Consider the following 72,089-nt stretch of genomic DNA (forward strand, 5'->3'; position numbering starts at 1 on the left):
ACACAATAATCATCCAATACATTAAAATTCCCATTCGATGTGTTCTATATCATGATTATCAAGCACATCTCATAGCTTTCCATCTCCTGTTATATGCAAACATCAACAAAGTTTAAGTACTACAAGAACACCTTTTAAATTGTAGAACTACAACTACTTTGTCCCACCCTCCCAAAACTCATTACATGTGGTTCTTGGTATGCAACTTATTCACAAAAATACTTTTAAACATATAGACCTAAGACATATCAGGAGTCCCTCGTTGCGTGACAGTAAACAACTCAACTTGGATCTGAAACTTTATCGCTACCTGTGGGGAAGGGGAACAAAAAACACTGAAAACATGAGCCAACGCCAAGTGAGTGGTAATTTAATATAAACATAAAGTTTCTCTTTCTAAATCATCAATAGAGTAAGTCAAATTATTCAGTAAATAATTGGCAAAATATAAGAAATATAGCAACATCTCAAACACATGCTATTAAAATAGTGGCATGGTCAAATCTCATAGAAAACACATTATAAAGCATCGGACGTTATTAGAAACCACACCAACTTTGTACCCAAATACTTGTTTACAATGGAGAGTTACTCTGGACAAAGAATGCCCATCGCGGTGTAAACCCAAATCACAAAGTCATACGTTCATGCAGAGTTACCTCCAAGGCTAGACATAGATCCTCAACATAGGTCAGGTTACTCTGGACTCCCTGGTATACCCTGGCCACATTTGACCTCAATAGTCCCCTATTAGCCTGGGTGGTGCTATAGGTGTAGGTTCCTCTCGACTTCTCAGTATACTCTGGCCAACTTTGATCTCGGTATCCCCCTGATCGCCTAAGCAGTACTACTGAAACACATTCAAGTAGCACGAGAAAATAACCATCTCTTGGGTACAAGAATTAGTAGTTTGAAACCACTTTCACAAACATTCAGCATTTTTAAGTCCACCATCAAGAGGTTTTCGTATAAAACCATACAAATCACAATTATGTAAAATCGGGTTCCAAACTACATTTTCATAAGTCCATCTCATATTAAACCAATGAGAGTTCAAGAATCATGATTTAAGCATTTTTTAAATACTAGTCAATTAAACAGATCATTCCATCGTATTTCATAAATCATAGCATACTATCATAGATAAATACTTTTTATATGAAAACATTCAAAAGTAAACCACTCACAATCTCTGCCACGAGCTCCTCAGGTGATAAGCTTTTCCAACCTCAATTTGACCTGAAATAAAGTCTTGATGTTACTTGATACTCACAAGAGGTCAAATCAATCATAAACAACCCTTAGTGCTTCAATGTGATCAATTGAACTCATTTTAGCAGCTAAACACTCACATTTTGCTCCTTAGGTCCACTTTTTCTCAAATTATCCAAAATGGCCCAAATATCATTTAAAATCTAAAATTACTCATTTTATGGTCAAAATATCAAAAAAATTCTAATTGGGCTAAAAAAAATGCTCACCAATACCTAAAATGGCTCAAAACTAGTCAATGACATCAAAATGGGGCATAGGCATGCAAGGTGGGCGTGCTGAGTGTCACAATCGCTCTTTCGGAAGCTTTTCTTAGCGATTGTGCGGCACTTGTTCCCGCTCACGAACAAGTCAACCAACTCGAATACGGACTGCCAGTGGCACACCAAATGGCTCTCGCAACTTCCACCCTCATTTTAGGGAAAACGGTTTTAGAAAACGGGTTTGGAAAAAAGGTTTTCGTAAGCAGTTTTTGTGAGTGTGAATAAAGAAAGAAAGATTGTAATAGGCTAGAAAGCAATAAGCAACAACAACAGCTTTATAGAGTACTACTCCGGGTATGGGGAAGTGATGATTAGTCTTATCCCCATATAGTGCATTCTGAACAAAAAGCCAACTGGCACCCTTGCATATGCAAAAGGGCGAGTGGTCACTTACTATGAAAATGTAAAGAAAGCAAGCTAACAAAGCTAATACAATACATGATATGAAAGTATGCTAGAAAGGGGTTGGATCGGCCATGCAGCCATGGGCAATAGGCCCTGGACAAGCATGATCGTGACATTCTCCCCCACTTAATTGGTTGACGTCCCCGTCAACCGACCTTGTTCAAAATCTGCGATGGCTGGAGCTGCATTCTTCAAATCTTCGGCCCGCTCCCAACTGATCTCTTCGTTGGGGAGATTCTTCCATTTCACTAAGAACTCTGTCAGTTCTCGTCTGGGTCTTCCAATACGGCGCATACGTTTATTCAGGATTTGTGCAACTTCTTTCTCAGCAGAATTCTTCATCGTGACCGGTGAGCGCCTTAGCATGTTTCGTTGTTCATCCTTGGGATCGGGATGATAGGGCTTCAGGATACTCACATGGATGACAGGATGAATCTTCATCCATGAGGGTAACTGAACCTTATATGAGGTTCTCCCAACCTTCTCAATTACCTCTACTGAACCTTCATATTTCCTTATTAGTCGTTGGTCTCTCTAGCCTCGGAAACGAAACTGTTCCGGTTGTAGCTTGATCAGGACCTTGTCCCCAGCTTGAAACTCGAGGGCCCTCCGCTTCTTATCAGCCCACTTCTTCATCCTTCTTGATGTTCTTTCTAGGTAGGCTCGAGCTATCTCAGAGGTTTTGCTCCACTCTTTAGTGAAGTTATGTGCCTGAGGACTTCTGCTTGCATAAGGGTGGTCCACCAAGTGTGGCATGAGTGGCTGTCTCCCGCACACCACTTCGAAGGGCATTTTTTCGGTCGTGGAACTCTGCTGGCTATTAAAGCTGAACTGAGCCACATCTAACAACTGGACCCAGTTCTTCTGCCTAGCGTCAATAAAGTGACGTAGATATTCCTCAAGCATACTGTTGAAGCGTTCTGTCTGGCCGTCAGTTTGGGGATGATAGCTAGAGGAGATATTTAGTGTTGACCCCAATATTTTGAACAATTCTGTTCAAAATGTCCTAGTGAATCTTCCGTCCCGATCGCTAACAATGCTCGCGGGGATGCCCCATAATTTCACGATGTGTTTGAAGAACAGCTGGGCAGTCATCACGGTTGTGCACATCTTCGGCGTTGAGATGAAAGTGGTATATTTTGAGACTCGGTCGATGATAACAAGGATCGATTCGAACTATCCCACCTTGGGCAAATGGGTGATGAAGTCGAGAGACACGCTCTCCCATGGTCTAGAGGGCACAGGTAGGGGTTCCAGCAGACATGTTAATTTCGCCCTTTCGACCTTGTCTTGTTGGCAGACAAGGCAAGTCTTGGTAAATTGCATGACATCGTCTCGAAGGCTTGGCCAGTAGTAGCCTTGTTTCAGGAGGGCATAAGTCCTCTGCCAACCATTATGTCCTGCCCACGGTGTGTCGTGACACTTCTTCATCAGCTACCTTTGTAACTCCCCGGATCTAGGGATGTAGAGTCGATTGCCCTTGGTGTATAGTAGATCGTCTTCCACCCAAAACTGGCGTGTTTTCCCCTCTTTAGCCAACTGTAAGATGGCCTGCGCCGCTGTGTCGTTTATCAAGTGAGTTTTGATAGTTTCTCGTACTGTTGCATTCAACGTACTTGCTTGTAGTCGGGCGAACATGCACAGGGCCGCATGTTCGCTCTTTCGGCTAAGAGCATCGGTCGCTTGGTTACTTTTCCCCGGTCTATGTTCGAATTGGAAATGGAACTCCACTAGACACTTCTGCCACCGTGCCTATTTCGACGACAACTTCGGTTGGTTGAAGAAGTGGCAAATGGAGTTGTTGTCGGTCTTGACCACGAACTTGGCCCCCAAGAGATACTATCTTCAGGCCCTCAAGCAGTGAACTACTGCTAACATCTCTTTCTCGGAGGCGGCATACCTTCGTTCGGCATCATTTAGTTTCTTACTCTTATACGCGATGGGGTGTTCGTCTTGGAGGAGGACACCGCCCAACGCGAAGTCAGAAGCATCAGTCTCTACTTCAAATAGCTTGGTCATGTCGGCAATTCTGAGGACCGGCCCCTCAATCATCACTTTCTTTAAGCCCTCAAAGGCGGCTTGACATTCAGGAGTCCAGCTCCATTGGCTATCTTTCTTCAGCAATTCGGTTAATGGCCCTGTTCTTCTTGAGAATCCTTCTACGAACTGCCTATAGTAGTTGGCTAGTCCGAGAAAGGATCGTAGTTCGGTCACGGATGATGGTACCCTCCAGTCTCTGATCGCGGCCACCTTGCCCTCTTCCATACCAATCCGACCACACTCAATCACGTGGCCGAGGAAATTTATGCGCTCTTGGGCAAAGGAGCATTTCTCTCTCTTTACATACAACTGATTTTTCCTCAGTTTTTCGAAGATTAGTTGGAGGTGATGTCGATGGTTCTCCAGCGAGGCACTATAGACCACAATGTCATCAAGATACTCTACGACGAATTTGTCGAGGTATTTGTGAAACACTTGGTTCATTAAGGTACAGAAAGTTGTTGGAGCATTGGTGAGGCCAAAGGGCATCACGAGGAATTCGAAGGCTCCATATCACGTGACACAGGTCGTCTTAGGTTCGTCTCCTTCAACAATTCGGACCTGATAATATCCCGACCGCAGGTCCAGCTTCAAGAAATACTTAGTGCCGTGAAGCCGATCAAATAAGTTAGTAATGATAGGAAGGGGATATTTGTTGCGGACTGTGAGCTTGTTCAAGGCCCGATAGTCGATGCACAACCGGAGGCTTCCATCCTTCTTCTTCTGAAACAGTACTGGGGCTCCATAAGGGGCCTTTGCCGATCTAATAAATTCTACATCTAACTGTTTTTGGAGTTCGACCAATTCTGGCGAGGCCATCCGATATACATTCTTAGTGGGCGGCTTTGCCCCTGGTAACAACTCACTCTCATGGTCAATCCCCCTTCGTGGGGGTAAGGACTTGGGCAAGCTTTTAGGCATGACATCTGATACTTTTTCAAGACAAATAGAACGCCTTGGGGGATCTCCTTTTCGGTGGTTTCAACAGATTCTATCGGGATGGCCATGAACGTGGGTTCGTCGTGGGCCAGGCCTCTCTTCAATTGGAGGACTGAGATCATTCTCACCCCATTTGGCTGCTTGATACTGGCTTGAACTACGGTGGGTGTAGATTCGGTAATGACTAGACATTTGGCGAAGGGCATTGGTATAACTTTATGTTCAAGTAGGAACTCCATCCCCAGTACCACGTCGAAATCATCCATCTTGACAATCACGAAGTCAACGAGGCCCTTCCAGTCTCCTAACTTTACCGGAGTTCTCTTCGCTATCCCCATAATCGGTAAGGCTGCAAAATTCATAGCTTTCATCTTCCCTGCATCTCTTTCCCAGGTCAAGTTTAGGTGGTGGGCTTCCGTTTCAGTCATGAAGTTATGGGTGGCCCCAGAGTCGACCATAATGCTCTTGGCCGATCTTTGGTTAACCCAAGCGTCCACATACATGAGTCCTCTCTCTAGTGGCTCCATCGCCTTTCCCATTTTCTTCTGAAGCGCAGAAAAGAATTTCAATGCCCCCATCCTGGGATTCTCAATTTTTGCAACTGGCTCGATTAATGTCTCCTCCAGTTCAGTCTTGTCTTCGGAGCTAGAGGCTAATGTGGCTTGAAAAGCATTGAACGCGGTCCGATTTGGACATTCGCTCGCCTTGTGTGGCCCTCTACATATGAAACAAGATAGAGAGCGATTGTAATTGTTATGCTGTTGCGGCGGCCCCTGCCAGTTGTTTCCTGATCTCGGTTGGGATGGTTTACGGTCCCCCCCTGTGTTCTTGTCTTCTCCCCCAGGTCTGGGAGGACTGGAACGACTATTTCTGTTTCCCCCATTTGAGGAAGTTGACTGCTTCCTCACATCTTGCGAGTCAGTGCTAAGGTCGTATAGCCGTTCAGCTGCCGCATAGGCAGAGGGGAGATCCTGTACTCTCTGTTCATATAATTTTGATTTCGCCCACAGTTTCAGCCCTTCGACAAAGCAAAAGACCTTGTCTTTCTTGGACATATCTCGTATGTCCAACATGAGTCCTGCAAACCTTTTTACGTAGTCCTTGATGTTACCTATTTACTTCAGCTCTCGGAGTTTTTGTCGAGCCAAGATCTCAACATTTTCAGGGAAGAACTACGAGCGAAGTTCTTGTTTTAATCTATCCCAAGTATCAATAGTACATCGTCCTTCCTATATATCTGTAAATCGTGATCTCCACCATAGTTTTGCATCTTCAGCCATATGCATCGTTGCTAGTGTGACTTTTGACTCTTCAGTCACCGTGTTCGTCGCCTTGAAGTATTGCTCAAGGTCGAAGATAAAGTTTTCCAAGGCTTTTGCTTCCCGCACCCCATAGAAGGGTTTCGGTTCTGGGAATTTTATTCTGCTTACTGCCATTGCTCCCCCAGATGGGGCTTGGTTCTCTACCGCTTGAATGGTGAGATTCACCCTTGCACTCACATCCGCTATCTCGGCTCTGACAACGTCAAGGGCCGACCAAAAGTCTTCAGACAAATCGGTTACCATTTGAAGTATTGCTTTTTGGGAGTCGTCCAACTCTTCGACACGCTCCTCTATGTGGGCAACAGAGCCCGATGAGCTATCACCACGTTCAAAGCTACCGGACCGTGCTGTTTTGGTCTCGATGGTCTCTACCCTCATCATCAATTCTCTGACGGGAATCCGTCTAGGTGGCCCACTACCGCATCAATTCTATCGGCTTTCTCAGCAACTTCTTGTAGCCGAGTCTCTAGGAAACAGATATTATCCGGGACCTCTCTCAGGTAGAGTATTTGCTCTTCCATCTCTACCAACCTATCCACATGGGACTTGTTCAGGTTCTTTGTCGCCGATATGATCACTGATCTTTCCCTCTGTGAGCCGACTTGGCTCTGATACCAACTGTCACAATCACTCTTTCGGAAGCTTCTCTTAGCGATTGTGCGGCACTTTTTCCCGCTCACAAACAAGTCAGCCAACTCGAATACTGACTGTTGGTGGCACACCAAATGCCTCTCGCAACCTCCACCCCCGTTTTAGGGAAAACGGGTTTGGAGAAAAGGTTTTCGTAAGCAGTTTTTGTGAATGTGAATACAGAAAGAAAGATTGTAGTAGGCTAGAAAGCAATAAGCAACAACAATAGCTTTATAGAGTATTACTCAAGGTATGGGGAACTGATGATTAGTCTTATCTCCATATAGTGCATTCTGAACAAAAAGCCAACTGGCACACTTGCATATGCAAAAGGGCGAGTGGTTACTTACAATGAAAATGTAAAGAAAGCAAGCTAACTAAGCTAATACATGATATGAAAGTATGCTAAAAGGGGTTGGATCGGGCATGCAGCCATGGGCAACAGGCCCTGGACAAGCATGACCGTGACACTGAGCATGCAAGGTGAAGGAAATTTTCAGAAAAAATCCTTTGAGCAGAAGTAAAGATTGTCCCAAATTTCATTTTTATTGAATATAAAGTTTTGCAGTAAAATAACAAGATATGCATTTACTCAAAATTACAGTATGCTTTAAAACAAATACCTAGGGTTTCAGAAACCCTTACCTTTGAAAAATTCTTTCTTCAAGAACTCCCCCATACAAACCACAAACAAAATTTCTTCTCCACACAAATCTCCTTCTTTAAGAACGGACACCACCACTCGAGAACCCTTTATATTCTCTTAGGATAAAGAATCCAAATACTGTATTCTCTTGGGATAAAGGATTCAAGCAAGAGTTGTAGGCTTTGCTTGAATCCTTGGAAGAGGGAAGGAGATGGAGAGGAGGAGAGAGAAGTTTCTAAAGAGAACTTTTCTCTTGGAGAGAACTCTTCTCCTTGAGTGAATTAAGAAGTAGAATCATCTACAACCAACTTGAAACTCTTCTCCTTAATTAATTTCAATTAAATTAATAAAAAAAAATATATAATAACTATTATTATATATATATATATATATATATATTATATATACATACTATATGTTATATCAAATATAACATAACCTATAGTTTTATATTGCATCAAATACAACATAAGCTATAGATTTTATTTTTCTCTCAACAATACATGGCATTTAATATAAATCACATTTATATGAATCTCATCCATATAATTGATATTTGAATCATATCCAAATATTTAGTTCATCTCAATATAAATATATTTATATTTAATTATATGAATCTCATTCATATAATTGGTATTTGAATCATATTCAAATTCCTCTCATATTATTTTAAATATAATGTATCAAATACATTATATTAATTATATCACATATATAATCAATTTAATTAATTATATCATATATAATGAATTCACTCAATTAATTTGAACACTTCAAATTAATCCTTAATTAAATCCCTGTTGAGCTACAAAGAGAACCTTATAGACCTGTAGATTGAAGCTCCAACAGTACTCGGATAATTAATTAAATTCTTTAATTAAATTATCCAACATCCGTTAACTGCCAATCACTCCACTAAAGACCGATAACTGCACTCTTCACACTACAGATAAATTTATGTGTCCATTGGATATAACTAATCAACCGTGCGATGGTCCTTCACAAATTGCTCATAAGTACAACTGGGCCAAAATACCGTTTTGCCCATGTACTTACATCTAACTCCTTAAGTACCATTGATTCTTCTAATAAACAATAATTCATAGTCCAACTATGATCAAGTCTCTCTCGGGCCAGGAGAGGGTGTGACCACTATGTTCAAGACCTGGAATCAGCCCTTAAGGGAACAATTTATTTACTTACCCCTGCATTAGAAAAGGAGTGAATGTCGTCTTGTGTAGCTATATTCCCAACTCCCTATCTAGATGAACCCCTAAAATGGTAGGCTTGTTGAGTTGGCAATCTGGCCACTCTCACCCATATAAATCAAAGGATCACCTTCATGAGCAGAAGCTCACAACTCACTCAGGATTCAAGTCATGTCATCTATGGTCATCCTAGTGAAATGTAAATCTCTATTATTAATGGCATTGTCTAAAGAAACTAATAATTTCGTGGTCCGGTCTTATATAAACTCTTTGTATAGGATACCCTCGCTCACATGTCTCCACATGAATGATCAAGATCAGATTATTTGTAGCACTTTACAACACTTGTAACACCTACAAACCAGGTCGTATCCATATTGTCACTAGGATAAGGTACCGCCTTATCCATCTACTACAAACTGTTTAGGTTATTATTTAAACAAGATCCACTTGTATGTCTCTACATACTTGTTTAAATTATATGAAATAACCTTGGATCTTAGTTTATTGGATTGAGTATATGCTTATAAAATAACACTTATTTTATTAACAACAATATGTTTATACAAAGTTTACCAACTAGAGATTACAAAGAGATTTAGAACACCATTCCTAACACAAGGTGGGCAGCAGGGGCGCTGATGGGCATGCACGATGGGTGGCACTGTTATTGCCCTGTTCGGGGAAACCCTGACTTCATTCTAATTAATTTTTAACCCAACTTAAAGCAAATATTTGCACATACTTCCTTCATAAAATATATTTAAAAAAACCTTTAAACTAACTAACCTCAAAATTGCAGCTCTTAACTCGTCTCCTACAGCTCAAAATCTCTCCTGGAGTACACCTTACTCAGATTTTCCAATTTTACGGACAACCTTCACTATCTTCATGATTTCTCCACTTTTTGGACTTCAAATCACTTTGGAAACCCCAAGCTAAACTCTTAACTCAATAAGCTTTAATTTCATTAAAAAAAAATGGTATATTTTACACAAATGGTTTGGGAGAACTATTGTCTTCTTTAGACCCCAATTTTCTGGGTGAAGTTGCTCCCTTTTTCCTCCAATCAAAACCATCCAACCAGTTGCTTGCTTGACTTACTACGTGGATTTTACTCATTTTTTCTTATCCTTTACAACCTTGGATGACTTATCAAGTTAAATTCATTTTAAATTTTAGGAATTTAATCCAAAAATGATTTTTCAAACCAAACAAGTCCAACACCTCTCTCGGCCAACTTATATGTCCTACAAGATTTTGTTCTTTCTTTTCTTGTAACACTTAGCCAATCACAACTTATATTCATTAGTCAAGTGCCCAATCATGATAAATTACTCCAACAATAACAAATATTAATAAGTTTCTAAAAGAACTTGCATTTGTTAAGTAATTTCTAACTTTTAATTTCAACACTTAGCATCAAAACTTTCTTAGGTCATACAATCCAAGTTATTCATTTAGGTACATTCTAAGCTCACTTATTTAGATTAATCCAGTTTTCTGAGTGTAGTTACTCACTTTTTCCTCCAATCAAAACCATCCAATCAGCTGCTTGTTTGACCTACTACGTGGCTTTTACTCATTTTTCCTTATCCTTTGTAGCCCTAGATGACTTATCAAGTTAAATTAATTTTATATTTTAGGAAATTAATCCAAAAATTATTTTTCAAGCCAAACAAGTCCAACACCCCTATTGGCCAACTTGTTTTTCCTACAAAATTTTGTTCTTTCTTTTCTTGTAATACTTAACCAATCACAATGCATATTCATTAGTCAAGTGCCCAATCATGATAAATTATTCCAACAATAACAAATATTAATAAGTTTCTAAAAGAACTTGCATTTGTTAAGTAGTTTTCAACTTTAATTTCAATATTTAGCATCAAAACTTTCTTAGGTCATACAATCAAATTTATTCATTTAGGTACATTCTAAGCTCACTTATTTAGGTTAATTCTAAATATAAATAAGAGGAAAAAGAACAAGGGCTTACAAGTCACTACCCCTTTTTGTGAATTTTGTCCTCAAAATTCAACTAGAAGTCATCAAGAGAATAATTAAGGATATTTGGCTCTCATTTGTTGTTAGCTTTCCTAGGTTGTTTCTTCCACCGAATGATTTCTCCACAACACTTTGATTATAAGAATCGTCTTGTTTCTCAACACTTGTTCTTTCCTGTCTAAGATCTATACAGATTTTTCCTCATGGGATAGATTTTCATTAATTCGTAGTGGTTGTAATTCTAGAACATGTGACAGGTCTGAAATATATTTACGTAACATCGATACATGGAACACTTCATGTATCCTGGAAAGCTCCATTGGCAATGTCAAACGGTAGGCTGATGGTCCTATGCCTTCTAGAATTTCATACGATTCTATATATCTCGGACTTAGTTTTCCTTTCTTAAAAAATGTAGCACTCCTTTCTAAGGGAAAAGCTTTTGAAAAATTCTATCTCCCACCTCGAATTCCAGATCCCGATGGCGTTTGTCAACGTAACTTTTCTGGCGGTCTTGAGCTGTCTTAAGTTTCTCCTGATAATCGTAATAGTATCCGTAGTGATTTGCACCAATTATGGACCGAGCAACTTCTTCTTACTAACTTCATCCCAATATACTAAGGTTCTACATTTCCTCCCATAGAAAGCCTCATATGGAGTCATTTGGATATTAGAATGATAACTGTTATTATATGCAAACTTCATCAGTGGAAGATGAGAATTCTAGTTACCCTTAAACTGTAATACACAGGCTTGAAGCATGTCTTCCAAAGTTTGAATAATCCATTCTGACTGCCCATCGGTCTGTGAATGAAAGATTGTGCTAAACTTAAGTTTAGTACCAAGAGCCTGTTGTAAGCTTGGCCAGAACTTCGGCGTAAATCTCGAATCTCGATCAGAGACAATCGACACTGGTGCTCCACAGTGACTTACAACCTCTACTACATACATTTTAGCCAAATTATCCAAGGAATAAGTGGCTTTAACTGGCAGAAATCTCGTTGTCTTAGTCAACCTATCAATTATCATGCAGATGCCATCTCCATTATGAGTGTGAGGAAGTCCAAACAGAAAATCCGTGGTAACATGTTTTCACTTCCATGTTACCACTTTCATTCTAGCACTGGGAGTTGATTTAAGAGCCTAATTATTTTCTGCTTGATAGGTTTAACTTGCTAGCAAATCATGCACTTCAATACATATTCAACTATATCACGTTTCTTTCCAGGCCATCAGTAAAACTGTTTCAAAGTCCGAAACATTTTAGTGCTACTTGGATGCATTGTATTGGCTGAGTTATAGACTTCCTCTAAAATCTCTTGCTTTAAGTCTGACCTATTAGGAGCACATACACGGTTATATCTTATTACAACTCCGTCATTCCTTACATCATAGTCTCCCTGATGGCCTTGCTCCACTGTTTCTCTTATCTACTTCAAAATTTCATCATCTTTCCATGCCTCAATAATCTTGCCAATTAGATAGGCCATACCTGTAATTGTGTATTAAACCTCTTTGGTTATCTGCTGCTACCAATGCATTACAACTCTTAGTTCATACAAAAGAGATGAATTGATAGCATTCAATGAAGCTTTCGAGCATAATGCCTTTCTACTCAAAGCATCAGCTACCACATTAGCTTTGTCTGGATGATAATCAATAGTACAATCATAAACTTTAATCAACTCTAACCATCTTCTTTGCCTCGCATTTAACTCTTTCCGATCAGAGACATACTTCAAACTTTTATGATCGGTAAGTATGTGACACCTTTCCCCATACAAATAATGTTGCAAAATCTTTAGTGCCAACACTACTGTTGCTAGCTCCAAGTCATGTGTTGGGTAGTCACACTCGTGCTTTTTCAACTGTCTGAAAACATAAGCTATCACTTTTCCCTTCTGCATAAGAACACATTGTAAACCCTAGCGAGAAGCATCACAGAAGACTTCGTACTCAACACCAAGTGTTGGAAGTGTTAGAATAGGTGTTGAAACCAATCTTCTTTTTAATTCATGAAAACTTTGTTTGCAATCATCTGCCCACACAAATTTAGCATTCTTCTTGGTCAAAGTTGTTAATGGAAGTGACAACTTTGAGAATCCCTTTACAAAGTGGTGGTAATAACCAGCTAAACTAAGAAAACTACACACCTCAGCCACTGTTTTGGGCTACTCCCACTTAAATACTGTTTTTATTTTCTATGGATCCACTGAAACAACTTTAGTAGAAATCACATGTCCAAGGAACATCACTTTCTCGAGCCAAAACTCGCATTTGTTGAACTTTGTATACAATTTCTTGTCTCGCAATGTCTGCAACACTATTCTCAAATGATCAGCATCTTCCTTCTTATTCTTAAAGTATATCAGTAAATCATCAATATACACAATTACAAAGTAATCTAGGAAAGGATAAAATATCCTATTCATCGCAGGTGCATTACTTAACCTAAACGATATTACTAAGAACTCATAATGCCCATACCACTTCCTGAATGCTGTCTTTGGAATATCTTATTGCTTAATTTTCAACTGATGGTACCCTGATTGCAAATAAATCTTAGAAACACCGGGGCATCCTTTAGTTGGTTAAATAAGTCATCAATGCGTGGAAAAGGATACTTATTACATATTGTTGCCTTATTTAACTATCGATAATAAATACATAATCTTAGTGTACTATCCTTTTTCTTCACAAATAATATTGGAGCACCCCATGGAGAAATATTGGGTTTGATGTAACCTTTATCCACTAGTTCTTGCAGCTGAGTTTTCAACTCTTTCACTTCCGTCAGTGCCATTCTATACGGTGCTTGAGAGATCGGAGCTATTTTGCTAAATTAATGACAAACTCTATTTCTCTATTAGGTGGTAATCCTGACAGATCATCTAGAAAAAAATTTGGGAATTCCTACACCACTGGTATATCTTCTAATCTCAACTTCTTATCAACCTATTTATCAATCACGTGAGCTAGATAAGTAGTACAACCCTTCCTTAACATCTTACCTACTTTTAAAACAGAGATCACACATGCAGGTAGAATTCGTCTGTTGCCTTTAAAATTCACTTCGGCTTTTCTTGGATGTTTAAACACTACCTCCTTTCGATGACAATCTAAAGAGGTATGATGTTTTGACAAGAAATCCATCCCTAAAATTATATCAAATTCCTTAATAACTAGGGGTATTAGGTCAGCAGACAATTCACTTCCATCAACACGCATTATACATTCTCTATATACATTTCTAGCCACAAATATTTCACCCAATGGCATACTAATTAGTAATTCTTCTGGAAGATAGGCTAACTCTCTATTAACACCCATAGAAAATACATCTGACACAGAAGAATGCGTAACACTAGGATTAATAAAAAAAACAATTAACGTACTAGTCACGACATTGGGTGTTTCATCAGCTTCCTATTGGGTTATTACAAAATTCTTCCCCTGAGCATGGGGATGACCCACTGGTGCCTTCTGCTTAACACCACTCGAACCCTCGCCTTTAGAAGCTGTTGGCATAGTTGGCTGATCAATTGTCTAAGAAGTAGTTCTTTGAATAGTACTGCCCTCTTGCAGTAACCTAGAACAATTTCTGTAGAAATGTCCAGGTTGTCTATAATTGAAGCATACATCATTCTTCCCAATGCATGGACCTCAGTGACCTCTGCCACATTCTGCATAAATAGGTCTCATCTCAACACCTACAGAAGCACGGTTGGTTGATCTAACCTATAAACCTACTATGGACTTATATGGTCGTCTTGAACTGCTAACATACTGAAATCTTCATCCTCTGTCGGATTTAAAATTGGAAGAATCACTATATCTTGGTTTAAAGCTTCCTTTGTTTGAAACTCTTGGAGTAAACCTCCTACTGAATCTGCCATGTTGTTGGCTCAAGGAGGTAGTTGCACGAGCATTCCTTGTAGCTTCTCACTCTATCCTCTTCTCAGATATACTCCTCTCAACTCTCATTGTCATTTCAACTAATTGAGCAAAGTCATTCCATTCAATACTTGCAGTATCTGGTGTACGAATATCTTCTCTCAAGCCATCTTCAAACTTTGTGCATCTGTCCCTGTCGTCCTCAATTGCTGAAATAGCATATTTGGATAATTTTGTATATTTGTACTCATATTCTACCACCGACATCATTCCCTGTACTAACTTCAAAAATTGATTCCGTTTAGTTTTGTATATGTGTACTCATATTCTGCCACCGACATCATTCCTTGTACTAACTTCAAAAATTGATTTCGTTTCATATCGCAAAATGACCTTGGATAGAACTTGTCACAGAAGAATCTTCTAAATTCCTCCCAGTTGATTTGTTTATCTCCGTGGCATAATTGAGTCATATGCCACCAATCATCTGCCGCCCTTTGAAGTAAGAAAGTGGCAAGACCTACCTTTTTATCATTTGGCATCTCACCACACCAAGGCACTTTTCTACCATTTTCATCAATTTCTCAGCATTTGTAGGATCAACTGTCCCTGAAAATGTTGTGGCACCCAAGGCCTTCAAACGTTCTACCCTAAAATTCTTCTCGGGATTATCTTGCACGACCCTCACACTGACTGCAAGTTCCTGAGAAAATCTAGCCATCATCCATTCCCCAAAATTCATCTTTACCTAGGGTTGATTAGTTCCAGATTCTGATTCCTTAGTTCCACTTATTGCACCACCTAGAGCTTTACTAGTTTCCTGCTACATGGAAGCCTAATACATGTTGACTCTCTAATGCATAACCCTCAGGTCTCCCAAAATCATTCTCTGATGCCAAGCTGTCACACCCCCTCCCAGATTACCCACCTAATCCAAAAAGAGGTATAAAGATGCTAAACATTCCCTCCCCTAATGACATTTGGCGTCCAACTAACCAACTCAAACTATGTCTGAACCTGAACATGCACAATAATCATTCAATACATTAAATTCTCACTCTACACATTCCATATCATGATATTCGTAAGCATATCTCATGGCTTTCCATCTCCTGTTAAATGCAAAAATCAACAAAGTTTAAGTACTATAAGAACACCTTTTAAACTGTACAACTACGACTACTTTATCCCACCCTCCCAAAACTCATTAGATATGGTTTGTGGTATGCAACCTATTTACAATAAGACTTTTAAACATATAGACATAAGACATAACAGGAGTCCCTCATTGCATAGCAATAGACAACTCAACTTGGATCCGGAACTTTATCACTATCTGGGAGGAGGTATGACATTTGGCATGTTGGTTGTTAATATTTTACTTCACCTTTCTCTTGCTCAAATCATGCTAGATGCAATTTCATCCTTAAATAGATTTCATCTTTAAAGAGTTAACATAATCTTAACAGTAGGGACCAAAACAATCACTTTTCAAAAGTTCATAGACTAAAATGAACGTTTTTTAAAGTTTAAGGATTAAAATAGAACAAGATTCAAAGTTCAAGAACCAAAATAGGATTTAAACATTTTTTTTTTGTAAGCACTAGTCTCTCTTCCACTCATGATATTTCTTTATGCATATATTTTGTTTAGTTCTTTTCCTAATTGATCTAGTTTTTTTTTTTTTTAAATTTCAAAATATATGTGTGTGTAGGTTGGATATAGGTTGATTCTTATATTTGTTGAGAAGACTTGGAAGCTAAAAATTAGCAAACGTATCACTCTATAGAACTTTGATGGCAAACTTAAGTTCTAAAAAAAACAAAAAATTAGCTTTTACTAACTCAAACTTAAACTTCTCTCGCAAACATATTTTCTAAATCCTCCGCTCATAAAAGATAAGGACAAGAAAAAATTCTAGCACTAACAAAAGAACGATCATGCTCTTTTTGTTTATACTATAACTTTTCTTTTATATATAATTCTTTTAATATCGGAGTATCCATACTCTCTAAATACCCAAAAATTTTCGAAGATGGTTGGGCTAGATGACCAATGACATCAAAATGATATTTTTACATACACCGCATGACATGTGAAGCAAATCTTAATGAGTGAGTAAAGGGTTGCAATTAGATAAGAAAACATTCCCGAAATACTAGAGAAGCAGATTAAAGAGTTCCCAAAAGTGATTAAGTTGAAATAAGTTTTGCATTAAAATGGGTTTAGAAGGAGTGTGGAATTTGTTTGGAATAAAATTGGAAATTTGGGAGATGGTCATGTCGGTGGGTACAAGGGAGAATGGTGGACCAAACCCCACACAGGGTTTACAGGCTTACAGCAAGCAATGAAGAAAGCGATTGTCGAAAAAGATTCGGGAAAGAATATCTATAAATTATTTAATTTTTACATTTTTTTTTTCTAATTTATCCCTCTAATCCGAATCTCAAAGCTGTCAAATTTTCCCCTTGAATGAGAGAGGGAGGGAGAGAGAAAAAAGGGGTGCGCTAGATGCACGTTAAGATCTCCAGCGACTCTTTCTTAGTTTGAATTTCTCAGTATTTTTGCATAGTAAAGCAAGCTAAAGAGGGGGAGACTTGCAAGTCTTCTGACGTTTTCTTCTTTTTCTTTTTCGAATGATTCAAGGGTGAGGAATTGTTTAGCTTGATTCTCTTTTTGACTGGGTGCTTTTGGTGTTGCTTAGTTTTGCTTGTTAACTTCTTTTACATCTCTTATTTTGTGAGCTTTGATTTGTTCAAAGTGGCTTATTGGGTAGGCTAAAATACCCATGTATTCCTGCTCCTTTTCTTGCTATATCATCCTGTTGGCACACTTCATTTTGGTGAAAAAATGAGATAAAAGGGGGAAAGTGTTTTTTTCGGTTGTTTTCAAGATAACCCAGATGGGAATTGTTGCTCATCTTTGCCTTTTTTGGGTTCAAATGCTGGAATGTGACGAATATGGTTTATCCTGATCCACTTTTTGATCATTCTATTATTGGTATGAGAATCTTATTTCTCAGCAAAGCTTTATATTGTCTTGGTGTGGCAGTGTCTCATCTATCTCTGTGATTCATTAATTGCATCCATCTATCTTACCAAGAATACATATATCATTCGAGCATACTTCTAGTTTATAAGACCTCAATTGGCCTCCTGGTGAATGCATACACTGGAAAAATCTCTTAATTTTAAGTTTCCGATGTACCCCATTACTGTTGGAGATTATTTGAGCTTGGTCAGGGATGTTCCAATTATTACCCTAAAATAAATAATACTTTGAATGTTATGTTTCGTAGTTACTCTTCAGTCGAAGGACAAATTTGGATTGGCATGGGAAGCTGGATGGAGGTTTACAACCGTAACTGCATCTATTGATTACAGAATTACGTTGTGTTCAAGTAGGATGGGTTGTGGGTGTTCAAAACTCTCAGGGTGCTGTTGGACTTTAGATCATAACAAGCCTGTTCCTGACCTCCAGGATGTTGGTAAGTGTAAATCTACCGCTCTGGTTCGATGTGTATTTGTGACCACGGTTCAGAAAGCAATTACTACGATAGATCTTTTACTTTTGCAGAAAATGAAGGGAGTAGTGATCTTGAGATACCTGCATTTCGTGAATACACCATCGAGCAACTAAGGATAGCTACATCTGGATTTGCTGTTGAGAATATAGTTTCAGAACACGGGGAAAAGGCTCCAAATGTTGTTTATAAGGGGAAGCTCGAGAATCAAAAACGGATTGCGGTCAAACGGTTCAACAGATCAGCTTGGCCAGATGCTAGGCAATTTCTGGTAAACTTATATTTAAGAACATTCATAACAGCATGGCCAACTGTATATCTTTCACCATGATTACATGCAAAAACATGCTGTAGTCTTCATAACTTTTCTGTAAGTTGTAAATGGCATATAGATATACTAACTTATTCCGACATCAAAAGGAAAAAGGAAAATCCAAAGTTTACTTCATAACAATGTGTTATAAAGGCAGTAAATGGTTTCATCTGTTATGATAAGTCTATACATTTGATTTTAAGTTTTTGTAGCTTTGACAAATACTGGATAATCTGATTTCGATAATCATTTACAAAATTCAGAAACTCCTATCTTATATTTTGAGATTTATGTGTATTTGGCCTCCTATTCTCTCCAGTGGAAATTCTGTTATACTCTTTCAAATGTTACTTCCTTTGCTTCCAGGAAGAAGCCAAGAATGTAGGTCAGCTACGAAATCTAAGGTTGGCAAATTTACTTGGTTGTTGCTGTGAAGGTGATGAGAGATTACTAATTGCAGAATATATGCCTAATGAAACATTGGCAAAGCACTTGTTTCATTGTAAGTTTAGTAGAATTATCAACATTCTGGTCTCCTTGTCTTACCTTTCTGTGGTACTCATTCATTTGAATTTTCAGCACGGATCTGAGTTCCATGTTAATTTAACACAAGTTAGAGGTTCCCATGGGTAGTGGTGGTGGATGTGAATGAATTCTGTTTTGCCTTTTCGTTTTTCATCCGTCCCTCCTGTTGTTTTGATTTTTAGAACTCCTTGTTGGTAATTAGGCCATGAATTGCTGTTGCTATTTTTATGACCATGGTTGGTAGAAGCAAACTTGTGAAATTCTTGCAGATCCCTGCATAGTTGTGTCGTTTACCTTGTGAGGAACTTGCAAAAAATTTCAACATTTCTAAGTGTTGAAAGACTTAACATTTGCTAATGCTAAAGATGAGTCTTTAATTCTTATTTGCTTTCCATATTTCGTCTTCCTCTCCTGTTGTTTGGTCTTGTAGCAGGGCATTGTTTTCTAAAGTGAATTTTAATATGATACTTACGCAGGGGATTCTCAACCACTGAAATGGACCATGCGGTTAAGAGTGGCCTTATATATTGCACAAGCTTTGGAGTACTGTACAAGTAAAGGGCGTGCCCTGTATCATGATCTCAATGCCTATAGAGTTGTTTTTGATGACGTGAGCATCTTTAAATTGTACAATCTTTTGTCATCCCCCTATTTTTCTGGGGTGATGGATCTGATGGTTCTGTGTAAAATGTTGATATCTCCTCTCAGGATGGAAACCCCAGGCTTTCATGCTTTGGTATGATGAAAAACAGCAGAGATGGTAAAAGCTACAGCACAAATTTGGCATTCTGTCCTCCGGAGTATCTCAAAACAGGTACACCCTTTAGATATTCTTCATTAGGCCAGGTTGTTTTGTTGACTCTGTAGTCTGTACTATTAATTAGTAGTTAATGGGGTTGTGCTTTCTTATCTTTTCAGATTAATATAATTATTTGCCTGTCTTGTGGAGTTGTAGTATTTGGTAACCAGAGTTTCTTGTTTTGCTGATTCCAACTTTACAAGGTTTTCATATATTGATCTGTTTGCTTGTGGAATAAAACATGGAATTGGTCTTGGAGTTTATAGTTCAACTGGTTTAAAGCATTCACGTGTAATAAATGTATTGGAAGCCCACACCACCCTTCTGTGTCCTACTCTTGATATAGATGTTAAATTTTCAAGGGATGCTTGTTTATGTGATCACTTTTAATATGGGCATGGTAATTAAGAATGTGTAGTTTTGCCAGCAAGGGACTTTTTTCTTCCGTGGCAGTCTATTTTGTTAAATATGCCTCTCTTGGAGTTCCCTTATTTTGTTGTCACAATGCTTTGTGTCTTGATGCACCAAGCATGTATGCTTGGCTTTTGATGAGTCAAACTGCCTATGTTGTATGAGCTCTTAGATTTTGACGTCCTGTTCATATACCAATTTCAAAGATATGCAAGAAAATTTGTCTCTGCTGCCTGTTTTTATGCATTACTTCCTTGTTGATCAATTCTCATACCATTTAGTGTGATGGATTGAAAATCATCATCTCATTTGTATGTAGGAAGAGTTACTCCAGAAAGTGTTATGTACAGCTTTGGCACTCTATTGCTCGACCTCCTCAGTGGAAAACATATCCCACCTAGCCATGTAAGTTTTCTTTCTTACCAAGCACTGCTCTATCATGCTATGAGATTATTGAAAGGTGTATTTCAGAAATGGAAGAATACACCATTGGATCTGGTGTTGCACCAAATTGCTCTACTAATGTTGTGTTCGATAACTTTTAGGCTCTTGACTTAATAAGGGACAGGAATCTTCAAATGCTGACAGATTCTTGTTTGGAAGGACAATTTTCAAACGATGAAGGGACTGAATTAGTGAGATTAGCTTCTCGTTGCTTGCAGTATGAGCCTCGAGAGCGTCCTAATCCAAAATCATTAGTTTCTTCTCTAACTCCTCTTCAGACGGACACTGAGGTATATTTTCTTGCCATTTCAGTAGTTGAAGATTTATTGATTTTGCATACCACAATGGTAATAACAACCTCTTTTTATTGTTCAAATTCGTAGGGTTAACCTGTTGCTAATGAAAAGACATCCTCCAATGTTGATTTCTATCTTTGTTTGTTCTGCAGGTCCCTTCACATGTATTGTTGGGTGTACCGCGTGATGCTTCAGATTTACCTCTTACACCACTTGGAGAAGCTTGCTTAAGAATGGATTTGACCGTCATTCACGAGATTTTGGAAAAGATAAATTACAAGGATGATGAAGGTTCAGCAACTGAGGTTTGTTATTGCATATCATATTGAAGGAACAAATATTGACATGAATTTTTATTCTGTTGATGTTTTTGTAATCATGTAATTGGATTTCTCACTTCGACAGTCTTCATTCTTCAAGTCCGCCTTCATTTACAGTTCAGAAATAAACTTTCTACATACAACTGCGTACACAACTAAGTACCCTCATATTATTAAGCACAAATTTTAATATCATGAAACTGAATGGAGATCCTATTACAATTATGGATGTTTTCATCCTGTTCTTCCGTACACATCCTCTGTAATTACTGTACCAAATCTTTTACTGTTGAAATAAGAGATACCAGGTTCTTGCTGCTAATTTTGATTGATTCTGGCATGCAGCTTTCCTTCCAGATGTGGACCGACCAGATGCAGGAAACATTGAGTTCAAAGAAAAGTGGAGATCTTGCTTTTCGGCACAAGGATTTTAGAGCTGCAATCGATTCTTATACACAGGTCTGTGATGTTTTGTTTCCATTTAAACTTCTTCTGCGTATTAATACCTACAGTTTCAAGGCTTTACTGTGTGTGGGTTCATTTTGGTAGGAGAGCTTGAAAAAAGGAAATAGAGAAGAACAAAAAGATAGAAGGGGGTAGAAATTAGTATTATGAAGACAAAGGAAATACCAGAGTTTAAACAGCTGATTGCTGTATATAGAGGCCTCAAACTGCCAAATCAGCTAAGCAACCGAAGGAAAATTCTGAACAAAGTTTTAATTTATAAATCCTAATTAAATTAGCCACCAATAACATGATTGACCAAGGGCTTCAATGAGGGCTTTGCTTCTCAATCCAAGTTACGGTGCTACTACTTGAATCGGTATCTCTGACATTTCTTGGAGAGTATATAGAAGGAATTTGTTAAAACACAGGCTGTGATTTATAATTGTCCTTATACTTGGAAGAAAAACTTTGATGGCATTCATATTTCATAAGAAAACTTGCTCATGATAATGTGTCATATAACTTGGGAAGAGTAGAACATTTTTGGAAAAACTTTGGCTATTGTCCATATCATTGTTTACTCCAGACTCAAGAAAGCACATGAACCGTTTGAGGACGCTCTTGATGTGGGAATCAATGCTTTTATTGTTCTGATTTAGAAGTCTAAGCACACCTAGATAACATCTTTTTGTTCTCTTGCAGTTCATTGATGCCGGAGCTGTGCTTTCCCCAACAATGTTTGCACGTCGTAGTTTGTCGTATCTCGCATGTGATATGCCACAAGAAGCTCTAAACGACGCAATGCAAGCTCAAGTTATATCACCTGTCTGGCATATTGCATCTTATTTGCAAGCTGCTGCACTTTTTGCACTTGGTAGCAACAATGAGGCACAAACAGCTCTCAGAGAGGGATTTGCACTTGAAACCAAAACAACCGCCAAATAATTAAATGGTGACTTGTGTCTAAATTATTAGTATTGCAGAATTTGAGCTTTAACTGGAGACACAGGCACGCCAATCTTGTTCAAACTGATCTTTTTCTCCTCCAATCCATCCATAATGCTGAGATGCAACTTAAGAAGTCTTTCTTGCAGTCCCTTCTGACGGATTCATTTTATTTATATGGAACTGGCTGGCGCGTGGTCTAGTCAGTTTTCTGATACACGGCCAAGAAAACTAGGAGGACTTAGAAAATTAATTTTGGTTTTGTAAAGGAGTCAACTGTTTAAATTATGTGAGAGAGGGAAGGATGGGAATTTATGCTTGTAATTTCTGTATAGTACTGTTAGCTTATTGTAGGCAAGGCGCTCTGTCAAATTTCTGTTAGGCTATTATGTATGTTTGTTTTTGTCAGATAAATGGGCAAAAATCTTTTGTCATCACTATACATTCGATCAATCAATGGCTCTTTTAACTGTTGTTTATATTTGAATTAATCCTGCTAACCTGTTGGTGACATAGTAATTTCAGTGCAGAATAGATGGGAAGTAGAAAAACAATCTAAAAAAGTTGAAAAATGTCATTAATCCATATCAAGTTTAAAGCCATCTTCCTTGATGCTACTACTGGATAACCCACATCATGTTTCAGAATTCGTCTTAGTGTGCTTTTTATTCTATTTCTTCAGATATTTGGAGGTTTTGAGAGGAAATTGTGTTGAAGCAGCAGAAAGGAAACATTGGACTTTCAGACACAGAAAAAGAAAAATACATACATGTCATATACCATTAAGTTGATACAATGCAGACCACCTCTGATTTTTTTTTTTCTTTCTTTTTTTGGTAAATATTTCCCACCCTTTTTATACACAGATGAACTATTGACGTTAAGAATCATAACAATAAATTATGTACATTTTAGCCATTGTCACCAGAAAATATCATCAACTGCTGTCATGGTTGATGGAGATTCATCATCTTCTACTAATTCCATCTCCAACTCTAGCTCTCCAGAACCAAATTCAGAGGACTCAATATCGGCGAGATTCTTCAAATCAACGACTGTCAACTCATCAAGACGCCTCACGACCAAGTCTGCAGCCCCAAGTTCATAAACAGGATGCTTGCTTGCAACTGCCACACACTTCATCCGGGCATCATGAGCAGCCTCAACAGTTTGGTTTGAATTCCCAAACACAATGCATCTTTCAGGAATGAAGTTCAAGAGCTGTGCTGCATAAACGAACATTTCTGGATCAGGCTTTCCCCTGTGAACATCCTCCGCAGCAATAATCACATTGAAATCGCCGTCAATACCAATCGTTCCCATGGCCGACTCCAGAGTTTCTCTAGGTCGTGTTGAAACCAGTGCCATGGGAATCTTGTAATGCATCAGGACATTCACAAACTCTTTTGACCCTGCTCTTAATCTGTAAACTCCTCCCTGCAATGCCTGATAGATTTCCTCCTTCCTAGCAGCCATTCTTCTCAACTGAGCAGGATCTCTAGACCAGCAAAGGACTTCAGAAATAGCCTGTTCATTCTTCATCCCCTCTATTCTCCTGAGGATAAAAGCTGGGGGAGGGGATTTTCCTTCTTCCTGAGAAAGAGCTAACCAAGCCTGCTTCTCAATTTCAGGATTGTCCTCAATCAACACACCCTCCCACTCAAATATGGCACCCAACCAACCACACCCCATTCTTTCTTGTCGAAGCAATGGATTCTGTAATGAAGGATTATCTGCTTTGTTTTCAGGAGGCCATAAACCTGGCTTTCGATCAAAGCCAGCATCAATATCATAGTTCCAATCCTTTGGTATTCTATCCTCTCTGAATGAATATGCCTCTTTTGTTACCTCCAACGACAAAGCCTTAATTGCCAAAAGTGCTAATCTATCCACTTTCAATCCAGAAACTGGGGGAGACGAAATCAGCCTCTTACCAACAAATTTGGATGTTGGAAACCAACTGTTCTTCCTCTTGTAGGACGTGTCCTGAATAAAAGTTCCTCCACATAGCAGCTGATGGCCAAAAAGAGAAGCTGCTGCAATCGATTGAACCATCCCCAACCAGTTAATTGCTTCAACCAAACTACAATTTGATACTTCAAACTCTCAAATTACAGCCAAACTTAACCAAATTTACACTGACAAAAAACCAACCCGCCTGAATTCCTGGCAATCAATTTCAACGTCTCCAAGAAGCAACTTCAATTGAATCATCCAACTTGCTCAGATCCCCCAAACTGTCCTTATCGACAGAAAGGGAAAAGAATAACAGAAAACACAACTTCTAAAGAACACCAAATTTCATCAAAGCACTGCCACAAACATTCCCACCATTCCAATAAACAGAGCAGAATCAACACCAAAAGGGAACAAACAGGGGCATGCGAAAGCGAAACAAGCGAAAAGGGTTTGATGGGTATCGCTAAAATCTTAAACAAAACGCAGCCCCTTTATAGAAATCAATCAAACATAACTCCCAAACAAAACCCAACTGGAAAAAGGAAAAAAAAAAAAATAGAAAATAGAAACAAAGAAAGAAGAAGGAAGCAATTACCAAACAGAATCAGGAATTGGATTGGTGATAAGGAGAGAAGGGGTTACTGATTAGGGGTAATATTGGGGAGCACGAAAGAAAAGAATCTAAATTCTCTCTCTTTCTATCTCATAAGGAAAGGATTTAGGAAGAAGAAAGGGAAAAGTTTTGTGGTTTATAATCAGAATAGAGGGTAAGGAAAGAGAGAACAACACGGTGGCCATCTTCGTGAGGAGACTGGTCGCGCACGCCGACCAGAGCAACCGGCTGGAAGGCCGCGTGTCGGTCACCTTTCTCGTTTCTTCTCGGTTCCCCCTTCTTCTCTATTTGCCCTCCTTTTTCACTTCTTTTACATTTATGCCACTACTTTTCAGATAAGATTAAAGGAACATAATCCATAATTATTCATCCTTGCATCTAAAGTGTCGCCCCTAATCTCAATTTTCCAAAAATATAGATATTTTCATAATTTTAATTTCCCCCCCAATTTTTCTGACCATTTAGGAATGAATGGGAGGAGAGAGAATAAGAGAGAAGAGAATTCCACTTTTGTATTCAATCTTTTTTTTTTTTTTCAAATTTATTTTTTATTTCCTTTTTCAACCATTCTTAAAAGTGATATATTAAATTAGTTCCATTAAAATAGGAAGGACTAACCAAGTTATTCTTCAGAATTTAGGGATAAAAAAAATATTTTTCTCCACTTTTAATTTTGTGCCAAATAAGTTTCTCACACATTTAAAATTTTTAAAAATTAATTGATCTATTAGATATAAAATTGAGTTTTATGTCTAATATAATCCTAAATTTTTAATATTGTATCTAATAGATCCATGAATTTTATAACACATTAAAGGCCTAAATAGGCACAAACCTCAGAGTTCAAAAAATAAAATTTGTAATCTTGAAGTTTCAAAGAACTAAATAGACACAAAATTCTATTTATGACAATGAATTTGGCTTGATTATATTAATAATTAATAAGAAAATGGAGGAATTTTGAACCGATCAAAATAGTTTAAATATAAAGTGTAATGTTGAACTAAGGTCCGTTTGATAACTATTTACTTTTTTTTTTGTAATTAAGTTTATAAATATTCATTTCACCTCTAAATTTATTGTTTTGTAATCTATTTTTTATCAATATTTTCAAAAATCTAGCAAAATTTTCAAAACTAAACAAAATAATTTTTAAAAATATGTTTTTGTTTTTAAATTGGGCTAAGAAATCAACTCTTGTACTTAAAAAATATGCAAATCATTATAAAAAATGGAGAGAAAATAGATATAATTTTTAACAACAAAAAGCAAAAAAAGAAATAGTTAGCCAATTGTGCCTAAATTATGGAAACAAAATTAAAAATATAAATTTGTGTGTTCAAACTCAAAATTAGAAATTTGAATTGCCACTACTTCTAAATTATTGTACTCAAAATAAGAATCTAAATTTATGTGTATAAAATTAAAATTAAACTCAAAACAAGAGGATTTATTGACCGGATAATTTAACTAAAAAAAACCCTATGATTTTTATTATTTAAAAGTTTTATAGTACAATTATTTAAGTTGCAATGTCCCATAAAGCTGGACAAAATAAAGGTCTTTTGAGAGAAGCAATTTCTTTAGAATCAGAAGTTCATAAACTAAATTAAATATGAAAGGTGGCCCCCCCTACATTTAATTAATATATCTTCAAGTTGGTTGATAAAAGATGCTTAACATATATAATAAAATTGAAGTTTTAAATTACTCAAATATTTTATTTGGTCTTCAAAACTTTTAAATTTGTACCACTTTGATTTTTAAATTTGCAAAATCTTCATTTTAGTTCTTAAAATGGTTTGATAAATAACAAAAATTTTAATTCTTGATATATTACTTTTTAACCATAAATTTGTTTTTGTCTAACGTTTATCTTCAATTTATTTGGCATGATATCTTATCTCTCGCATTAATATATTAGTGCATTATACTTTAAGTTAACTCATTAATTTGTTAACATTGATTATAAAGTAAGAATCAAGATAGTTTTTTTTTTTTTTTAAAAAAAAAAAAAAGACGACTAAAATAATCCTCTTAAATTTTGGAAACGAAATAGAAGAAACTTAGAAATTTAGAGACTAAATTGGATATGTAGAAAGTTCAACCAATGATCAATATATGATTTAGATCTTAAAAAAAGAGTTGATTTATTTATTAATTTTTTTTTAGAGAATATTATAATTCAAATACGTCGATGAAAAATTGAAATTCTAGCTTCATAAAAACGTTATATATTATTTGACTAATTAAATTATATTTAATTTGATTAAAAGAAAAATGTTAAATAGCAAATGGGTCACTATTAAAAAGATTTCATTTTAAGACTTATATTTTAAGATTAGTTTCAATTTGGTCCAAACGATTTTGAAACTTAGTTTTTATAATTTGAGCTTAGTTCAAATTTGGTTTCTATAATTTAATAAAAGATTAGGAGTGATTTCCAAATTGTGCCTTTAATAAAAGATTATGAGTGATTTCCAAATTATGCTTACTCATCCAAAAACTCACACATTTCCATTTATTTTTGCTCGCATTTATAACCTTTTTTTCAACGACTTGTATTTATAATCCCACAACATTACCTCATTATTACATGAAAAATTGTATCAATATAGTAACTATAACAACAATGGACTAGATCGAAATTTGTGTAGTTGTTTGGGGTGTTAAGTTGGTTATTATAGTTTTTATATTATAACACTCGATTATAATAGTCTAGGTTTCGAGTGGAGACGATTTTAGTACAAGTTATAATAATATGTGTTTAGGATGCATGTTATTTTAGTCTAAGTTTTGTTTTTCTTTTTTCTACTATTTTTTTTATTATACAAGTAAATAGTACCTTAAATATCATATTTTGTCAATCAAGTAAATTAATTAAACTTATTTCTTAATTTGATTATAGCTTAACAGATTCAAGTATATATTTGATCGAGAGACAAAAATTTATTTTACAACACTCAAACTTATACGATTATTAAAATTAGGCCTAAAACTTTCAAAATTAGTAGATCGACTTTAAACTTTTAATTAGTTAAATAAATGTTAAAATGAGTTTTTTTTTTTAAAAAAAAATTATTTGTATTGGAACTTATTTTCTTCTTCCATAGAACGGAACAAATATTTGAAAAGGTAATCATTTTCCTATATTTTTATAGGTTATTTCCTACCGTTCATACACTAATTTTAAGGTCCAATTTCTCAATAACAGTCTATAAGTTTGAAAATGTTGATTTCATTTTTTGAAAACTAAATTGCAAAAAAAAAAAAAAAAAAAAAAAAAAAAAAAAAAGGAAAAAAGAAAAAGAAAAGGAAAAATAGTATGAAAAAGAAAGGAAAAAAATTTGGTTCATACATTTTAGGTCTAGTTTTTATTTGGTTCATATGTTTCAAAATGTTACACAAGTTGGTCTAAAAAATGTTTTACAAGTTTGACCAACACTGAAAAACCATCTTTACATTGGATGGTTTGGTGTTTTGATGATCCCTACCTTATTGACCGCAACTTCTATATTTACGAGAGAAATGGTCGATATAATTGAGTAGAGCTTGTAACTTCAACTGTTGAGAAGTTTGCTATACTCAAAATGTTTCTATTAAATGTTAAATTACTACAAAAAAAAAGACTATTAAACACTATGAATTGGTTGTCGGAGGTGATTATTGAGTTGGCTCCTAAAGGGAGTTATTGGAGCCAATCATCGGAGGTAGTCATCACCGAAATTAGGCATTAGAGGTGATCTTTGTTGGATTAAGGCACTGGAGTTGGTTGCATAGGTGGTAGCTAGAGATGATCATCAGAGCTAGACACCAAAGCTGGTCATTTGAGCTAGTTGTTTGTCAAAATTGTGCTTTGAAGAGAGAGTTAGATATTTTTAGCCATTGAGTTTTAAATAATTTTACTATAACAAAATGGTGGTTAAAATAATCCTTACTCCTCGTTATCTAAACACATACCTCAAACATTGAGTATACTATTATAGTCCATTCAACTTACTCTAAGTTAGAGTTGAACATCCCTTTAAAAGTTATAAATTAACTCTATAAATTAAAGTTAAATTAGAAGGATGGGGAAGAATGAAAAATGGATTAAAACATGAGATAAGTGCAATATATATGAGAGAAGTGGTCAATTCATGTCTCTTTAGGGAGAAAAAAAAAGTTGTAATCCATGTAGGAAATTGGAAATAAGGACAGAAGTTGTGGTGGGGGGGTCCAACTTGGATTACTGTTTGCAAACTCTTCAAGAAACAGGTAGCGTGGAAGTTTCAAACTCTGATTGATCTTCAAAAAAATCTCCTCATTGTTTCTTTCTTTTTATACTTTTTATATATAAAAAGAGAAAAAAAGCAATTTTGACTCATAAACTTATCGAGGGTATGTGCTTTCACTTTTAACTTTTAATTTCATCCAATTGGACTTAAAAATTATATACATATTATTTTCAATTTTTATCCTCCAAGTAATTTCTGCTAATTCACCCACTAATTTTAATGAAAAGAAAAAAAAATTGTGATAATCTTCAAGAACTTACTCATTTCAATCAAATCAACTTTCGTATAAAATTAGCAATATACAGATTAATCATTGAATAGTTTGTCAAAAATCAACAGTTTTCAACAAGAATTAGCAATGTTCTAATCTTTGCATTACACTTATGTCGTTTTCTAACTTGAATTGAGACTATACGTTAGAATGTAGAGATTAATGTTTCATGGAAAGTTCTAGTTGTGTACAAGTTTTCTTAAATTAGATCCAAGTATAAATGTAGCCCAAGTTTCCTAGTAAGTCTAGGGTTGAACGCATGGATTAGTTAGTACTAACGCAAGATGGTAAAATAATCTTTAGCAATGTGATTCTAAGTATAGATATAGGTGTTGATATTCTAAACTAAACTAAGCCAGCATACATGCAAGATAAAGAGGGGGGAGAAATGAGATGCATCGACAGAGTATGGAATGCATTGTAATGTAATATGATGATTCCTCAGTACAGACAACAAGTTTGGATGAATTCAATGGAATGACATGGGGTTGGGAAGACTAACTGGTCTTCCCTAAGTATATATGTGTGATGCATCCAGATTCTGTTTTCTATTTGATTCTTTCAACATCTCTTGATGCTTAATTTTGCCACACTTAATTATCTTATATCTAAACTGTATGCGTTTACTAATATTACAGATCAATATGACAAACTTTATCTCTAAAGCTACTCAATATTCTTACTTGATGCATTGCATAGTTACTTACTCTCTCGAGTAGTTGACTATTTCTACTTAAATCGATTGATCAGATGGATTCAAGCATAAAACATTCAAGTATACATCAAGCAAGCTGGATGCACATATATATGACTTAGCAGATTATCATTTAGTTCCACCCAACCCACAACGGATTTAGCTACCCATGATGAAGGAAAGTAAGAACATGGACACGAAAATGGATGAAATCATGATTAAATTAATATTAATAAAATAGTTCTATAAAATCCCAGTCCAATCAAGACAAATAATGGAAGAAAATACTAAGTAATGGAAAGAAAAGTGTGTCAAGCCGCTAGGGTCGATCTCTTGCTCCATTTGGCTTGATTTTAGGTGTTTGCTGTTATGCTTGGGGTGAGGATGTGTTGAAGATCGTCTCTCTCAAGCTCTAATGCTTGGGGTGAGGATGTGCTGAAGATCGTCTCTCTCAAGCTCTAACTTTGGAAAAATCTCCGTATCATCGGTGGAAATGGTGGTTGGACTCCTTTTTTTCTTGCAGACGGGTGAGGACCACTTTGTATAAAGAGTTACTGCCTACTCCTAAGTATCTAACTTTATGACTTTATAACAAACTGACTAACTCTTTTTTAGTTGGTCAAAATCTCCTTTTATAGGTGCTGGGCTTCAACAACTTGTGATGTGATGGTATTAAATTCCATGCCCTGCTGTAGTTGTCTACCATTATGATAAGCTCAGATGCCTCCTGTCAGGTTGTCCATACTGCAAGTTGAGATTTGACGTTAAGTACACAAACGAAATGTATCTTCTTGTGTCTACTTGGTTCTCTACTTGGTTCCAAAGCATGCCTCCTGTGTTGGCTTCTCTACGACACTTAGTGAAAAATCCGCGATTCCTGCGTTATCAAGCGTTAGCGATGTACTTTTCTTTAAAAAGGATGCTTTTGTATCTAATGAACGCATATAAGTAATTTTATGTGTTTTTCTACTGAAATGAATGTGTTTCTCATTATTTGACCCTAATTATTCAAACTTTAAGAGAACAATAACTTGTATTTCTACAAGTTATCACACTTTCAAATTTAGAACTATGTTTGTCCTCAAGCATTCCCAAAATAGTTCCTTAACAACTTACTTAGTCTCAATGCACTAGCTCAACCTCTCATCATGTCTTCCAACTTAAGAATCTGATATCAGTATATAGTAGTGTAAATTTATATCATTTCCAAAGAAATATATCCCTGATCTATTATGCGGCAAGCACATTCCTAAAAAATCATTTTACTTTTCATAAACATTCTTATCTTTCAAGTTCAGAAATATATTAGAGGTTCACTTTTTTCTAAAATGCTCCTTTTCCAATTATTGCTTAATGTTCTTTCATGCGTCGATTTAGGCAACTCATCTTTATTTTGACTTGCCCCTATGGGTGTCATGTGGACATCCAACTACGAGAAAGTACCCTTCATGATTAAACCCTTGTCCAAGCTATGTATATTCTTTTTCCTTAGGCTTAGACATTGAAGTTTGAGATGTTTGATTATATTATACCTTGCGTTCACTACTACAAAAATAGTGTTTCTTGACCTTTTTTTAAATGTCAAGAATGAATTTTCTTGATGTTTTTAAAAACGTCGAGGAAGCCAGTGTCAAGAATGTTGATATTCTTCACGTTTTAAAAAATCAAGAAAAGTGACATTTGTTATTTAAAAAATGTCAAGAAACACAAACACTTGACATGTTTGAAATGTCAAGAATATGGGCATTCTTGACAAGGAAAAAACATCAAGAAATTTTGTGAATTTGACATTTAAAAAACGTCAAAAGACACAGATACTTGACATTTTTGAAATGTCAAGAACAAGAACATGGGCATTCTTGACAAGGAAATTTGCTTGTGATTTTTTAGAAAAATCTACAATGATGACTTTTTATCTATAATTGCTCCTATATTTTGATCGAACAACCACATTTGGTATTTATATGACATATATTCATCAATCAAATAAACAATATACACGCATTGACAAACTTATATATCAACAAAAAAAACTACCAATATCTCTTTATAAAAACTTAACTTCTTTAACATTGACAATATATACAACCTAAGGAACATAATTCTAACCGTCAACTCATATGGACACTTCCAAAACAATATAAGGAACATAATTCTAACAGTCAACCCAATATGAACAATTTCAAAAAATACATTTCCAAAACTTCTATCAACAAAACGATCCATCTATTAGTTACCACTAGAGTTTTAGTCCAAGTGGGAGTTTGTTGGGTTTTATGTCCTAAAACTCGTGGTTTGTAAACAATAAAAATTTATTTTGAAAATTCAACAAATTGTTATTGAATGTATTTCTTATTAGAAATCCAATAAACCTAAAAGTCCCTTGACTATTACATGAGTACTTGAATTTTATGTAGAGACATAAAAATGGATCAAGTTCGAGTAAATAGTAAAAAATGATCTATAGTATATGAATAAGGTTGGGTGCCTTATTCTGGTAATACTATTGGATGCGACCTACTTTGTTGTTGTTATAAAGAGTTGTAAAGTGCTACAAACGAAGTGATCCTAATTCGTACATGTTATGACATGAGGAGTGGGGGCGTCTTGTGCAAATGAGTTTTGTACAAGATTGGACCACGAAATTAGTTACTCTTACCATGCTATTTCAAAGCGATGACCTAGGTAACTTGACCTTAATCCTGAGCTAACTATGAACTCCTGTTTGTTCGGGATTATTCTTTGATCTGCAAACGGTGAGAGTAGTCCAACAACACTGCTCAATAAGCCTCCCATTTTAGGGATAAGACCGAATGAATAGTTGGGGACATAGCCCTGCAAGATGGAATTCACTCCTATCTGATTAGGGTCAGTAGAGGGGTTGTTCCCTTTAAGTGTTTATTTTGGGTCTTGAACAAGAGGCCCTACCCTCTCACTGGCTCGAGAGGGACTCGGTTTGTTGATTAGATCACAAATCAATTGTTCATTAGAGGATCAATGGGACTTAAAGAACAAGAGGTAATTTCGGGGGTAAAACAGAGATTTGACCTAGTCGTTATTATGAATAATCTGTGAATGGTTAACTTACTAATCATGGTTATATCGAGTGGACATAATATATCTACAGTGAGGGGAGTTCAACTATGGACTTTAGTGGAGTTGCCCATTAGTTAATGAATGGGGGTTAGTTCAGTCTAATGAGTTTAGCCGATTAATCTTGGATCGTTGGAGCCCATGATCTGTAGGTCCACGAGGTCCCCCTACTAGCTCGTAAATGGATTAGCTTTAGAGTAGCGTGATAAGTTAATTTGAAATGTTCAAATTAGAATTAAAGGAATTATCAATTATATGAGGTATAATTACGTGTTTAATTTTAAGAATTAAATGAAATTGGAAAACTAATATTTAAATATGATTTAATATATGAAGGTGGTTTTGTGTAAAATTAATTTAATATTTGATATTAAATTAATTAAAATTATTTAAATAATCATTTATTAATTTATTAGAAAAATTAATTTATGAAATTAATTTGTAAAATTAATAAATTTTGATTTTGAAATCGAATGTGATTTTAAAAATCAAATTGGAAAAGATAAACACAGAATGAAAAGTTGGATATTTCCATTAAATCTTCAAGTTGCTCATATAAAACCCATTACTTAAAGCTTCAATTACTCCAAGCATGAGCTGCATCTCATGCAGCCATCTTCATGCATGATTTTCTGCAATATATTGAGTAGATTTGAGTGAATTTAGAGCATGCAATCGGTAGAATTTTTTCTGAAAAATTCGTGTGAAGAAAGTGTTCTTCTATAGGGTTGCTGCTGTGAGGTTTTCTCTAAATTTCATTAATCCAAGCTTATTTTGAGTCCTACAACTCAATCTAAAGCTCCAAGAGAATAGTAGGGAAGATCTTGAGGTGGTCTACAACGAGATTTGGAGAGATTTGTAGTTGTATATCAAGCTTTAAAGTGGTTCTACAAAGGTATGACTTGAATCTCATTTTTTACTGTGTAAGCATGCTTTAGCTTCTACCAAAATTAATGAATTAGAGTGCTTATCGATCCTCGTCACTTTCGCTGCATGATGATACAATCCAATACCACGAACACAATGATCTTCAAGATCACAAACACAGCGAATGGCCTCTAAAAACCTCGAACTATGTCGAGTTGAGTACGACACCACCACAATGGCTGCCTTGGTATTCTCGGTGTGAGAATCTAGAAGTGTGGGCTCTGTGTGAACTTGGTTAGAGAAATAGTCCGAAGGAATAATAATCGTGTAAATGATTGAGCAAGTGGGAGATGACAAAGGTCTATCGTATAGACGATGCCCAATCGTTTAGAAAAATGTTGTGCAATCGTTTAGTAAAAGCTCCACGATCATTTAGCTGAAGGCCAACTGAGTGAACTATCATGAAGTATCACTCCACGATCGTTTAGTCTCTCTTCAACTATTGTTTAGTGAATCTAATCCACTTGACAGCCTTTTCGTGAGTAATTCTAAGAATGGAAACTATCTCAAAATTATACTATCTTTAGGAAAATATTTTTCCTTTTATCTCACGGTTACCATGAAACTACCAATAACCTTCCACTCAATTGGTTATTAGAGAAAAAGATATAATTATCCAATAATTAATATTATTATAAATATATATGATAACCAACTTACCATATTATACTTATAACCTATTGTTTTAATATTTCATCTCATGAAACATATAAACCATAGTTCTTTTTCTATTTCATGGTACTTAATATAAATCTCATTTACATTAATCCTCCACTTGATGTATCTCATACATCACACAGATTATATCATATATAATTTAATTTCCTCTTGTCAACTTGAACATTACAAATCAACACTAAAAACAGATTCTCAACTTGAATCCATTGAGCTACCAAGAGGACCTTATGGACCTGTAGCTCGAAGCTCCAACGGTACATGAATAACTGACTAAACTCTTTAGTCACGAAACCCACCATCTGTTAACTACCAGACACTCCACTAAAGACCGACAGTTGAACTCTCCTTATCACAGATATATTATGTGTCTATATCAACCAGTCAACAGTGCGATAACCCTTCACAGATTGCTCGTAAGTACAGTTGGACCAATAACCGTTATGCCCCTATTGTTTCATTTAACTCCTTAAGTACCACTAATCCCTCTAATGAACATAAGTCATAGTCCTACTATGACTGAGGTCTCTCTTCCAAAAAGAAGCAGTGGCCACTATGTTCAAGACTCGAAATTAGCTCTTAAGGGAGAAATCTATCTACTTATCCCTGCTTCGAGGAAGGAGTTAATTCCATCTTGTGTAACTGAGTTCCCAACTCCCAAATCAGACAAATCCCCAAAAAGGTAGCCATGTTAAGTTGGCAATCTAGCCACTCTCACTCATACTAATCAAAGGACCGCTCTTAAAAGCAAGAGTTCTTAAAACACTCAAGATTGAGGTTATGTCACCTATGGTCGTTTAGGTGAGATGTAAGTCTTAAGTATCAACAACGTTATATATAGAGACGAATCATCTCGTGGTCTGGTCTTATACAAACTCTTTGTATAGGACATCCCCCTCGCAGGTCTCCACATGAATAGTCAGGATCTATCATCAATAGTAGTTTACAACACTTGTAAACCTCTACAAAGTGGGTCATATCCGTAGTGTCACCAGGATCAGGTATCCCTCTTTAATCCTTATACTACAGACCTATTTAGGTTATTATTTAAGACATGATCCACTTGTATATCTCATATACATGCTTACGTTTACATACAATAACCATGGAGCTTTGTTTATTGGATATGAGTAAATGCCAAATAAAATAACTCTTATTTTATTCATAACAATTTGTATAGATTACAAACTACGAGACTCCAGGAGAATTAGGACACCAATCTCAACAAAGTGAATCCAAAAATTGATCAGTCGAAACAAACACATCCAAAATGACCAACCAAGATCACATGTAACAACCTAAAAATTCAGCCAACTCTATCCGCACCTCATCTAACTCGATTTATGTGCACGGTTTACTTGTATCAATCTATAAACATAAAAGCCAAATATTATAATGGATTCTATTTTTCTCTATGCTATTTGAAATGTCAAAATAAAAATAACATATCAAATCTGAGATGACAATGCTTCTTTTGATCACAATATCCCTTATATACCTCATGACGTAGTATCCACATTCAGTGCTCCCAACTTGTAGAGGACACTATAGAGAAAAAACCAGTAAATAAGAATAAAGTAATCCTTACGCACTAGATGTCTACTTAATATGATGAATAAGTAGTCATTGTTAATTTATACTTGTCTTTATTGTTCTCCATAAGGTTTGCTTCTAGCTTTTTTTAATATTCTTTTGAGATTGAAACGTCGCAATTTCCCTATTTGTCAAGAAATAACCATAAATTATTCTAAAATAAAGTATACTTTAAAACAACACTACAAATGAAAAAGGTTAACTTACATGTCAGTTATATATCGTATATCTACCCGTTAAGTTGTCCTTATTGAGTCTAGGTAGTATATAGTATCATTGTATGCATTTATAGCAAGTAGTGCTCAATGACAACTAGTTAATAAAATATAATTAGTATTTTTATTGCTAATGAAAATTGATAAAAACAAAACGTGTTTTAACTCACCCAGGATTAAAAGGTGCAAGAACTAATTGGTTTGCTTCTGAGACCATCAGTCTACTACACAGGTTTCGAGTTTTAACTTCCTAAGAGTTATGTCCAGAGGCAATGAGAGATGGATCTATAAAAGTGTATTGTGAACTTTCCTTTGAATCAATAAAGGATGAGTGTAAGTACCTACAAAAGATTTATAACATAAATATAGACGACTAAAATTGGAAAGAAATGTCAGAACTGAAGTATAAAAAAGTAATAACATTACTTACGCCATGTAAGCCACCAAAGTCATTGTCTTGACTTCATCCATGTTACAAAAGTTAATTATGTCTTCTCGTAGGATACAATTTTTTCGACTGATGCCAAAAATTCCAACTGAAAGTTGTAAAGAAATACTAGACTCTTTGGTCATCACCTTCTTAGCATATCTAAGAATGGATTTCAAAGATACCGGAATAACCGATGTTAAGTCACTAACTTCTTTTTTCTTAGTCATTTTCATTGAAGATCTCTCCTAATGCAGCAAAATCATAGCAACAGAAGTATATAAAGTAGAAAAATAAGACATTTGATGAACTTAATTGATTTTATTAATGTCACTTACCTCAAAGATTTTCAAATCTTCTGCGTTTCTTGAGTACCCAAAGCTTGTGTTAAGATATCATTGGGAGAGTGATGTTTATGGCACAATGAATTTGTATTATTCTTTGAGATCTCATCCCAAAAAGAAATGAAATTTAACATAATTAAGCTATATGTCATATACTTCATATAAATTTAATACTTGTCTTACTATTCGATTGACGACTTCTTAAACAACTTCATTGTCGTATTCTCCTTTCTTATTAACTCGAGCCTTCTTCCATAGGTTAGCTCAATCGAAATCACTTTCATTTGAAGATAATTTCTTCTACATTCAAATGAAGAAAAAATTAGATGTTGTGATAAATTTAGGAATCGTGAGAACATATACTAAATTCTTACCATCTCCTCAACAAGGTTAACATAACCTTTTCTTGAAATTCGATGATTGTACTTGTTCATAGATCAACGTTCTTGTTGCAAGCATCTTTTTTCCTATACAAACATAATGAATATTAATAGGAAATGACATAACAAATATTTATAAAATTAAATTAATAATTTACCTAAAACTTTACACACAATTTCGATCTTACAAAATCTTCCTAATGACTTTGATCAATAAATGAATACTTTTCTGGTGGATTTATTAGAAGTTGAGGTTCATCTTTAAATGACATAATGTATTTTGTTGTTAACCATTTCTTAAACTAACAAAAAGCTATGCCTACAGTTTTCATAATGTTCTTCCTAGATCTTGTATCAATTACAAAGGCGGCCTAAACATTGAAAAGTTAGTGAAAACATTACATATACATCTACAATATTATCAAGATAAAAAGTTGAATATATACACCTCAACTGTACTATATATCTTATCTTTCAACTCAGTAGGCACACGTTTCCAAGATGTATATATAATGCTTAAAGGACCCAATGAAAGACTTTAACTTAGCTCATTTTCACCAATGGGTATGTCATCTTCATTGTATTTCACAAACTTCTTTTCTCCCGCACTCCTAATACGTGTTACATCAAACATAATAGTAGCTCCCTATTCTCTCTTCTTTTGATTGGTGGTTTCATTTGACCTAACAATTACTATTTTTTTGTCACCAAATACTAAATCTTCGTACCACTATACTATGCTCCATTTGGTGTATAAATAAAAAACTGCAATCAAATTTAAGAAACAATTAACATTGTATACATATTAAGCAAACAAAAAATCAAATATGATTGATAAAAATTATAAATTTAAAAAATAATTATCATATTACAGAATATATAACCTACCCATAAATTTTTATGTAGGTATATACGTGCCTTCACAATTCGATCGTACATATGTTGACATCTTCTCATCCAAGTCATTATGTATATCAACATTCAACATATCATTGGGTATTCCTTGATAGTGTAATATTGTATCTCCAAGTTCGTCGTCATTATATCTATCTTCAAAGTCCCTTTGTGGTGGGGTAAGCACAATTGACCATCTAACATCACTTGGATCCTCAATATAAAATACTTGTCTTGCTTGGGTTGCTAGTATAAAAGAATCAGACTTGTGACCTACTCTATTTAAATCAACTACGACAAAACCGAGCTCATCGATTTTGGTACCATGATTTTTCTATACCCAACCATATCTAAACACAACAACATTAAACGTATGATAATTTAGTTTCCATATCTCTTGTATCACTCCATAAAAAGACATATCTCCAATGATGGGATTTTTATCTTTCGAATTAGAAACTTGCATCGTTTTTGCAACTAAACTAACTCCACTATTTTGTACACTTCGATCCTTATCACAAGATTTTTTGTGATAGTGACATCCATTAATCACGAAACTGCCATACGTAATCACAAAAGGATGAGGACCATAAGCAATCTACCTCAAGTTATCTGAAACTTCAGTATTTCCCATTTCAAGCTCAATTGCAACCTACCATGACAATTTCCATTCTGACTCAGGCATTAAAAAGTGTAAGTAAAATAATAGGTTGAACATTTTACCTCTTCTCGTAGCCAAGATATAAAAGTCAGATTATGTTCCTCTTGAATCCATTTATGATTTGTGGACTTATTTCGATGTTGCAATTGCAAAGTCATCATATGTTTTCTTTGAAGTGAACATTGAAATATTATATAGTTAGATTTATATCATAAAACTAAATGAAAAAATAAAACCAAAATCATTGAAAAAACTTACTCTAAATATGGTTGCACATCAATCGTATTTTCTAAAACATACCGATGAGCTTGATATAAAAGTTCTTGTTCAGGTTTGAAAGAAACTCCTTTGGACAATGGTCTACCAATATTTGAATTGTCTAAATAGTGTTGTGAATTATGAGTGTCAACCCCAATAGGATTTACTCCAGACAGGAAATCAGAACAAAATTCAATGGCTTTTTCTACTATATAACTTTCAGCAATACAACCTTCTGGACGATATCTATTTCTCTCAGAGTTTTTAATGACTTTCATGAATCTTTCAAAGGGATACATCCATCGTAGATATATATAGGCCACAAAGTTTGATTTCTCTAACTATGTGTATTATGAGATGCACCATAATTATGAAAAATGAAAGAGGAAAATACTTCTCCAATAAACATAATATAAGCACAATATCTTCTTCCAAATTTTCTAATTGCTGCACATCTAGGACCTTATTGCATACCGAATTGAAAAATATACACAATCGAGTTATGGCATATCGAAAATGTTTTGGTAGCACTGATCTTATCGCAATAGGAAATAATTGTTGTAAGAGCACATGACAATCGTGAGATTTTAAACTATTAAGCTTTAAATCTGTCATCGACATAAGGTTTTTAACATTCGAATAGTAACCTTCAGGAACCTTTATTCCTGACAATGTCTTTAAAACACAACATTTTTCTTTCTTTGTAAGAGTATAACATGCAGAAGAAATGAAGATTTTTTTGTCATCACTAATAGATGCAAGCTCTAGTCGAATTTTTAAATGAACTGAATCAAGTCTAGCATTCAATCCATTCTTACTTCTCCTTGGAATATCAAGAAGCGCACCTAAGATATTCATGCAAATATTTTTTTTCAATGTACATCACATCTAAACAATGCCTGATACGAAGATCTTTCCAATATGGCAGCTGAAAAAAATAAGACAACTTGTTCCTTTTGTGATTTGTTTTTTATTGTTCTTCTTTCCTTTAGGAAATTCAAGATCTTTGATTTTTAAATATATAACCTCTCCAAACAGTGGTTTTGAAATTGAATCAAGTTCATTTTGACCGTTAACTGACTTTTTTTTTTGTGTCGGTACAGATGATTTCGTGCTAGAAATCTTCGATGTCCAAGGTATGCCATTTTCCCCCATGTTTCAACCTTATAGAAGACGTATTGTCTCCACAAATTGGACACACCTTATACCCTATCATACAACATCCACTTAGGTTACCATATACAGGAAAATCGTTGATTGTCCACAACAAAACTGACCGTAAGTTGAATAGTTCTTCTCGATAAGAATCATAACATGCAACACCACTTTCCCATAAAAGTTTTAAATCTTCAACTAGTGGTGCTAAGTATGTGCCAATGTCGTCCCCTGGTTGTTTTGGACCCACAATCAACATTGATAGCATCATGTACTTTCTTTTCATATATAACCATGGTGGAAGATTATAAATAACCATCACTACAGGCCAACAATTATATTTAGAACTCATTTCACCATGTGGATTTACTCCATCGGCCGATAATGCTAAACGAAGATTCCTAGGTTCAGAACCGAAGTCTGGCCATTTAGAGTCTACTAACTTCTAAGCCAGAGAGTTTGCTAGATGTCGTAACTTACCATCTACAATTCTTTCATCAACGTGCCAAGTCAAGTTTTTAGCATAGTTAATACTTCTAAAAAACCTTTTGATTCGTGAAATTGGTGGAAAGTACCATATCACTTTTGAAGGTATTTGTTTTTTCCCACATTTTGTATCCTTCCCCTTTTTCCACCTTGATTCACCACATTCAGGACATTCAATTGCATCACATATTCTTTTCTATACAAACAACAATCATTAGGGCATGCATGAATCTTCTCATATTCCATTCCTAGTGCACCTAAAGTTTTCTTTGCTTCATACATTGAATTTGGGAGCTTATTGCTAATGGGCAAAATTTCCTTTAAGGTTTTGAGTAGTTCTAAAATACTAGTATCACTCCATTCATATCTAACTTTTAAATTATACATTTGACTAATGTAGACAACTTAGTGTATTTTTTGCACCCTTCGTATAATGGTTTTTCAACATCATTAGGCAACTTCTCAAATCCATTCGGATCTCTTGAATATTCCTCGTGAGCAACTTCAACCATTTTTTTCAAACTTCCAACATCAGTCTCTTCATACATATGGGTGTCAAACGTAGAAGATTCTTCACAAAATTATGAGTTAGGAAGTTTTTCCCCATGACAAAACCAAATTTTATAACTTTTATCAATCCTATTGACATATAAATGATCTCTACTATCCTTGCTACTATGTTTTTCACAATTCCCACATTTCAAACAAGGGCAACAAATATAAGAGCTATTTGTATTAGAAAATCCAATTTTCATGAAGTTTTCCACACCCAATTCATAATCTTTGGATAATCTACTCGTGTACATCCATGATTTATCCATGATTGTAAATCTAGTAAGAAAAAATGATAAACAATGGTCAACTTCAAAAAACAAGTTGTTGAAAACATCCCAATACATGCAACTTATCATTTCTAGCTCTACAACATTCCAACCTCAAGAAAGTAAGACGAATCATAGAACCTCGAGACAAATCAGAGAACAAAGACAAACATATCTAAAAAAAATTGAACCCCAAGTGTGCACGTGCTCTAATGTGCTAAACATATATTAATTCCAATAACTAAAAATTGAACCCAAGTATGACAAAGCATTACTTAGTTCATAAAGCCCTAACAAATTAGACATATTGACATATCTAACTTTGGCATGCATTTAATTAAAGAAAAGTGGCAAGTTCTTGCAAATTCTCTAAAATTAAGGCCCTAACTTTGGCAAAGTGGCAATCCCAACTTTGGCAAGTTCTCTAAAATTCGATCTCATTAAAGAAAAATATGAAACAAGAGTTTATTATGAGATTCAAGAATATACCTAAGAGATTAAACCCTAACTTTTGAAAGCTTAAGCCTCAAACAAAAAAAATCAAGCCCTAACTTTGAAACGTCATGCCTCAAATCAAGAAAATCAAGTCCTAACTTTGAAATTTCATGCCTCAAACTAAGAAAATCAAGAATTAAACCTAATCTAAACAAGAAAATCAAGATTAAGCCTAATCAAACCAAGAAAATCAAGGCTTAAACCCAATATAAACAAGAAAATCAAGATTAAGCCCTAACTTTGAAAGTTCATGCCTCAAATCTACTTACCTCAATGAAGAATCTCTTCAAGATTGATGGAATAACAAAGATGCATTAAAGGGAAGTGAAAAACCAAGAAGATTTCGAGTGTATTTGGAATAAAATCGACTAAATTTGCTGGAACTTCTTTTAAATCTATCAGATAGCGTTGCAACGCAACTAAAAAAGCGTTGCAACGCTGTTGAAGAGTGCACAATTTCTCGTCAAAACTCACAGCGTTGCAACACTGCATGCATGAGGAGCACGTGTTTTTCATTTTTCCATCAAAATACGTAGCGTTGCAATGCTACCCTATATATTCTATAATTCTTGACGTTTTTAAAATGTTAAGAATCCATTAATTGAACTTGAAATTTTTAAAACATCAAGTACTGTATTTTCTAGGAAAATGCACAACCCCGCTTTTTAAAATCAATTCTTGGCCTTTTTTTCTTTAAAATCACCTATTTCTTGACATGTTTTCATAAAAACGTCAAGTATTTAAAATTGCAAACATCAAGGAAGGTAGTTTTTTTTGTAGTGGTTAGTCTTGGTTACTTACCTTCATTTTGGCTTGCTCCCATGGGTGTCATTCAGACATCCAACTATGAGTAAGTATCATTCTCAACTAAACTCATATCAGGTTGGTTTTCCCTTGTGTTGATATTGGATTTCATTATTTTTAAGTAAACGTAATGAAATTTTTTTGGATGAAATTATAAAAGGGATAATTAATAGGATCTTTTATAAAAGTGAACGCATCAACTCGGACCTCCCCCTCCCCTCCCCCCTCCCTCCCCAAATTTTGGAGGTCAGCAAGGTGTTCATTGCTAAAAGAGAACTATAAAAATGCCTTAGAAAATTTCAAAAAGAGGTTTGAGGTGAGGCTTGCATGCATGGAAAATAAAAGATGTGTTTACTTGGAGAAGTTCATAAATTTAATTCTAATGCTTATCAAAAGATTTTTTAGTCATCTAACATAGGTAAAGTCATCAAGGTATCAAGGCAAGACACAAGACAAAAAAAGCAACTAAAGAAGCATAAGGGAATTCTTAGCACAAACGTAAGGAGATAAAACATAGAGCTTGCATTCATAGAAGAGAATATAATATGAAATTCATAATATGATCAAAACATACAAAATCTATAATTGAAATTACAAAAAAAAAAAAAAAAGAATTAAACCCAACACCCCCAAATTTAATCATGATGTGCCGCATCGTCTCTACGTTCAGGAGTAGGGTCTTCATCTATAAATCGAAGGGGATCGCGCAGATGTTGCGACAGTAGAGGAGGGCAAACAATCCCATCAGGACTTGATTATGTATTGCATGGTGAATTCAAATTGGTCTTGATTTCTCTACATCTGTTGGTTCAGGTACTCCCTCAAAGCAATGTTTTGACGTTGAAGTGTAGCTTATTGCAGATGAAGCGATGCAACGATAGGTCTAAGTTGGGCTTGGATGAATTCCTTGAGGTCATCCAAGTTAAAGCTGGCCATAGACAATAAGGAAGATTGACGTGAGACTCAGGCGTTTGCTGCGAGTGTTCTTGTATCTCAACAACTGGACTTTGTGAATTTTGGGCATTATTGGTTCCAAGCCCAGTTGGTTCATAAATGGTTATAGGGGGATCAAATTAGGTCGGTAGAGAGTGGTTGGGTGAATGTGACGGGCTTCCTGTTTCACCAACCAAATTTCTTTGTGTTTCAACATGGACTTCTGGACCTATTGGTTCATTGATAGAAGGTAGGAATTGGGTTTGAGTTTGAAGTTCTTGAAAAGACGGCAGCAAGGTAAGGTTTTCTTCCCTATGTTCAACTTCTTTAGAGAATGGAAGAAGGTTTAAGTCTACAAACTCAGACTCTTCGCTCTCCAACGCAAGCTCAACCTTGGATTCTTCGTTAAAAGAGGCTTTATTGCTTTGCTTGTTGGATTTTATGCCCTAAAACTTGTATATAGTAAATATAATTAATTGACCATTATCAATAAAGAGTTATCGATATTATTTCAATAAATGTTATTGATTATGTTACGTCATCAATAAAGAGTTATCGATGTCATTTCAATAAATGTAATTGATTATGTTATATTTTATTTTGCCTTGATAACCCTAAATCCAATAAACTAATATCCAAAGCTATCTTATGAATCTTGAACAGTATGTGGAGACATATAGGGAACAATGTTCAAGATATAATCTAAAGGGTCTATAGTATAAAGATAAGGTTGGTTACCTTATTTTGGTGACATTATAGATATGGCCCACATTGTATTTGATACAAACACAAAGATCCAATGCGTTCGTAAATGTGACATGCAGTGGGGATATCCTATGCAATGAGTTTGTATAAGACCGAACGCGAAATAGTAACCACTAGATTTAACACCATTGACTAGTTATGTCTCTATTTTAATAGGATGACCTAGGTAACTATCTTAATCCTGAGTGTATTATGTACTCCTGTTCACGAGGAATTGTCCTTTGATTTGTATGGGTTAGAGTAGCCAATTTGTGGACTCAATAAGCCTACCATTTTGGGGACAAGACCGAGAGGAGAGTTGGGAACATAATATTATAAGATGGAATTCACTCCTTCCTGACTTTAGGGTAAGTAGATGAGTGTTCCCTTAAGTGATGTCTCTGAGACTTTAACAAAGAGCCCTACCTTTTCACTAGCCTGAGAAGGTTTCTGTTTACTGGTTGGATCATAAACAAGTTGTTTATTAGAGGAGCACTGATACTTAAGGATACAGAGTTAGCCCAAGGGTAAAACAATAATTTGACCTAGTTGGTGTTATGAACACTCGTGAAGTACTAACTTGCTATTATTGGTTTATATCCGTGGACACAGAAATATATCTACAGTAAAAAGAGTGCAGTTGTGGGTATTTAGTGGAGTGTACCCATAGTTAATGAATATTGATTAATTTGGTTAATGAGTTTAGCTAATTAATCTCATATCGTTGGAGTTTCTGATATGTAGATCCATAAAGTCCCATTGTTAGCTCACTAAAGGATATTAATGATGATTGATTTGAATTGTTCAAATCAATTGAGGAAATTGTATATTGATTGATTAATATATAATTAATTATAGATATGATCTATAATTAAAATTATGTAAGATAATTATATTTCAGTGAGATTCAAATAATAGATTTATATGAATTGGATTCCTAAAGAGATGTATACATATAAATATGTGATATTTATATGTTATTAACTCTATATTAAATATGATTTAATATAGTTACTTAATTGGTTAATTAATGGTTAATTAATTGATTAAAAAATGATAAAGGGGTGGAATTATATAAACATGTGGTGTTTATATATATTAATTAATTAACCATATATATATATATTAAATTACATTTAATGTATGGTTATTTAATTAATGTGTCAATTAATTAAATAAAAGAGTTATTTAACTAATTGGCACCTAGGGTAAAAAGGGAATTACTTGGAGAAGGGGTAAACCATTCTCCTTATATAATCCTCTTATTAGCCCATTTGGGGCAAGAATTGATTTGGTGAAATCAAAACCTTAGCCTCCAGAAAAGTTTTTCCTCTCTACAATTCTTCTCTTCAATCTCTCTACCTCTTCCTCTTCCAAGGGTTGGAGACCATTCATCCAACTTTTGGAATTCCTTGAGAATAACAAGATACTCTTGTGGTAGTGTCGGTGTTCATTGAGGACACGTGTGTGCAAAGATCAAGAGAAATTTCGAGGAGTTGGAGAGTCTTCAAAAGTAAGAATAGTTCTTCCCCTTTTGCTACTCCTTCATAAAGCATGCTATAAAATAGTATGTATGATGTTTATCCTATTTATGTTTTGTTTTGTATGTTTTTTTTTATTCTTATAAAATGAAAAATCGAAGCAAGATGATCCTAACGCTTCCGCGCAGGATTCGATCCCTACATTGCTCTTCTTCAGATGTCTCAATGCGTCTTCTTTTCCTTTCACGTTTCAAAGGCTGAGACTTGGAGGTTTTGGATTTTGATGGAAGGTATGGCTAATGCGGCAATCCTCTCATCAAATGCTGAATTAGAACTAAGTCCATTAGGCCTTCCACTTCTTCAAAGTCATTCTCTATAGGGATGCCAGCCCGTTCACATAACGCGCAGATCAACCACGAAAACTATAATTGGTCGCATAGTTTTTCCTTGACGCTTTTAATCTGCTCTGCTATGATCTATCCTACGTCAAGAGAAAATTGTTGCATGATGCAATATATGGCTAGCACCTCTCCCTCCATACTGTTTCATCATGCAAGGTAGGCATGATTCTGTTCTTGACAACATATAACCATAAATGTGTGTCAGGGAGAGTGTCTCTATTGGTGAAAGTCATAACGCCTATTCTTGAGATTTGCCAATTGCTTTCAGGATTTGCTACGACTCGGATCACATCCTTTAAGTGCTATAGAGTTGTCTGCTTAATGATGTGATTGCCTTCTGCATCAGGGTTGTTTAATGCATTGAGAACTTCATTAATAACTCTTGGAGAGAAACGAACTATTGTGTCTTCCATTAACGCCGTATCCTTTTGCTCGTTGAACTCACTACTATAGAAGGTTTAGACGAGATTTGGCCAGATTCTTGTGGGGTTGACACAGAGTTTACTTTAGCCCATTGCGCCAACCATTTCTAATATAACCCCTAGCAGTGGATGACGTTCAAGGAAGAAACCTTTTTCCACTAAGATGTCTGAAAATTGTCATTTCCTTCCTTGCTTTTCCTTCCCACCTCATAGGCAGCGACTTCTTAGGCCAATTCCTTCAATTATTTCTCCAACTCCTTCTAAAGAGCTATTTTTCTTCGCCCATTTCTGGTTGGCTCATATTTCTCAAGCATGAGTTCCAATTTGTTCGATTCAACCGAGCTCTCTTCATGCGTTGTAATTTCTTCCTCTTTCTCTTCATCACTTTCTTCAGCCAATATTAATATTCTTTTCCTCGTTGCTAAACTACAGGCCCCTCATTCGCATCAAAGTGGCCATGGATGCGTCTGAGTCGCCTGCCACATGGACAAACCCTTACGACTGCTCTTCTTCTTCTTCTTCCTCGGTCATCTCTTAGTCCAAAATAATGGTCCATCGATTGGTTTCATCCAATTCCTCTTGCGTTGAGCTAGCATCTCCTCGTTGCTACTCAATACAGTTACCACCTTCGACGCATCGGCTACTTTGCACTTGGTAGTTTCTGCCTCTCTTCGAGGCTGGCTAGGATGTCACCAAAGGCTTTCTATTCATCCCTCCTAGCCAGCTCGACTACGCATGTTATGAGTCGTCTTGAAGGAAGGGTTGGTCATATGGCAACAGTAGGGTGATAAGGCGAGGCTCGAAATGGATATATGAGGAGTATGGTGGCAATGCATTGGGTTGATCTTCGACTTCTATAGGGAATATGGTAGCTAAACTTTCTATGAAGAGTGGGACTGCTAGATGCACAGCAAGGCATGGAGCAGTCCGAAGATGCTCAGGAATTGGGTTTTACATCGGGATAATTGGTTGGATGGTTGGGATAATAGGTGGTGGGGTAGGTTGTTTGTATGGTTTTGCAGTAGGTTTAGTTGTTGATGCCTTCAATGCAGGTGGCCACATTGGCTTGGAAGGGGTAGAGGACTTGGGATTTTTAGGGTTTTGGGAGATGGAGGGTTTACGTTTTGAGGGGGCTCAGGTAGATATAGAGGGCTTGGCTGACGCCAATTTCTTAAGTATGTGAATAGACACCTGAGCTTGGGATTTTGAAAGGGCTTTTCCAGTGGATGGCACAGTGATCTTAGGCTTGGGTTTGCTAGAGGCTATTGATTAGTGGTTGTTGGGGGAGATGGGGAAGACAAGAGAGAACGAGAGCGGATGAGAAATAGCTCACCTGGCTGTCTCCGATAAATCTCATTGACCCGTTATGTAAATCTGATGCATCCAACATTGTTTCGGTGAGGAAGATATGAAGAAGCATTGAAGTCTGGTCACTGGAGTTAGGGAAGCTTAAACAAAGAGGATGCTTAGGGGGAGAGGGGCTCTAGTTTGAAGTGAGAAGTAGAAGAAGAAGATGATAATGAAGAGGGTTTCATTTAAATAGCCAGACGGAGAGAGAGAAACGACTCGTGTCATTCGCACGTGCTCCCAAGTTGACTCATTAAATGTGCAGCTGAAGAGACGTGCATGGGACAGTGCACCACTTGAGTGGTGTATTCCCCCAATGTAACGGCTAATTCTTCTCCAACACATAGCTATAAGTTGGCTCTTAACATTTAAGCCTTAGTTGTGTTTTTTATTCTCTTTTGCAAGTAAACAAAGTAATTCAATATAAAAATCACAAAATTATACTTCAAACCAAACAAGTTAACAAATTAAAGAAGCAAAGAAAGCAACATAAAGAAAATATAAAAAAAGTCCCTAGAATGTGATTCTCTTTTTTCGATGCAGGAATGTCTCCAACGTAAGCATCAAGCAAGCTCACGTAAGTCGATGAAAGTTTTGTTGTGCTCGCCTTCTCCTTCAAAGTAGTGTTTTACTCTCTGTCCATTAAAGGGGTTTGGTCTATCTTCTCTAGTTAGCTCAACCGCCCTATAAGGAAAGATTTCTCTTATGAAGAAATGCCGAAACCAACAAGATTTCAACTTTCCTAGAAACAAATGCATATGTGAATTAAAGAGCAATACTTTTTGTTAAACAAATAGAACTTTCTTACCAATGCGTTGGTCAGGCCAATGCTTAGTCTTCTCCTTATAGATCTTCACATTCTTATACGCGTCGAGTCTTTATTCATTTAACTTGTTCAATTGTAGTTTCCTAGCTTCTCCTACTGCGTCCAAATCCAAGTTGAGCTTCTTGACTGCCCATAAAGCTTTATGTTCCAGCTCTAGTGGTAGGTGACAAGTCTTCCCAAACACAAAGGCATATGGGGGCATTCCAATCGGCGTTTTATATGCAGTACGATATGCCCACAGTGCTTCATCTAATTTCAGTGCCTAGTCTTTCCTCGATGCATTGAAAACTTTCTCTAGGATGGACTTGATCTCCTAGTTTGAGACTTCTACTTGGCCATTAGTCTAGGGGGCGGTGGCTACTTTGTGCTTGACGTTGTATTTAGCAAGCAGTTTAGAAATGATATGGTTAATAAAGTGCGTACCTTCATTGCTGATTAACGCCCTAGGCGTTCTAAAACATGCGAAGATATGCATAGTTCTGAAATTTGAGATAGTCATCGAATCATTCTTGGCACAAGCTACTGCTTCAATCCACTTGGACACATAATCAAGTGCTACTAAGACATATTGTTGCCCGCAGGAAAGGAGAAATGGTCCTATGAAGTCAATGTCCCAAATGTCAAAGAGTTCTACTTCAAGTATCTTATTCAAGGGCATTTCATTTATAGGTGAGATTTTACCAGTGCGCTAGCATCGGTTGCATTTAAGCATATAGTTTCTTGCATCTTTGAATATGGTAGGCTAGAAGTACCCGCTTTGAAGGACTTTGGCAGAAGTTTTATGACCTCAAAAGTGGCCACCATATGGAGAATCGTGGAACTTTGAAAGTATGAATTGTACTTCTACCTCGAGAATACACCAATGCATTATGAGATCGAGACCTTTTTGTAGAGAAATGGCTCATACCAGAAATAAAACTTGTTATCATGTATGAGCCTTTTCTTTTGTTGGATGTTGAAATCCTCAGGGAACTCCTTGGTTGTTAAGTAATTGACAATATCTGCATATCAAGGTTCCTGATCCTCAATTTTCAATAAGCGTTCATCAGAGAATTTATAATTTCTGTTACACCCAACTGAAAGTCTTCGTTCTCCTGGCAGGAAAGGTGATCAGGCACCTGATTTTTAGTTACCTTCCTATCCTTAATTTCTAAATCAAATTCTTGTAGCAGTAACACCCATCGGATTAATCTTGGTTTTGCGTCCTTCTTTTCCATCAAGTACTTTATGGCAAAGTGATCAATGTAAATCGTTGCAGATGAACCAACTAGGTAGGCTTGAAATTTGTCAATTATAAACAATACTGCCAACGTTTCTTTTTCAATTGTAGTGTAATTCTCTTGAGACTCATTCAGAGTTTGAGACGCATAAGAGACAAGATGAATCACAATTGCCTTCTTTTGTCTCAACATTCCACCAACTGCCACATTATTAGCATCACACTTCAAAATGAAAGGTTGTATCCAGTTAGGAGCCACCAGTACTGGTGTGTGGTTAACGCATGCCTCAAAGTTTCAAATTCTAGCTAGTAGTTAGTGTCAAACTTATAGGGTCTATTTTGCTTAGTAACATGCTCAGTGGTCGAGCGATTTGGGAAAAATCCTCTTAACGAATCTCCTGTAAAAGCCTGCGTGTGTTAAGAAGCTTCTCAATGCCTTCACATTTATAGGTGCTAATAATTTGGCAATCACGTCTACTTTGGCCTTGTCAACCTCCAAACCTGCCTTGGAAACTCTGTGACCAAGAACAATCCCTTCTGTCACCATGAAGTGACATTTCTTCCAATTAAGCACTAAATTGGTCTCCTCGCATCGAGCGAGGACAACTTCCAAATTGTTAAAGCAAGTGGATTAAGAATCACCAAAAATAGAAAAATCATCCATAAAAACTTCAATAGATTGTTTAAGAAAATCAGAGAAAATAGTCATCATGCACCTTTAGAACATTACCGGGTCATTGCACAGCACAAAGGGCATGCATCGAAATACAAAAGTTTCAAAGGAGCAAGTAAAATTTGTCTTCTCTTGGTCTTCTAGAGCGATTACCATTTGATTGTAACCGGAATAGTCGTCTAAGAAATAATAGAACTATTTTCCAGCAAGTATATCCAACATTTGATCAATGAAAGAAAGTGGGAAGTGGTCTTTCTTTATCATTGCATTTAGTTTCTTGTAGTCCATGCAAATGCGCCACCTAGTGACTGTCTTGGATGGAATCAACTTGTTATTGTTGTTCACAACTATAGTGGTGCCTCTTTTCTTTGGCATGCATTGCACTGGACTGACCTAACTTCTATCAGAAATGGGGTAAATTACCTCTGCGTCGAGCCACTTAATAATCTTTTTCTTCACCACTTCTTCATGATAGGGTTGAGCCTGCGTTGGGGCTCAATCGATCTGGTCTTTCCTTCCTCCAATCTTATCCTATGCATATAGTAGGATGGACTAATTCCATGGATATCAACAAGCATCTAGCCTATGGCTCGTGTATGCTTCTTTAATACCTGGAGCACAAGTTATTCTTTAGTATGAGAGAGTTTAGATGAGATGATAATAGATAAAATATCATTAATTCCAAGAAAAGCATATTTTAGATGATTAGGGAGAGGTTTAAGCTCAAACGTTGGTTGCTCATCGAGAGAATGAGGCACTGGCTTTGATTAACACTCGTGTAGATAGAGCTGTTCGAACTTCTTTGCATCATCTCTCAATGCATGGACCTCGCATTCCCGTTCATGCTAATCCTGGCTTTCCTCTTCAGATAATTCAATTTTGTCGACTGACTGGCATGTTTCCAACTCATCTGGGAACTTTAATGCATTGAATATATTGAAGTTAACCTCTTGATCATCCACTTGGTGTACATCGATTAGAACCTTTCCAGTGGATAAAAATGGATGCCCAAGGATGATTGGGATGTCCATATTTGCTTCATAATCCAGGATTATAAATTTTGGTGGGAAGATAAATTTATTAACCTTCACGAGCACATCTTCAATTTTTCTCTCTGGATAAGTAATGGATCTGTCAGCAAGCTAAAGCATTACTGTGGTTGGACTGGCTTCACCAATTCCCAACTTCTTGAAAATTGATAAGGGCATCAAATTGATACTTGCCCCTAAATTGCATAACGTTTGCCCTCTGTCTATCCTTCCAATTGAGCATGGGATTGTAAAGCTATTAGAATCATTTTGCTTCTCGGGAATATTTCTTTTAAATAATGCACTACATTCTTTTGTTAGCACCACGGTCTCAACTTCATTAGTCTTACTTTCTTTGACAAAAAAACTTAACATAACTGACTGCTCCAATGCCTCTACCAGTGGGATGTTAATATGTAGTTTCTTAAGAACATCAAGGAAACACTTGAACCGTTTTTCATAATTCTTTTTATGTAAGTATCGAGGGAAGGGCACAGTTGGACGCATAAGATATTTCCCTTGAATTGGAGGTTCTCGCTGGAGAATGGATCAAAGAGCCACGTGATTTTTCTATCCAATCATCTTAGTTGCATTAGTGCTTCAGATGGTTGTTCAGGTGTAGTCATCGTTGGGTCAGAGCGGTTATCTTCTCTTGGGTCTTTTCTCCTAGCCTCTGCCAGAGGCTTACCACTTCGCAATGTCACCGCTTGACACTACTCCTTGCCATTGTTGTATTGTCTGAGAGCTTTCGTGTTGCTTGGCAAGATTCCTTGTAGGCAATTTTTCAATTCATTAGCAATCTAACCTGCCTGCAACTCCAAGTTCCTAATGGATGACGTCTGACTCTTCAGTAATGCGTCATTCTGAACTATATATTATTTCTATAGAGCTCAAGTGGAGAAGAAGAAAAACTCGATGTAGTTGTACCTTTATTGTTAGATTGATGTGGTGGTTACTGCTAATTGTGTTGAAATCCTGGTAGGAGTCCTTACCTTTGTTGATGTTGCATGTCAAAATGCTCTTGACTTTACTGATGGCCTCTCCAAGAGAAATTAGGATAGTTTCTCCATCCTAGGTTGTAAGTGTTGGAGAAGGGTTTGTTCTTCACAAAACATACTAATTGTGGGTTTTCAGTTAGATGAATGTGGCTCGCCGCAGCCCATACAACTAATCATGGGTTGTCCCAATGCATCTATCTGATGCATATTCTGCATTTGAGGTGGATTGTTCTGGAGGGGTGAAAACCCTAAGGCATAGCGAATGCCAAAACATAAAACCATTTTATTTTTTAAAATTGGATTTAAAATCAAAACAATTTTGCATTGGAATAAAAGGTAATATTGATTAAGCATGCAATTCCCAAAAAGATTAATTACACAAGGGAAGAAATCCTACCTTGCAAACCTTTTGACAATTCTGTAGAATTTCTCTGTTGAATTGGGATTGAGCACCACTATTTGGAAACTTCCCTATTCTTGCAAGGAATTGAGGCTATGGAGAATTGTGGGATTCTCTTTTTTGGGATTTGGGAATATCACAGAACAATTTTTCTTTCTTTTCACAGAAAGAAGAAAACACACACAGAGAGCTTCAGAGCCCCCTCCTCCCTCTGCAAAACAAAACCCTTTTATTAGAGAGAGAGTGGTGAGAGAGGGAGAGAAAAACGTAGGATTGATCCCATGTTTTCTTGTAACTTCCCTAGAATGGGAAGTTAATTTGTTTAATCTAAATTAAATAAAATTTATTAATTAAATCATATTTAATTAAATGATCATTTAAATTATATTTAAATGATTTCCTCTCACATAACCTATAGTTTTAATGTGCATCTAATATACATTAAATTTAACCTATAGTATTGATTTAATCAATTTAATTAAATTTAAATTAATTAATTAATTAATTAATTCTTCAATTATTTATTCATCCAATTAAATATCATATATTTAATTTAATTTCTCATTTGAATCATATTAAAAAAATATTTCTCTCATTTAACCAATAGTTTTAATGCGCATCCAATGCACATTATTTTTAACCTATAGTTTTCAATATGAATCTTATTCATATTAAATTAATATATGAACTCCTTTCAAATATTTCGTTCTCTCATTTATTAATTTTGAATCATATCCAAAATTAATAATAAAGTCTAAAATTAAACTTTATATTAAAATGTATCAACATACATTAAAAAATTCCCAATTCTGAATTTGAACATTTCAAACTCAATTTAATGATAAATTACCTCAATACCCTTTACAAGCTAGGAAGGGACTTAATGGATCTGCAAATCAAAAGCTCCAACGATGTGAGATTAATTGACTAAACTTATTAACCAAATTAATCAATATTCATTAACTATGGTTACATTCCACTAAAGACGCACAGCTGCACTCTTCTCACTACAAATATGTTTCTGTGTCAATGAATATAGACAAATAACAACAAGTTAGTCCTCCACAAGTGTTCGTAACACCAGCTGGGTCAAATTACAATTTTACCCATGTGTTATCTCTACATACTTAAGTACTAATGTTCATCTAATGAACAACCTATTTATGGTCCAACCATTAAACAGAAACCCCTTTTGGGCCAGTGAGAGGGTAGGACTCTTTGTTCAAGTCCCAGAGACACCACTTAAGAGAAACACTCATCTACTTACCCTGAAGTCGGGAAGGAGTGAAATTCATCTTGTATGATTATGTTCCCAGTTATCCACCCAGTATTATCCCCAAAATGGTAGGCATATTGAATCGGCAGCCATTCTCACCCATACAAATCAGAGGACAATCCTTTGTAAACAGGAGTTCATAATATACTCAGGAGTAAGACTAAGTTACCTAGGTCATCCTTTTGAAATAGAATCCTAACTAGTCAATGGAGTTACATTTAGTGGTTACTATTTTGCGATTTGGTCTTATGCAAACTCATTGCACAAGATACCTCTACTCGCATGTCTCCTACATGAACGTGTTGGATCACTACGTTTGTATCAAATACAAAGTGGGTCGTATCCATAGTGTTACTATGATAAGGTACCCAACCTTATCCCTATACTATAGACTCTTTAGGTTGTATCTTGAACATTGATTCCCATATGTCTCTACATATAGTTCAAGACAAATAAGACAGCCTAGGATGTTAGTTTATTGGATTTTAGGGTTAATAAGAAAAAATTGAATAAAACATCATTAACACTTATTGATAAAAAACATTAATAACTATTTATTAATGACGGTCATTCAATTACATTCACTATTTATGAGTTTTAGGGCATAAAAGCCAACAAACTCTCACTTGAACTAAAACTCTAGTTAATGGAATGTACATTACATGGAACAATGGGGATGTTACAAATAGAAAGTAATAGTAAACTAGGGCATCTCATACCCATTACACATCTCCCACTTGCCTTAGATTACACAATGTACATATCTCGTAGACCTAGATTCTCTAGATGACTCTCGAACATTTTAGCCGAGAAAGCCTTCGTAAATGGATCAACAATGTTGTGCTCCAAAGCGATCTTTGTGATAATCACATCTCCTCGTTGCACATCTCCCGTATCAGGTGATACTTCCTCTCAATGTGCTTTCCTCGTTTGTGGCTACGAGGTTCTTCCAATTTGGCCATTGCCCCACTGTTGTCACAATATAACGTGATCGACAAGTTCATGTTTGGAACAACTTTCAAATCACTTAGGAAATTCTTTAGCCAAATTTCCTCCTTTGCTATTTCACAAGCAGCTACATACTCAACCTTCATGGTTATGTCGGGAATGCATCCTTACTTGATTCTACACCATACTACAGCTCCCTTGTTCAGGGTGAACATTGATCCTGACATGGACTTTCTAGAATCCTTGTCAGTTTGGAAATCAGAGTCCATGTATCTCGTAATGATCAAATCCTTAGCTTCATACACGAGCATATAGTCCCTCATTCTCTTAAGATACTTAAAGATATTCTTAACCATAGTTCAGTGATCTAACCTTGGATTGAACTGGTATCTACTAACTACTCCCACTACATAACAAGTGTCAGGCCTAGTGCAGAGCATAATATACATTAAGTTGTCCACTGTTGAGGCATAGGGAATTCGTCTCATATCCTCAACTTCTTGAGGTGTCTTAGTACAATGTTCCTTAGACAAGTGAACTCCATGCCTGAAAGACAATGAACCCTTCTTAGAGTTCTACATCGAATATTGAATCAACATTTTATCGATATAAGTTGCTTGAGACATAGCTAGTTTTTTGTTCTTACGATCCCTAATGATTTAGATCCCAAGAACATATTGTGCCTCTCCCAAATATTTCATTTGAATTTGGGCTACTAGGCACTTTTTAACATCAGTAAGGTATCCTACATCATTCACAATGAGTAGGATATCATCCATATAAAGTACTAAGAAAGCTACTTTATCGTTGATGATTTTCTTATACGCACAAGGCTCATCAACATTTTAGTCAAAACCAAAAGATTTGAACATAGTATCAAACCTAATATTCCAAGATCTGGATGTGTGTTTCAATCCATAAATAGATCAATTCAGTTTGCAAACTTTTTGCTCTTGGCCTTTGGCTATGAACCCATTGGGCTAAGACATAAGGATATTTTCTTCAAGATTCCTATTCAGAAAGGCTATCTTGACATCCATTTTTCATATCTCATAGTCATAATATATGGATATGGATAAGAGAATTCTTATAAACTTAAACATAGCAATAGGAAAAAAAGTTTTCTCATAGTAAACCCCTTCCCTTTGTTTTGCTACGAGTCTAGATTTGAAGGTCCATACCCTCCCAGCTACATCTCTTTTTCTCTTGTAGATTCATTTACACCCTATGGGTTTAACCTTTTCAGGTGGATCTATAAGATCCCATACTTAATTGAAGTACATCGACTCCATTTTAAGGTTCATGGCTTTGACCCACCTTGTCTACGTCATTTATTGCCTTCCTATAAGACAATGGATCCTCAATACCATCATTTGGTATGATGACCTGAGTTTCAATTAAACCCAAGTAATGATCAAGTTGTGCTACAATACTCCCACTACATCGAGGCACTCTCAGCAATTGAGAAAGACAAGACTGACTTAAAGTACTAGTCTCTTCATTAACTTTTAATGAAGGACCAACATCATCATCAACAACTCTTGTTGATTTTTTAGTAACTTCATTTAATACTGATTTTCTTCGTGGTTTATGATTTCTTATGTGGTCTTCTTTTAAGAATGTAGCATTTGTCGATACAAACACTTTTTTTTTCTTGTGAATCGAAGAATAGACCATCTCTCATTTCCTTAGGGTAACCAACAAATTGGCATAATCTTGAATGAAATTCCAATTTCTTAGGATTTGTCACTAGCACATGTGTTGGACAACCCAAGATCCCAAAGTAGCGCAGACTAGGTGTATGCCCCATTCATAACTTGAAAGGTGATTTAGAAACATTTTTCAATGGAACGTTGTTCAAGATATGAACTACAGTCTCTACTACATACGCCCAAAACGAACTAGGCAATTGAGCATAGATCATCATAGAACGAACCATGTCTAATAAGGTTCTATTTCTCCTTTTCGATACACCATTTTGCTGAGGTGTATCAGGTGCTGAGAGTTGAGATTGGATTCCACGTTCTATCATATAATCTTAGAATCTTAAATCCATATACTCTCCACCTCGATTAGATTGAAGTGTTTTAATAGTCTTACCTAATAGAATTTCAACTTCTGCCTTATACTCTTTGAACTTTTCAAGGGCTTCAGACTTATGTTCCATCATGTATAAGTAACCATACCTTGATTAATCATCTATAAAAGAGATGAAGTTTTCGTACCCTCCTCGAGCTTTTACATTCATTGAACCATAAAGATCCGAATGTATGAGCTTTAAGAGCTCTTTGGCTCTATAACCTTTTCCACTAAAAGGTTTTTTTAGTCATTTTACTATCAAGGCAAGATTCACATGGAGGTAATGAATCATCTTCTAACTCATTAAAAGTCCATGATTTACCAATCTCTCGATCCGATCGAGATTAATGTGACCTAATCTTAAGTGCCAAAGATAAGTATTATTGTTACATGAAGAAATTCTTTGCCTTTTAGTTTGAGTATTAGTAGTCTTAAACATTTCATGATTTAAAAGTGCTTTTGTTTCGGTTGGTCTTAACACATACAAGTTGTTTTCTAATTTAGCCAAACAAATATGTACCCCATTTTTTGAAATGAATGCTTCATTACTTGTAAAAAATATTGAATACACATGTTCGATTAAGTAGGAAATAGATACTAAGTTCCTTTTCATTTTAGGAACAATATATAGACTTTCTAAGAAAAGAAATCTATTTCCAAAAAACAACTTTGGGGCTCCCACTGCACGAGCTAAATTGCTTCTCCGGTTCCAACCTTGAGCGTCATTTCACCCTCAACAAGCTGCTGGAAGGGACTAGTTCCCTGTAAAAAAGAACAAACATGATTAGTGGCTCCTGAATCAAGTATCCAGACATTGTGGTCATTTTCCATTAAACATGTTTCTAAAACAAGTAAATCACACTTACCTTAATTTTCTTTCTTCTTCTCGGTAAGGTACTTTAGCAGTTCCACTTCCAGTGATCTTCCACATTGCATTGGAAACATTTGCCCTTTTCGGTCGCCTTGGCTTTTTCCTTACTCTTCTCAGCAAAAGGAGGCTTACCCTTTCCTCCTTTCTTCTTTTGGACCTCCTTAAGACCAGAAGATGAGGGTACAGACTTAGTTCCTGAGGATGAACCCGTATGAAACATTTGCCTTTCCTTCTACCCGTCTCTTACCTTTCATAAGAGACTAGTAGGTCTGCAACTCATTCAGGAGAGTCGTTATGGTGTACTGGATTTTATTCATAACCGCATTGTTGCAGAATTGAAGAAAGTTGTTCGGAAAAGATTCCATAATAAAAGACACCTGACTTTGCTCATCAATGATCGTCCCGTTCATTTTAGCCACGTTGATCTGGACCATCAGGCCGAGAACATGTTCTCTAACTGATTGGCCTTCCTTCATACGTGCATTATATATGTATTTGAGGGCCTCGTGCCGGATTTGAATAAATGATTTCCTAAACATACCCTGAAGGGACTCCATGATCTCACGAGCAATGAGCATGGCCTCATGCTTCTTGTTGAGTACATTAGATAGACTCACCAAGATATAGACTTGGGCCTTTTCATTGGTCTTTATCCAATGGTCATATGCACCCCTAACATTTAGGGTTGCATTTCGAGCGAAGACCTAGGGACACTCCTCAGTTAAGATAAATCACAGATCATGGATAACAAGAATCATACTCGAGTTCGATTTACATGTCACGTAATTTTCACCAATTAATTTCTCATTTTTAACTAAAGCGATAAAGGAATACATGCTGAAAAACAAACAAACAAACGACCATTTTAGTTATGTTTGCCTTAACCCATCACACAAAACATCCAATCCGTTTAGCAAAACCAAGCAATCATAGAACTCTAAATATACTATTGATTTGATTTTGCAATGATATTTCAGAAGTTTTGGACAACAACTACTGAAGGGTGATCAGCTATCCCTTCCCTGAATTGGGACTATCTCAGCTAATTACTAATTCCAGAATAACTCTTATATCTATAGCTCTTAGCTAACAGTTAATTTGGTCAAGGATTCATTAACTTGTTTAATGAATCCTGTAAGTGTGACCCTTTCATTTTCGAATTTCATTTATACGCTTCAACACGCTACCGTTAGGAAAGACAACTGTCGAAAATTAACCTAAGAAATCCTATGCATTTCTGGAGTTTGCGTTGTTCTGGAACCTATGATTAAGTCCTCCGAAGGGATGGTCATTATAGGACAACACGTAGATGATCATAAGAATCTCATGGTGCAACCTAATAAAAAAGATCGTGTCTGACCTTCTCCCACCTACTCTAAACATTTCCCTTATTCACCTTGATATTGATCCATGCAAACACTTTTCGAAGGGAGGCCGCGCCCAGAATGACATGAAGATGAGCATGGATCTCACGGTGTGAACTCTTAGGGATATGAGAGTGTAAAAATGATATATCTCATATACCATTTTTCTCCCACTAAAATGTTTTAATTATTTTAGGATTTTGTTTTACTTAGCTAAATTTCGGCTAATGAAACTATCTAAATATATGCCTATTATAACTCTTATAATCTGATCTTTATACTAAAGTTCTATGTTTATTAAACCATTTAATTTACCTAGTGATGTTGCATGCCAATAGGACCTCGGTTAATTCAACTCAAGTTCCAATCCAATTTCCAGTTAGGAGGTGTTACGTAAACCGTCAACTTAAATTACTCCAGTCTAGATAGAACTGTATTGGTTGAGTTCCCTTATAATCTTAATTCTATTTTCTTACTTAGTCAATTTTAAAACTATTTTAAAAGAAACAAAGTAATTATTCTATTCTAATTAGAAATGTGATCTTAGGTCTAAATAATTTTAAACAATTTAAAAAATTTTCCTAAGATCCTACGTTTGCATGTAACTCTTTGTTATAGGTTAATGGTTGCTAACCATTAATTTGTATAACTATTACAAATTTTAATTATTAGTCCTATAATATACTCACTATGATTTTAATTAATTAACAGTCATAGTCTAATTAAAAATTTAAACCATATTACATGCATTTCATGACTTTAATATAACCATTATATTAAGTTCTGGATATGTCATGCTCAATGCATATTGATTTTCAATTAAATATAATACTTATATAATATTATGACAATTAACCAAGCATATTCATATACATCAATAAATGTAACTAACAATATTTTTTCATTAATGTCATGCAACATACTTCTCCAATTTCACATATTTAACATATCAAATACATTAAAAAAACCTTGAAATTATAAATCACACATTTCATACCATACATTATAACACTTATAGTATATAAAAAATGCATGAACATGTTTAACCAAAGGTGGGATTTATTTAAATGACATCCATAAAGCATTTAAATAGCAAATGAACCTACAACCCTAGGATAAAATAAAGTAGTAATGCTTTTTCAAATGCAAAAATCCTGTCATGCGATCAACAGTCCACCACGGAGGAAATTCTTGATACCAACATTAAAACCGAATAGTTGGAGACACATAGACTCATGCGATAGAAGAAAGAGAAGGTGACATGAGGTATAGGCGGTGGAAGTCAAATCAAACACCAAGTTGGTAGCTGACAAGAAAGGTTCACGAAAGAGCCAATGAACTTCTGATGCGAAGCAGACGGTGCGTCAGAGTATGGAATTTAATGCATGCTGTCAGAACAATCATTAGTGAGAGATGGAAAAGCTACCTTGTGATGCTTATAAATACCCCACAAGATTTCCATGCAAAGGAGAGTAAGAAGACGTTGGAAAAACTTTACAAAAATCCTCACTTCACATATTTTTTCGAGCTTCCATGAAATCTGAAAGCTCAAGATCTCTCTTAGAGTAGAAGAGAGGCCATTTTCTTCAACACAATCCTCAAGAAGTAACTGTTTAAAGAGCCAAAATGAGCAAGAAACTATCACCTACGACTTGACTTTATATCTTATCTCTATATATTCTTTTTACTATAGTTGTTCATATAGTGTAAAACATTGAAAAATCATTTTAGCAATATGAATGCATTCATAGTTTATTATTCATCTATCTCTTCATCTCTATCCATGAGTAACTAATTTCTATATAGGTTGAGAATCATTGCAACTAACATGAACTAAGTAAAGCCTGATCATGTGTTCAACATGTTTTATGCATACTTTGTAAGCTATTTGAATCAATTGAGAGATTTCTTTAAATAGATTGAATCTATGCTTGAAAAAGTAAAGGTTTTAGACTTCATAAAACAAGAAGAGATTACCTTTAGAAATAATCTCTTACATTAAAAGCTCATCACATGCATCCTAGAAATAGGACAATGTGGCTAAATACACTGAGAAGTGTAGTAATGATTTGCGAGTAATTTGCTTGAATGCATGGTTTGTGCATTTACTTAGGGAATCTTAGTGAATATGTGCCTTAACCCTAATTCACCTTTTGGAAAACTCCATCGCATTGCATAAGTTGCTTCTGTTACGATTGTGATTTTCAACACATTCATCATCTTTCATTTCAACACTTAGTAATATAAACTCATCACCTTTATTTAACAACAAATTAGCGTCAAGTTTGAAACAATAGTGTCATCGCATCAATAGCAAGCAATCCCTATGTTTGACCCTGGACTCACCAAGCACCTAGTTAGATTTATAATTGGATTTAATTAGGAAAAACAATGTGTTCTTGAAGACATCATAGAGCATTTAACCATCATATATATTAAAACGCATCAAGATCATAAGAAAAATCACTAGCTTTGCCTCAAACATCATATATTGACAAAATACTTGTCAAGTATTCTATGCAAAACTCCAAGAGGGGCTTACTACCTTTCAGGCACGGAGTTGTTTTGTCTAAGGAACAGTGCCCTAAGACACCTCAAGAAGTTGAGAAAATGAGATGGATCCTCTATGCATCGGTTGTTGGCAACCTGATGTATGCAATGTTATGTACTAGACCTGACATCGACTATGCAGTGGAGATAGTCAGTAGATATCAATCTAATCCAGTATTAGATCACTAGACTATCGTTAAAACCATCATTAAGTATCTTAGAAGAATAAGGGACTACATTCTTGTGTGTGGGTCTAAGGATTTGATCCTTACAGGATACACTAACTCAGATTTTTAGACTGATAGGAATTCTTGGAAATTCACTTTAGGATCAGTGTTTACTTTTAATAGAGGAGTTGTAATATGACGAAACACTAAGTAGGGGTGCATTGCTGACTCCACCATAGATGTAGTGGCTTGTGAAGCTGCCAAGAAGACTGTTTGGCTCAGGAATTTCTTGACTCAACTAGAAGTAGTTCTAGAAATTTCAAGACCTATCACCCTTTACTGTGATAATAGTGCTGTTGTGGCTAATTCCAAAGAGCCTAGGAGTCAAAAGCATGGGAAACACATTAACCACAAGTATCACTTGATTCAAGATATTGTGCATCGAGGAGACGTGATCTTCATGTAGATAGCTTCGACGCATAACGTTGTTGATCCATTTACAAAGGCCCTTACAGCTAAGGCGTTTGAGGGTCACCTAGAGAGTCTAGGTCTACGAGACATGCCTCATTTTGTCTAGGACAAGTGGGAGATATGTGGGCGCGTATTGTATGCCCTAGTTTCTTATTTTTGTGTACCTTATACTTATTTGTTTTTTCTTTTGTATACCTTACTAGCTTTGGACAAATGGGAGATTGTTGGGTTGATGTCCTAAATCTTGTGGGTCTTGTAGTTGTTATTGTATTGTACAAACAACTTATTTTTCTAATAAAATAAAAAGGTATTTTATTTATCATTTAGTTGCATTTATCCACAAAAACCAATAAACTAAGATCCAGGGTTATTTTCTGAAACTTAAACATGTATGTAGAGACATATAGGCGAATCATGTTTAAGCAATAACCTAAATGGTCTTTAGTAGATGGATAAGGTTGGGTACCTTATCCTAGTGACACTACAAATACGACCTACTTTGTAGTTTTTACAATTGTTGTAAAGTGTTACAAATGATCTGATCTTGATCATTTGTATGTAGACATGTGAGTAAGGGTGTTCTATGCAAATAGTTTGTATAAGACCGAACCATGAAATGTATAGTCTTTCTATATAATACCATTCATAGATAAAACTTGCATTTCATCAGAATGACCATAGGTGACTTGACCCGAATCTTGAGTGAGTTATGAACTCATGCCTATCAAGCCAGTCCTTTGATTTGTATGGGTGAGAATGGTTAGTTTCACCAACTCAATATATCTACCATCTTGAGGATTTGTTTGATTAGAAAGTTGGGAACATAACTACACAAAAAGGAATTCTCTCATTCTCTATAGTTTGAGACTATAGATAAATTGCTCCCTTAAGAGTTGATTCCAGGGCTTGAACAATGTGGCACCACACCTTCTCCTAGCCCGAGAGGGGTTTAATCATAGTTGGACTATGACTTATTGTTCATTAGATGGATCAGTGATACCTAAGGAGTTAGATGTAACTACAGGGGCAAAATAGTAATTTTGGCTCAACTGTACTTACAAGCAATTTATGAAGGGTCAACGCACCGTTGATTGTTTATATCCAATGGACACAAAATTATATTTGTAGTACGAAGAGTGCAACTGTTAGTCTTTAGTGGAGTGGCTGACAGTCACGAAGATCGCTTTGGAGCACAACGTTGTTGATCCGTTTACAAAGGCCCTCACAACTAAGGTGTTTGAAGGTCACCTAGAGAGTCTGGGTCTACGAGACAAGTCTTATCTAGTCTAGGGTAAGTGGGAGATTTTATTGAGCGCGTATTATATGCCCTAGTTTCTTGTTTTGTGTACTGTTGTACTAATTTGTACTTTTATGATGTACACCCCACTTGTTTTAAGACAAATGAGTGATTTTTGGGGTTGATGCCCTAAATCTCGTGGTCTTGTAGTTTGTAAATGTGTTTGTACAAAAAAATTATTTATCTAATAAAATAAGAGGTATTTTATTTGACATTTAGTTGCATCAACCCAAAAATCAATAAACTAAAATCCAAGGCTATCTGTTGTAACTTAAATATGTATGTGGAGACATACAGGTGGATCATGTTTAAGTGATAACCTAAACGGTCTGTAGTAGATGGATAAGGCTAGATACCTTATCCTGGTGACACTATGAATACAACCCACTTTGTAGTTGTTATAATTATTGTAAAGTGCTACAAATGATATGATCTTGATCATTCATGAACATGTGAGTAGGAGTATTCTATACAAAGAGTTTGTATGAGACCGGACTAGGAAATGAATAGTTTCTCTATATAACACCGTTACTAGAAGAGATTTACATTTCATCAGGATGACCATAGGTGACTTGACCTAAATTCTAAGTGAGTTGTGAACTCCTGTCTATGAAGGCAGTCCTTTGATTTGTATGGATGAGAGTGACCAGATTTGCCGATTCAATGTGCCTACCATTTTGGGGATGTGTTTGACTGGAGGGCTGGGAACGTAGCAACACAAGAAGGAATTCACTCATTCCCTAGTATTTGGGTAAGTAGAGAAATTGCTCCCTTAAGGACTGATTTCGGGGCTTGGACAATGTGGCGTCACACCCTCTCCTGGTCTGAGAGGGGTTTGGTTATAGTTGGACTATAACTAATTGTTCATTAGAGAGATCAATGATACTTAAGGAGTTAGATGTAACTACAGAGGCAAAATAATAATTTTGAGCCAACTGTAATTACGAGCAATTTGTGAAGGATTAAAGAGGTTTTGATTGATTATATCTAATGGACACAAAAAATATATCTATAGTGCAAAAAGTGCATCTGTCAGTCTTTAATAGAATGACCGACAATTAATGGAAGTTGATTAATTTAACTAAAGAGTTTAATTAATTAATCAAGTATCATTGGAGCTTCAACCTATAGGTCCATAAGGTCCCTCGTTAGCTCAGTTGGGATTAATGAGAATCAAATTAATTTTGGATTAATTTTAATTATTCAAATTAATTGAAGAGAATTAATTATATGAGATATAAGTAATATAATGTATGTGATACATTATCATATCAAATTTATTATATGAGATATAATTAATATAATATATGATACATTATAATATGAAATTTTATTTGAGAGAAAATATATATTTGAATATGATTGAAATATTAATTATATGAATGAGATTTATATTAAAAACTATAGGTTAAATGAGAGATAATAAACTATATGTTATATTATATATAATGTAATATAAACTACATATGTGTATATATATATATATGTAATGTAATATAAACTACATTATATTAGGTTATATTATATGTAAATTTTCATGTCTGTTATACACCATGTGGAGGGGAGTTATCAAATAACTCCCTCCCTGATATATCAGGGAGGGAGTTATTTGATAACTCCCCTCCACATGGTGTATAACAGACATGAAAATTTATTCACTTCTTCTTTTTCCAAGAAAGATCTAAGATTCTCTTTGTGAAATTATTGCTCTTTCAACAAAACCTTTCCCTCTCCCAACCAAAATTAATCTCACTGAAGCCTACACCTCTCAGTGATTCTCATCCGTGAAAATAACGGGGAAGAGCTCTTGGTAGCATCCGTTCTTGTTGCTGTGACCGTATGGTTGTGAGTTCGGGGGAGAGTTCGAATTGTTCGTGCAGTACACTAGGAAAGGATTCATGAAAAACTTGGTCTTCAAGGGTAAGTGATCCTCTAATCCCTTCTTCCTCTTTAAATTTTCTATGAAAGCATACTTAATCAGGACTGTTTAATCCTAGTTTTCGTCCTCTGCATTATTCATGTTCTATAAAATTAAAATTAGGGCATGATCCTTTCGTTGTGGGTAGTCACCTACTTCTTCACTTATGTCTTGTTCAATATTTAAAAATTAAAAAAAGAAGTGTGCATGTGTACATTTACTGACATGTGAAACTGATTATCTATAATGATCCAAAAGTCTTTATATTGTTGTAGTGTTGATTTTTTCAAAACTTTTCAGGTGGCCTATAATGGGTTTTTTGGCAGGAACATGAGTGAGTTTATGTTTGAGAGTAATTTCCAAGTTGTATTTGTTCTTTATTAAGGGAAAAATTACTTAATTTTTCATTAAATTTATTTGAAAGGACTGTGAGCATTTGTCAGGAATTTTCTATCATTGTGTATGTTTATACACGAGCATTGATTACCAAGTAGAAGTGATGTGGCGCTAATAAGGGTCGAGTATCGAGTATCGGTCTGGTAAGCATTGAGTAGAGAGCATTTAACATAGTGTATCAAGCATCGAGTTTGTACTTAAGAATTCAAAAAGTCAGAAAGCATCGAGGAAAAGCATCGAGTAATGTGATTCGAATATTTTACGTAGGCATGCGGTTGGTTCTTACGGTCGAATCGGTAAATTCGAAACATGTTAACACAAGCAGAAGACCATTTTTCATTCAATTTCATATCGTAGGGCCATTTTTCATTTGGGCCTTTGAAAAGAGGCTATCCATACGAAAACCCCAAATCGAAGGGACACAAGAAACTCTGTAATGGAATGGAAGAGCTGGAGTTTAGAGAAGTTGGTGTACCGAGACTTTGTGAGTGAGCTAAGAGTGGGTTAATTAAAATATTAGTTAGTTAGTTTATTATTCTACAAGGTTGTAATCATTTCATCTCTAAATAAAGCATCTCCCCTCATTTTGATGAAGATAATTACATTCATTTAAATTCAATCATTTGGTATTACATCAAATTGGAATCAGAGCACTCCAAGAATTCAAACTGATGGCGGGAAGAAGGGTTGCTCACCCAAGAGGAGGAGACAACCTGTGGAAAGATAAGAGGTGGAAGAAACCCCCACCCTCCCTCTAAGAACTACAAAATGACGTTTTATGTCTGTTGCAAACTTTTTGGAGGGAATTCATGGAACAGTGACTAGCATACAAGAAAGTATGGAAACCCTCACTCGTAGGTTGAGAGGCTGGTAGTAGCACCTCAAAATTGAGAGAACGCTCAACCATTCATGCAAGAATGGGGGAGAAGAGGTAAGTGTGGTGTTAGACAGTCAAGAAATTTCCAATTTCAGCCAGAAATTCATCAAGAAAGAGTTCCAAGATTGCATAGGCAGCTCTAAGAATATCCAAGAAGACGTTTGAATAGGCAAGAATGACAGATAGAATTCCAAGATTGGAATTCTTCAAGTGAGTATGATCAAGAAAAAAAGTTATGCGCTCCAAGGAGGCGACGAGAAGAGTGGTATGGAGATGGAGGTGACTCATATCATTGGGAAATGAAGATCGACTTGTCAACTTTCAATCGGAAGCGTGACATTGATACATTCCTCTATTGGAGTTGATGCCCTAAATCTCGTAGGGTCCTATAGTTTGTAAACATTGTATGAACAAACTCATTTCGTATTTAATAAACTATGTCATATTTTATTCATTATTTATGAAATATATGATATTTTAGTTGCATTAACCACAAACTAATAAACTAACATCCAAGGTTATCTTTGTAACTTAAACATGTATGTAGAGATATACGGGTGGATCATGTTTAAGTGATACCCTAAATGGCCTGTAGTAGATGGATAAGGCCGAGTACCTTATCTTGTGACAATACAAGTATGACTCGCTTTGTAGGTATTACAATTATTGTAAACTACTACAAATGATCTGATCCTGATCATTCATGTATTAGATATGCGAGTGGGGATATTCTATACAAAAGAGTTTGTATAAGATCGGACCACAAGATGTTTAGTCTCATATATAACATTGTTCATAATAGAGACTTACATTTCACCATGATGACCATAGATAACATGACCTGAATCCTGAGCAAGTTGTGAACTCCTACCTATGAGGGCGATCCTTTGATTTGTATGGTGAGAGTGGCCAAATCATCGACTCAACAAGCCTACCATTTGGGAATTCGTCTGATGTAGAGCTGGAAACGCAGCTACATAAGATGGAATTCACTCTTTCCCCAAAGTAGGGGTAAGTAGATAAATTGCTCCATTAAGGACTGATTCCAAGTCTTGAACAATATGGCACCACACCTTCTCCTGGCCCGAGAGGGGTTTAGTCATAGTAGGACTATGATCTATTGTTCATTAGAGGGATCAGTGGTATTTAAGGAGTTGATGTAACTACGGGGGCAAAACGATAATTTGGTTCAGTTGTATTTACTAGCAATTTGTGAATGGTCATCGTACAATTGATTGGTTATATTCAATGTGAAGGAAATCAGACATGAGAATTTCCATGAGCAGCAGACTGATCGTTCCAAATTCCATTCGAAATTGAACACTAACAATTACAGTCAAGAAACGGAAACTTACAAGTCATGCACAATACGAAATTACAGCATGCTTAACAATGAGATCAAGGGATAAAGTATCATACCTTTGAAGACTCATTCTTCAAACTCCCTCGATCACGAATGCTCGTTCAGTGTTCAAGACAGCAATACACAGACGCTCGAACACAATGACTGCAACACAGCATGATCACCAGTAACCACCACACGAACAACGCGAACACACAATGAATGGCTTCCAAAACCTCGAACTCAGTCGAGTTAAGTGAGGACACCACCACAATAGTTACCTTGGTATTCTCGGTGTGAGAATCCAGAAGTGTGGGCTCTATATGGACTTGGTTAGAGGAAGAGACTGGAGGAACAATAATCGTGTAGATGATTGAGCAAGTGAGAGATGAGAAGTGTCTATCATATAGACGAATGCTTGTAGAAGACGTGTAGAAGACGACAACCTATCGTATAGATAATGCTCTATGATCGTTTAGCTATGACCAGCTAAGTGAACTATCGTCTAGTAACACTCCACGATTATTTAGTCTCTTTGTCATCTATCTTTTGGTGAAACAATTCCACTTGACAGTAATCTGTGAGTTCCTTTCCGAATTAAACAACTCTTTACATTTAGGAAAACATTTTTTTCTTTTATCTCACGGTTACCATAAAACCATCAACAACCTCCCACTCAATTGGTTACTAGAGAAAAAGAGATAATTATCCAATAATTAATATTATTATAAATATATATGATAACCAACTTACCATATTATATTTATAACCTATAGTTTTAATATTTCATCTCATGAAACATATAAACCATAGCTCTTTTTCTATTTTATGGTACTTAATGTAAATCACATTTACATTAATCCTTCATTTGATGTATCTTATACATCACACCGATTATATCGTATATAATCAAATTTTCTCTTGTTAATTTGAACATTTCAAATCAACACTAAAAACAGATTCTCAATTTGAATCCATTGAGCTACCAAGGGGACCTTATGGACCTGTAGCTCGAAGCTCCAACGGTATGTGAATAACTGACTAAACTCTTTAGTCACGAAATCCACCATTTATTAACTACTAGGCACTCCAATAAAGACCGACAACTGAACTCTCCTTACCACATATATATTATCCATATCAACCAATCAACAGTGCGATAACCCTCCACAGATCGCTCGTAAGCACAGTTGGGCCAATAACCGTTATGCCCCTGTTGTTACATCTAACTCCTTAAGTACTATCGATCCCTCTAATGAACATAAGTCATAGTTCTACTATAACTGAGTCCTCTCTTCCAAAGAGAAGCTGTGGCCACTATGTTCAAGAACCGAAATTAGCTCTTAAGGGAGAAATCTATCTACTTACCCCTGCTTTGGGAAAGGAATGAATTCCATCTTGTGTAACTAAGTTCCCAGCTCCCAAATCAGACAAATCCCCAAAAAGGTAGGCATGTTAAGTTGGTAATTTGGCCACTCTCACCTATACTAATCAAAGGACCACCCTCAAAGGCAGGAGTTCCCAAAATACTTAAGATTAAGGTCATGTCACCTATGGTCGTTTAGGTGAGATGTAAGTCTCAAGTATCAATAGCGTTATATAAAGAGACTATTCATCTCATGGTTCAGTCTTATACAAACTCTTTGTATAGGACACCCCCGCTCGTATGTCTCCACGTGAATGGTCAGGATCTACCATCTGTAGTAGTTCACAACACTTGCAAACCTCTACAAAGCGGGTCGTATCCGTAGTGTCACCTGGATCAGATATCCCTTCTTAATCCTTATACTACAAACCTTTTTAGGTTATCACTCAAGACATGATCCACTTGTATATCTCATATACATGCTTAAGTTTACATAAAATAACCATGAAACTTTATTTATTGGATATGAGGAAATGCCAAATAAAATAAATTTTATTCATAACAATGTGTACAGTTTACAAACTACAAGACTTCTGGAGAATTAGGACACCAATCCCAACACAATGGACACAAAAATATATCTGTAGTGCGAAGAGTGCAGCTGTCGATCTTTAATGGAGTGCCTGACAGCTAACGGATGGTGAATAATGTAATTAAAGAGTTTAATTAATTATTCATGTACTGTTGGAGCTTCAAGCTATAGGTCCATGAGGTCCCCTTGGTAGCTCAAAAGGATTTAGTTGAGAATTAGTTTTTGGATTAATTTGAATTGTTTAAATTAATAGAGGGATTTAATTATATAATATCGTTTCAATTATATATGATATAATTGTCATAATATATTTGATATATTATAGTTTAATGAGAGGAAATAAATATTTGAATGAGATTCAAATATATTTTTTATGAATGTGATTCACAGTTGTTAAATTTAATATAACGGA

At 35.8% G+C, this 72,089-nt stretch overlaps 2 protein-coding genes and 3 pseudogenes across 3 annotated transcripts; 1 reads left to right on the plus strand and 4 right to left on the minus strand.

Annotated features, from left to right (window-relative positions):
* Nucleotides 1–16,635: 16,635 nt before the first annotated feature.
* LOC120072800 (serine/threonine-protein kinase BSK7-like) lies at nt 16,636–23,128 on the plus strand. Of its 2 annotated transcripts, none has more exons than XM_039025416.2 (11): nt 16,636–17,273; nt 17,925–18,113; nt 18,203–18,420; nt 18,829–18,964; nt 19,464–19,597; nt 19,696–19,801; nt 20,517–20,602; nt 20,743–20,931; nt 21,090–21,242; nt 21,603–21,716; nt 22,407–23,128. In XM_039025416.2, exons 2-11 carry the CDS (start codon nt 18,032–18,034, stop codon nt 22,647–22,649), a joined length of 1,461 nt encoding a protein of 486 aa, XP_038881344.1. In that variant the 5' UTR covers nt 16,636–17,273; nt 17,925–18,031; the 3' UTR covers nt 22,650–23,128. The 2 variants fall into 2 exon arrangements, with proteins under 2 accessions (XP_038881344.1, XP_038881273.1); XM_039025345.2 differs by having other exon boundaries at nt 17,243–17,626.
* Nucleotides 23,129–23,388: 260 nt separating this feature from the next.
* On the minus strand, nt 23,389–25,676 carry LOC120073000 (Haloacid dehalogenase-like hydrolase (HAD) superfamily protein). Its single transcript, XM_039025585.2, has one exon. The coding sequence runs from the start codon at nt 24,702–24,704 to the stop codon at nt 23,571–23,573; it is 1,134 nt and encodes a 377-aa protein (XP_038881513.1). The 5' UTR covers nt 24,705–25,676; the 3' UTR covers nt 23,389–23,570.
* A 10,766-nt stretch (nt 25,677–36,442) lies between these two features.
* Nucleotides 36,443–37,623, minus strand: LOC150038591 (uncharacterized; annotated as a pseudogene).
* A 1,392-nt stretch (nt 37,624–39,015) lies between these two features.
* Nucleotides 39,016–40,296, minus strand: LOC150038592 (uncharacterized; annotated as a pseudogene).
* A 647-nt stretch (nt 40,297–40,943) lies between these two features.
* Nucleotides 40,944–42,119, minus strand: LOC150038593 (uncharacterized; annotated as a pseudogene).
* Nucleotides 42,120–72,089: the final 29,970 nt, after the last annotated feature.

This window comes from Benincasa hispida, chromosome 1 (genome assembly GCF_027475165.1).
Source record: "Benincasa hispida cultivar pf3 chromosome 1, pf3_genome.v1.1, whole genome shotgun sequence".
NCBI lineage: Eukaryota > Viridiplantae > Streptophyta > Magnoliopsida > Cucurbitales > Cucurbitaceae > Benincasa > Benincasa hispida.

Excerpts from the sequence above, each read along its gene's own strand:
- LOC120073000 (XM_039025585.2), bottom strand. The coding sequence starts at position 24,704 with ATGGTTCAATCGATTGCAGCAGCTTCTCTTTTTGGCCATCAGCTGCTA.
- LOC120072800 (XM_039025345.2), top strand. The coding sequence starts at position 17,587 with ATGGTTTATCCTGATCCACTTTTTGATCATTCTATTATTG. Across the intron at positions 18,965-19,463 it reads GGCAAAGCACTTGTTTCATT|GGGATTCTCAACCACTGAAA; the intron begins GTAAGTTTAGTA and ends ATACTTACGCAG. Across the intron at positions 21,243-21,602 it reads ATGAAGGTTCAGCAACTGAG|CTTTCCTTCCAGATGTGGAC; the intron begins GTTTGTTATTGC and ends TCTGGCATGCAG.